Source organism: Aulonocara sp. 'chitande type north' Nkhata Bay, linkage group LG16, assembly GCF_057382095.1.
Source record: "Aulonocara sp. 'chitande type north' Nkhata Bay isolate Kocher_YH1m ecotype deep benthic linkage group LG16, A_spYH_male_GT1.1, whole genome shotgun sequence".
NCBI classification, from domain to species: domain Eukaryota; kingdom Metazoa; phylum Chordata; class Actinopteri; order Cichliformes; family Cichlidae; genus Aulonocara; species Aulonocara sp. 'chitande type north' Nkhata Bay.
This window is the reverse complement of record NC_141359.1, coordinates 39,347,419-39,419,507: the sequence shown is the minus strand read 5'-3', so window position 1 is coordinate 39,419,507 and position 72,089 is coordinate 39,347,419. Positions and strand designations below refer to the sequence as shown.

General features: G+C 41.9%; 2 protein-coding genes across 3 annotated transcripts; both read left to right on the top strand.

The window, feature by feature from the left end:
* The first annotated feature begins 2,081 nt into the window (after positions 1–2,081).
* wnt6b (wingless-type MMTV integration site family, member 6b) lies at positions 2,082–25,342 on the top strand. Of its 2 annotated transcripts, none has more exons than XM_086266901.1 (4): positions 2,082–2,453; positions 12,363–12,583; positions 21,233–21,528; positions 22,689–25,342. In XM_086266901.1, the coding sequence occupies exons 2-4, from the start codon at positions 12,385–12,387 to the stop codon at positions 23,148–23,150; spliced, it is 957 nt and encodes a 318-aa protein (XP_086123027.1). In that variant the 5' UTR covers positions 2,082–2,453; positions 12,363–12,384; the 3' UTR covers positions 23,151–25,342. The 2 variants fall into 2 exon arrangements, with proteins under 2 accessions (XP_086123027.1, XP_086123026.1); XM_086266900.1 differs by having other exon boundaries at positions 2,082–3,100.
* Positions 25,343–35,542: 10,200 nt separating this feature from the next.
* wnt10a (wingless-type MMTV integration site family, member 10a) lies at positions 35,543–58,957 on the top strand. The gene is made up of 5 exons (XM_086266270.1): positions 35,543–35,783; positions 35,928–35,997; positions 37,602–37,867; positions 42,530–42,903; positions 56,529–58,957. Exons 2-5 carry the CDS (start codon positions 35,936–35,938, stop codon positions 57,030–57,032), a joined length of 1,206 nt encoding a protein of 401 aa, XP_086122396.1. The 5' UTR covers positions 35,543–35,783; positions 35,928–35,935; the 3' UTR covers positions 57,033–58,957.
* The last annotated feature ends 13,132 nt before the right edge of the window (positions 58,958–72,089 follow it).

Here is a 72,089-nt window from a genome sequence, read left to right as displayed (position 1 = left end):
AATAAAGCAATGAAAAAATACTGTTGCTTTGGTTAGATGCATTCAACTCTTTTCTTTGTGTAAGTAACAAGTTTAAACAGTTAGAGGTGCCAACATATCACTTCTGAGGAGTTGTGGATGCCAGAAAACACGGATAACATCAGGCCGAGCGAGGCCAGGATGTGAGACAGAAGCTGAACGGATCAGTCAACAAAGTCCGTTTTGAACATTGTCTCAACAGTTAGAAAAACATCATTAGCTGTGCAAGAAGGCTGAATCAAATTAACACTAAGTTCCTGCTAATCTAATATTGCCCTAAGGTATTCTTCACACTGGTTTGCTGCGCTGCTGTTTGTACCAACTTGCTTTTTCCACTGCAAATCACTATCACGTCATATGAACTGTCAACCCAGCGGAATAAGTTTGAAGTGTCTGCCTGTTACCTCAGAATGGCTTCACAGACACGATGGTTTGATCCACCGTGGAGAAACAGACTGTTGTAGACCAGTAGCCTGCAAACATACTGGTGCAGCTTTACTGTGAGTTATCAGAATATCAGAGCTGTTATCACAGATCTGAATTTTTGATGCAATGCATCATGTCTGACAATAACAGCGCTGTCTGGAAAGGAGAATCACAAAGGTTCATCGCTGAAGCAAACTGAACCCAGGTTGCACTGATCTGATCGTGCACGTAATCAATAACCCACTCTGACTATAAAGCGGCAGAGGGAATGACCAGCTTGAGGTCATCACTTGGAAGCCATAAGCATGAAAATCTTCACCATCACTAAATTGCACCTGACAGATTTTGGCACAATCTCAGCCAAAGTTATTGGGAGGACAGTCTACTGCTGAAGGAACCCGAGAGACATTTCTGACCCACTTTGGGCATCTACAGTTTTGAGGAATCCATCTTCATCTGCTCTCTCTCTCTCCATCAGTGATGGGATTACAGTATGAACCGGCAACGGCGTCTGAACCCAATCAATATGAGTCAAAAATCAACTGGAGCTGTGTTTACTAGACAACTTTCTCGTTTAATTTTCTTCATCGGACAGAAGCCAGTGCAAATTTCTTAATGTGTTATTAAATGTCTATTTCCATTGCCGACTATTATTAAATAACTACAAAGAGAAAGGGAGCATGACTAAAACTGCTGCAGAACAAATGTGTGCAATGTTCATTCTGCATTTCCAGATGTTTGCTGTGTGAACATTAAGAATATTAAAACAGTCACAGTGAAACTTATCTATTGTGAGTTAATCCATCTGATCTTTTAATTAATAACGTGTTGATGGGCTCTGATTTTGTGCAGCTTTTCATATTTATAGATGAATACTAAATTCTAGCAAAGCGTAAATGCAGTTTCTGGGCTTTTGCATTTGGACCTGTAATCATTAAAACATTTAATATCAAAGCAAAACCGCATCTGTACATCACTTGCACATCAGCACAGTTTTAGCAGTTTAAACGGCTTCAAATGTGGGTGATGAGTCCCTCTAAGATTACATTTTCAGCAGTGTTCGCACACTGAGACTGTGTGGAAAATCATATGAAATTACTTTGATGAATTTGAACGTTCATTCTGTTTTTATTCCTTTTTTAGAAGAAAAAATCACGTCAGATTGAAATTTTGAGGAAAATGAGGAATAAATTCCACAAAGGACGGTGTGCAATATAAACGCAAATGAAATGCACTGATGTGTTCTGATGTGTGTTGTAGTCGAAGCTTTACAGCACTTGTAAAGTTTCCACTATTTTTGCCCCTTTGAGCCAGACTCGTTTGCAGACTGCGGTCGTAACATTATGAGTAAAATATGAATTTGGGTTATTGTTACAATCCAACGCGCAGCTGCTTGAGTAGCGTCCGTGGTGGCATTGAGAGTGTGGGTTATGGTCTGTGGAAGGACAGAGGTACGTGTCAGGTTGATTTAGTCCGTGTTTAACTTGTGACTGATTGCATCACTGCAGTGGAACATAGTCAGGTGTGAGGGCAGCACAGGGGTGTTGAATTTCAATGGATATGCCCTTGGCCAGATAGGTGATCACACATGCAAGTACCTACAAATATACACAATATTAAAATAACTTCCAACGTGCGACATGTGTTTCGTTTTTAAAGTCTTTGCTTTAAACGATTCTTAAATATGAAAGTGTGAATTTAACGCGTATAACCTTTTGGCACAAGCATCAAAGCAGTGCCATCGCACCTGTGCTGACGTCACCCCGTGATCCCCTCAGCTCTGATTTCGGGTGACCGTAAACACTACGGGCTCGTGTCAGCCCCCCCTCTGTGCGCGTGCGCGTTTCCTCCTAAAACTAATTGCAGTTTCGTTCTCTCTCCTTTCTGAGTGACAGAGGATTTCGCTTCGCCCCGAGCGACGTCACGCTAAGGTGGGAGAGCATTTTTGCTGCCTTCATCATCCAAAGAGCCCACACTGACAGCGGCAGAGACGCCTCTACCTGCAGCCGGTGAGCACCGAGAATTACCGAAACTTCATCCGGGCGTCATTTGAGGGCGAGCAGAGTGGGGCCAGCGGGGCTCCGCGCCTGAAGACGTGAACTGTTAGACATGTGTAAGCGCTCCTCTTCCTCTCTGACTCTGATATGACAGTTTTTTTTTTGGTTTTTTTTAAGTAAAATGAGTCAGAGCCGAAGATCCTCACGAGTGGAGCTTTTTCACGCGCTGTTTCGCAGTCAGATAAGACTTGAGTGTTTTCGGGATTCGTCCTCGGTCCGCCCTGGAAGCATGTAACGTGCTGCGACAGATGGGGCAAAACGACAATGCAGAGGTTAACCACACCTTTGAAAGCGGACATCTCTCCAGTAGCCTCTTGACCAACTTTGTTGCGCATTAAGATGCGCACGGCCGACGAGCAGTTGAATTTTTGCGCTCTTCTTGACAGTCTGTAAGCGCGCCTGCACCGACTCCAGCCGCAGACAGCAAGCAGGGACTTCCTATGTATTTAAGAAATAACTCGGTGCTGGCTGAGATCGTCACTCGAAACTTTGGTGGGGAGTCTCTTTGAGGATTTCAACATGACGGCTCGTCTCTCGCGGATCCAGCTGGCTCTGTTCTTTATCTCGCTTTGTCCGGTCAATATCATCGGACTGTGGTGGTGAGTTTGCATTTACTACCACGTGTTTTTCGCTGTCTGTCTCCCGTCAACCCAAAGCTTCGTGTGATTTCTGCGTAATCGCGGTTTTTCTATTTATTTTAAATCTAAATAAACACACATATATATAAATATATATGCGCAGTAGCATAACATTAATAAGTGATTAATGATTAGCACATTTCCCAGCAAACTACCCGAATCCAAGAATGCTCAAGAACAATCTAAGGTGCTCCCAGAGTGAGAGACTAAACCTGAAGAGAAGACAGGGAGGTGAGGGAGGTGTGTGCATTTCATTGTCTGCAGCGATAGAGAGGACAGGGAGATCGGTGGATGTGGTGTTGATGGTGTGTGTGGTATGTGTGTGTGTGTGTCTGTGAGTGAGAGTTCAGAGGGAGGAATGTCAGGTGGCCCTCTGGGCTCAGTGGATATGTCATCATAAAAAAATCCCTATAGGCTCAGCTCCACAAGGTGTGTGACAGTTGGACAGACAGACAGAGAGACAGACAGCAGATCAGCTGATAAAATATTTTCTCTTGGTGAGGGTCTGTCTTACTGTTTCAATAGGAATCAAACTCTCTCTCCGTCTCTCTCTCTCACACACACACACACTTTTGTAGTGTTTGAATGTGCAGCTTTGTGATTTTTTTCCACTTGAATCCTCCCACTGTTCATTCACAGCCCAGTCAAGGTCAGTGTGGGATGTAGTGTCATGGAAGCTGTGTGAGTTTATGTCCTTGCATGACTGGTAGATAGAGCTCCTCCACTTTGCCATTTTTCCGTCTTACTGTAGAAAAATAGGTTTGTGGAGGTAATCTGTGACGATAGTTTGAATTAACTCGAGTTCTCTTTGTTAATAAAACATAAGAGTCTCTGCTTGTCTATCCACAGGCTGCACTGTATCTGTTACAGATTGTGAAAGTGAGCAAAAATAAGGGGGAGAAGAGAGAATGGGTTCAAGTGTTACTGGTATTTTACATCCAGTACAAGGTGTTTTTCTTTTTACTATAATAACTAATGTGTTAAACAGTAATTTGACATCAGCTCACGCCATTAATGCAGGTTAATAACAATAATGCGTATACATCTTCATTACCACCACATCACAGTTTTCCTTTACCAGACTTTAATATAAGAGACAGAGGTCCTTTTTTAGGCCAAGTGTTGCTGTTGGGCCAAAACACAGTGTTTATTATTTAGCCAGCAAAGTGAATGCCAGCCAGAAAAGTGCTGATCTTTTGCTGAGCTGTGCTGGTACCCAGCTGTGGAAGGAAAGAGAGAAAAACAATGTCCGTACAGGGTAGCAGTCTGTTTCGTCGCCGTGAATTCATCGCTTTATTTGGGCTAAATCTGCTCATCTCAATGCAAATCAGTAAGCGAAAGATTCCTGACACAGAGCTGTGCTGTTATCTGTGATGTTGATGTCACTGTTCGCCTGGCAGTGTGGGACATTTGTTTTAAATAAGACTGCAGAAGAAGAGAATCAGTGCGAAGAAATCAGCTACTTCCTTTTTATCCCCACTGACATACGCTGTCATCTTCTCTCACTCGCTCTCTAGCTCACTTACACACTTGCTCACACACATAAATCAGTGGGCATATATGCACCAGCACATACACAGAAACGCACACAGTGTGGCCAACTGTGGAGCAGTGAAACCACACCTGTGGATTGCTCTCCTGTCTGCCAGGACAATGATTCTCTCTGTTGAAAGATGCTGTTCATACCATCGTACGTCTCTCTTTCTCGGTCTCCTTCTGAATGTCTCTGTCTCCTTATGTCTTTTGCCGTACTTGTCTTTTGAAGGAAAATGCCTATCACGCAGATAGGTTGTTGATGAAGGAAAAGCGAGAGCTGCAGTGAGAGACGAAGAGTGAGCGAGATGAAATGCTGGGAGATAGCTGTCCTTTCAGTGCCTCTGCTGATTAAAGCGCTCTAATCATTTGGCCTGAGAGCAGAGAGCAAAGCTCAGAGACTCAGACACCAGTCAGGAATGTCTTTGCTCTCTTATGCTAGTTTTGACTGCAGTGCTGAGCAGGGCCAGCTTTGTTGTGCGCCACAGTCCTGAATCGGCGGACGGCCTGCGCAGAGCGTGCCACAGGTGCACACACACACGCATACTGCATGTGTGTGTGTCAGCGCTGCATGCACTCCAAGATATACAGACACACTTATTCAGTCACACATTATGGTGACTATATATATATGTATACGCGCTCATATGCACGCAAACAAACACACACTCGCACAAAATGTATAGTGAGCACTGCCATCATCAGCACGAGAGAGTTTCATTATAACAGATCTTATCTTGTCCTGGGCTGAAAGCTAAACGTGTAATCAGCACCAGGCAGATGGGGTAAGATAAACATTAAATGACGATGTGGGTTTGGCTTTATGTGCAACAGAGAACTGACATCAAATTGTTTATGTGTGTGTTAGTGTGTTTCAGCATATATTTTGGTAGACATTCAGGCCAGCGGTATATTATAATGTCAGAAGAATGCAGAGCAGAGGAGAACGACTGTCTAAGAAATGTCTAAATATCCAAGAATCGAGGAAGAGGAGCGAATTAAGCCTCGGTGGCACATGTTAGGACCTCCTTAAAAAACAGGTAGAATACCTTTGAAGATGAAGAACTCATTACGCGCCATCGCTTCCTTGGTTAATGCTCAAATCAGGCAAACAACACCTCCAAAGACAAAAATGAAGAAAGACTACCTTCACAGACAGATTCGTCCGACATAATTAACCAAGCTGAGCACTTTTAGTGCCTAAACAAACATCTAAATAAAAACTCAAAAAGAAAAGAGTAAGACTAGTAGTCCAAGATGGGACACAGACGCAGGTTTCCTGGGTAACAGTCCGGGAAATGACAATACCCCATCTGAATGTGGACTATTTTATCTGCGAACATTCTTGTGTGTGATCTGCGCAACTATGATGATTTAATCAGGTGATACCTGCACACAAAGCCACATGTGCAGGAGTGATACCAACTAATACCGTGCTGATGTTAGCAGGCGCTGTTATTTACTTTGATGCCTTTCACATTTAGGTGTCGGATAAGAACGCGGGTTCGATTCCCGTCAGCCTGTTCTTAAAAACCGCTTGTGCAAACCCTTCGAAACCTTTTACAGACGTTTAATCTGCTGCCTGCATTTCAATCAAATGGTAGAAGTATGTGCCGAGGCTGTTTCGCTCATCTTAAACTTTGAGACGTGAATAACTGATCTGATCTAAAAATCTGAATCTGAAATTGCAGAAACATCTTCACACATTGGCTTAGTTTATAGACAGATGTCACTATGGCAACCACAGCTTGGTGGTGTACGTTATTCTTAAAAGGAAAGAGACAGTTTAGTTGCTCTAAAGCTTTATTTTATGTGTCATCACGCCTGCGACACACAAACAGGATCTGCCTTCCATGTTCCACGAGTGCTGTTGAGCTCTTTCATGCAGTCATGTGAATATGTCCATATTTTGACTCAGAAATGTATCTGTTAATTGTCACTGGGTGTGCCACGGTTGTTAAACCAGAATAATGTTTTTCTCGTGACATTAGCGCGGCGTTGTTGGTTTCCTGCTGGTCACATTTAATTGCCTTTGCTTCCATTATGAGTGCTGAAACTTTTTATGGCAGCAAATGTCACCGTTTCAGGCTCGTTTCACGGCAGCGTGTCAGCAGGATCGAGCGTGTTTGAAAGCGATCGACACGTTCAGGCTGAGAGGACCGAGAAACAGCGAAGCCGAGAACCAGGAGCTCGTTTTGAAATTTAGTTTGGGAACAGCATGTTTGAATTTGCACACATTTACATCACATGTGAACGGTTTCCTTTTTGTTTTCTAACGAAGCCCAGCATCTTGTTTCCATTTTCACACTCCTGCCGACCCTTTCCCTTTGTCTCGTTTGCTCCGGCGTCTCAGACTAGCGCTTGTCGTGACTGTATTCATCTGCAGCATACTTGAGGGATTAAGGGGGATGAAATTCACTCATTCATGGGTGGAGTGGAAAAAAGAGAAAGGCCCACAGCTCCACGGTGGCGTGAGATCTTTAATGAGATATGAGGTCTCTATGAGTGCCAGTGTTGAATCCCTTTGTGACCTAAAAATAATATGGTTATTATATAATTATTGCCATTGTGAAAAACTATCAGTCCAAGACCTTTGATCATGCCTGACACCTATTTTTTAATAAAGAGTACAAAGAAAGAATCTGCAGACCGAACTGCAGACAAACTGTAGATGTTTAGCTCATGATTGGAGCAGCTGAATATTTGTCATAGCAGTGATCGTTTTCCTATCAGTGCCTTTGATTCGAGTACTTGTGATTCTCAGCCTTGTTTTATCTCCGTCTGCCGCGTTCCTCTGCCTGTGCCCGGCTCTTTATCTTCAAGAAGAACTGTTCATGCGAGACAGTGTTTCCTCAAAGCTGCTGATACGATCAATGACTGAACTTCCCTCTCAGTGTTTTGCACTGGGTTATCTGCTCAGGAGCTGTATCATAAATGACTGACTGAAGAACAGTGGCACTTTGCATGAAGAGGATCTGATTACTTGCCCGGCTTTGAAGTTCCTACTTGGACGTGTATGCAAGCTTTTATCTGTGTCTGCACTGTAAGTGCACCTGCGTGGATCATCAGCATTTTTCGTGACATTACAAACATTTTTTTCCTGCTTTTTTTTTTGCACCTGAAATCCGCACTTTTTGGATCCACGGTAAAGCGAGTCCAGAGTCTCCCCTTCCTCACACTGATGCACACTATAATGTTTCAGTCTCCAAACAAGGGCAAGAATGCCGGGAACTTACAGCACGTTGATCCCATCATTGAATTAATGCATCCCATTTTTGGGTATATCTGCAGCAATGTGCTCTTCCACCTGAGTTCACCTCACTTCCATCATTCCCACTCTCCTCGTGCCCTTTGTCTAAACTTCTGAGTCTGATGAACCCACGTTACCCAACCGATGTGCAGCCAAAATTCAGGCATGATTTCTTCCTACTGTGTCCCAGCGTTGCACGATCGTGCTTTGATGTATCCATTTATGTCGATATCGCTCCTAATTGTTAAAACTTGCAAAAGCTCCGAGTTTAATTAAGTTTACTTTGTAATGACTCTCTATTTAGGTCATGCCGGGGCTTGTTTCTGCTCGTCGAGAGCTAGCTAATTATTATAATTATATTAAGGTATACCATAACAATTGTTATGCAGCTGAAGACGGCACTGTGTTGCGTGTCACAACCTTAAAGGGGAACTTTATCTCTCATGTCCAGCTCCGTTTGGGAGCTTTGCTGTCAAAATAATCCATATTTATCTCACACTGGGCTTTCGTGCTGCCACTCAGTGTTCATTTGCTCTCTATAAAAAGCTGTTCGCTCCCATTTAAGGCCAGCCTCTCTCGAAGGCAAATTTCTTCTGATTGGCTGCCTCTGGCAAACAGAAGGTTCACAGCCAGAGCTGTTTGCCTGAGATGCCCATGGTGACGTATCTCTTTGATAAATGGATGCATAAGCAGAAAAAAGTCAAACGGACCATTTAGAGAGCAGTCAAAGCCCGAGCTCACAGGTGTTAAAGCCACACACACACATATATGTAGCCTCCTGACTACTTTTTTTGTCAAATTTGTCGCATGTTTTGAATCTTTAAATAAATGTTTATATTAAGCAAAAAGAAGAAGAGCAAACACAGTTTTTATTAAGGGAAAGAACCTGTCCAAACCTACCCGCTCTGTGTGAAACAGTAGTTGCTTCCTAATCTTAATAAATGCTTTTGCCTTGTCAGCAAAATCTCCAGCTGTTTGTGATGTGCTGGTGATGAGTCTTTCTGTTGTGGAGGAGCTTTGTCCCACTCTGCTTTACTGAATAGTTTTAATTCAGACACATTGGAGGCTTTTCCAGCACGAGCGCCTGTTTAAGGTCAACTAAGTCTGATTTAAGTCCACACTTTGAAAACCTTCATTTTGGACTTGCTGCAATAGTCCGCTTAACCTTCATGTCATGAACTGATGGTCGGACATTCTCCTTCAGGATTTTCTGGTAGAGAGCAGAATTCATGTGGTCCAGGTCCTGAAGCAGCAAAGGAGCCTCAAACCATCACACAACCACCACCGTGTTCGACTGTAATCCTGGGAAGTTTCAGCACAGTTCCAAGTTGTCTCCATGTGTGAACGTTGGCTCTCACTGTGATTCGCTGGAGTCCCAAAGGCTTAGACTTTGCATTACTTACTTGCTGTTATTTGTGATCTTTTGGCCCCCTTCATTTTGTTGGACAGCCTCGATTTAAGTGATTTTTTTTGCAACAGATCTGGCAATAACCAGGTCTCTGTGACATTGATCTCAGTTTTTAAAAAAACGTGGTTAATCAAAGAAAACTCAGGATTCAACCTGCGGAGATGATACTGGACAGATGGGACAGTGTGCTCGCCTTCGACAGCCGGGAATAATGGGGCTTTTTCACTGTATGTATACTGTACAAGTATAAATACAAATACAAAGCAGATTGCCTCGTGGGAATAAGCCGCTTATCTATGTAGGTCCGCTGTGAGCAGCAGCACAAAGAGAGAACAAAAGACAAGATGCTTTCTTAAACCAGGGGTGTAATTTTCAGGAGAGTTAGGGGGGTTATGACCCCCCAATAATCAAACCCAACCAGCCAATAAAATGATGAATTATCTTGCATTATTTCTTTACTCATTTCAGGTATTACCAGCAAAATAGTTGCATGTTTAATCATCTGGGAATTTACCGAGATTTATTTATTTATTTAGACAGAGATCTTGACCCCCCCCAATGCTCAGCACAAAGTTACGCTGATGTCTTAAATGCTATGTTCATCCCGAGAGCAAAACTCTGAATGCATCACAGAAGGAGTAGTGTCAGGTGGAGTAATATGTAGTAGTGAACAAGGGATCCTGGTGCCAAATTTATCCTTTAATAGTTTCCTTTTTAGCCTCTCTGGCTCTCTCTCCCGATATCTATCTATATATTTGTTTGTGAGGCTCCAGCTGTCTGTGGATTTTTCGAATGCCGTGGACAGAAGTCGGAATAAAACTCGAGTGCATTCACTAGTTTTACGGGTCTCCCATTATAAAAGCCACCCTGGTTTTTGCGAGCTGCTGACAGAGCGGGCCGCGTGCACGTGATGAGCCCTCTTGCAGACATACGCACCAACGAGCGTCTTGCCTTTCTCACAGCCCAGACAGACTGCAAAGACGTACACCTGCATGCATAGACATAAATGTGACATTTATCTCTTCCTCGCTCTCTCACACATGCTCCCCGGTGGCAGTGGGTAGATAATAAGTGGTTTTTGGGAGGGAGTGTATGTTGCTAAGTATTTTACCTGTACCTGGTAATTAACACCTACACACTGTCTGTATGTTTCAATTATCTGTGGGATCACCACACAAACACTCATTGTAGCCTCACAGCTACACTGTTTACACAGAACACCTGTAATGAAAATACAGCATTGTTTCCATAGCAGTGTTTTCAACACACAGAAGTAACCACAGAAGAAATGGAAGAGTGGGTGTCCCACAGTTGTGTGTGGAGATGCCAGTGCACTTTCAGCATATAACATGACATTCGGCTTTTTCCCATTGTGCTCTCTGTATAATGGATGATTATTCGGGATTAGGTGCTTTACAAATGTGTTCTTCTGCTATTGTAACATAACAAAGTCCCGGTGGTACCATATTAAAGGTTAAATGGCCTGTGTTTGTATAGTGCCTTACTAGTCCCTAAGGACCCCAAAGCGCTTTACACATCCAGTCATCATTCACACACTGGTGATGGAGCTACATTGTAGCCACAGCCGTCCTGGGGCGCACTGACAGAGGCGAGGCTGCCGGACACTGGCGCCACCGGGCCCTCTGACCACCACCAGTAGGCAACGGGTGAAGTGTCTTGCCCAAGGACACAACGACCGAGACTGTCCAAGCCGGGGCTCGAACCGGCAACCTTCCGATTACAAGGCGAACTCCCAACTCTTGAGCCACGATCGCCTCTTTCAGCAAAGAGGCTAACACGAGCTTTCTTATGTGTGAAAGATACTTAATTCTGTCGTCCGCTGACATGTTGGCCTGCCATCTAAATTATTATATCAGTCTAAAAATAGACAAAAACATGCAGGAACGACCGCAGGAGCCTGTGCTGGGTATCAGACCGCCAGCGGAGAGAATTGGCGAGTGTTTGTTCTGCTTCTTAAAGCAAACTCTCAAGGCAGAAGAATGATATCAGGAGGTGCTATTAACAGGAACGAGGCTGAATGAAAACTATGGGTTGGCCTTTTCCTCGCCCTCGCTTTCTCCTTCCCTCCCTATTTAATTGTAAAACCTCAACTTATGAATCACATCTGCTGGCATCCAGGGACAAAAAGCATGAAAAGATGCAGAGCAGACATGGAGTAGGTGTTCTACATAGGATAAACTGGCAGCAGGCAGAGATGAGAAAAGCAAAGAGTGGAAATAAAGTCCTCTCATGAAGTCACTTTCCCTGTAGTGACACTGAAGTGTCCACAAATGCTGGCAGTGATTCCACGTGGCAGAGCCAATTCCCCCTTTCCCATTAAGAGTTAGAATAAACTATTTATCTGTGTTATATACACTAATCTGTCAAAGCTGCTCAGGACGATCACAGTTGTATTCATCAAATGCAAGAAATATGTATATACATATTAATGTTTTAAATATTTAAACTTCATGAAGCGAGCTTGATTTATTTTCCCTCACATTTAAACATTTTTTCTTCTTCTTTTCTGTAATATAATATGTGCAGATTCCCTGAAGGAGCGCTGCTTTGAGGACTCTGTGTGGTTTAAGCAGCAAAGCTCTTAACGTCTCTAAAATCTACAGAGAGGCTGTATCGTTAGGAAATCTAGAAAGACTGCCGTCTGCTTTACCAAAATCAACTTAAGCAGCATCAAAATCAACTGTAAAAAGCCGTCCAACTACATGACTTCCAACTTTTTGAGGACCGCACAGTTCCTCCGAGCGCAGTCCAATAACAGAATCTAAACTTGCCAATCTGACATCAGAGTCAGGATTCCTCTGGGAAACTATGCTGTTGTCTCCCACATGCTGATTCAAGAAGCACATTGTCACATGGCTGAGATGTGGTGGGTAGAGGAGCCAAAGAAAAACCTTCTTCGACTGATGATTGCAGAGTTTCCCGAGTGACAAGATAAGCCGTGTGAACTCTCTGTTGTCATAACGCTGCTTAGAAACCATTCTTCTTCTTCTTGTCTAACATTGTTCAAACAGGGCGGTGGGCAGTCCACTGGTCATGGACCCCAACAGCATTTGCAGGAAGGCAAAGCGCCTGGCGGGGAAACAGGCTGAGCTGTGCCAGACTCAGCCCGAGATCATCAACGAGGTGGCCAAAGGAGCCAGGCTGGGCGTCCGGGAGTGCCAGTACCAGTTCAGGTACCGCAGGTGGAACTGCACCAGCCACCACAAATACTTTGGGAAAATACTTCAACAAGGTGAGTGACTTCGTCTGCCTCTTCTTAGTAAAATGCATGCAGTCTTGAAGGAATAGTTGGAAGTAGTGCTGCGAGTTAAATAAGAAGATTTAAATCATTCTCATGTCTACCTGGCGCTACAAGCCAAAATTCAATTTGAAGCTGTCGTGTCTTCGCGGGGTTACGATTATAGCCGCTGTCCTTGCATCAAGTTGAGGTCAGAAGCCTGCCTGATGGCACTCGAACAAACAAGGGCAGCTGTTGTATGTCTGAGGAGACGTATTCACACTTGACTGACTCTCCTCTTCATCAGATTGGGCATGCCTGAAATGATCAGCTAAGAATGCCCTTTCTCTTAACATCTTTCCTAAGATCTCCTAACATCTTCCTCCAACTCTTTGAAGTCTGTAATATAACTGACGCAGGGTCACTGCTGGGTCTTCTGCAATTACTGTGTTGGTTTTTTCTCTTGTCTGATTAGATTCATAGAGAGTTTCTTGTCTCTCCGTTGACTTGCATTACAGAGGACCTTTATCTTTGTGTTTAGTTAACAAACAAGGCACACGTATTATTAATTTACAGCAAAGGAAACACAACGTGCCAAACATTTCATTAAACTCATTTCTGCCTCAGTGGGGGAAGATGTGCAAAATGAAGTTTGGCTCTGATGTGTCATAATTCTAGATAGTAACATACTAGAACTGCACGATTGCCATTAAAATCCAATAAGTTTCCCTTTTGGAGCACTTTTGATTTCATGTGGCCTGACAGTAAGAAGTGCGTCCCATCTAAATGAAGGTAAACACAATAAGTTTTTGCATCAGGAGGCATTTTTGTTCCTTTCAGCTGAGACAAAATCAAAATAACTAACATATTACGCGGCTGAGAGATTTCAAATACCCATTAGATGTGTCAGATATGTTTACTCACCCCTACAATCAACACAGAAGACCTGCGAAACTGAAGTTTATGGAGAAGTTTATGTTTCTTTTAACTTTAATAACTTATAATTATAGATGCAATAATGCTCTCAATGCCTTCTCTTGTTAAGCTCTACAGCTCAATAACAGTGTGACATCAGAAAAGCCATTTTTCTGTAATGAAGGTGGACCAAAGACTGATTTTGTTTTCCATATATGAATTTATGACACCAGTCTTGTTGGACAGAGAAAGAAAGGAGAAAAAGAGAGAAGGAGAGAGGAAGGGAGAGAAGAGGGAAAAGGGCAAGAATCTACCAGTAGGAGACAGACTAGCAATTAATCATGAATTCCTGGCTGTCTATAAGGGAGGCCAAAGTGCTCCGCTGCTTTAAAGCCTTTGTCCACAATTACCTGGATCTGCTCATAATGGCTGTTTATCATAGACTAGTAGCACTACATGTCAAAATAAAAGTGCCTTCATATTTAATGTTCTCTGGCTGTAAGTGGTTTGCTTAACCTCATTGACCTCTACAGTTCTGCAACAACACACTCTTACAGAGACACTTTCATGACAGTTTTTATTTGCAGAAAAACGAAGGCTGCGTTTTGCACGATTTCTGTCAGGTCACGTGCGACAGCAGCACAGCTACGCCGTGCGTAGGTTTGAAAAGGGAAGCTGCCTCGACTCCTTTGATTGCTCGTCTCATTTTGTGTCACTCTCTGCTGCTGTGTTTGTGGCAGCCAACTCATCGATTCACCGCAGGCATCGTGTTTCTATTTGCTTTATTCGCTTATTTTTGCTACTTTTGTTTTACCTACGGTTACTCCAGCAGCCGACTCGCTGGGCACTGTTCAGTACTGTGAGTTTTCTCCCAATCCTAATGATTCTTACCAATCACGTTTCATCCATCTGTGTGCTTTTTCACGTGTACAGTGGAAAGGTGTTTTACTGACTGAGTTAAACAGGCTTCGAATCCTGTTTAGCAAACAGCCTAAGAGCAGTTTAAAGACCTGCGTGATGGCATTTGTGTATTTCTTGCTGTGTTTGTGAAAAGGATTTATCTTGAGCTGCATCGCTGCTGTACGTCAACACGACTCTCTGAGGAAACAAGGAACGACTGTAGCTGCAGTCGGTGGAATAAGAGCTTTGAATTATTTTGTATTAATAACTGTGCAGCACATGCGTGTGTGTGTGTGTGTGTGTGCATATAATGATGAAAACTATTACTCAGTTCGTCTCGGTGTATGGAAAGAAAACGCATATACAAGGATCCATGGTGCAAATGTTTAGTTTTTGATTTGCGTCAAGACAGCAGATGGAAGAGAAACGCTGAAGGTGAAAACTTAGTGTGTGTGTGTGTTTGTGTGTTTATATAACAGGGGTTTTAGCGGATTTCACAACATTACTGAAACACTGCCATTTCAAAACTTTAGTGCGAGACGTCTGAATGAGTGAACACGTTGACACAAGGGCCAACGTGTCCTCACTCCCGTCTCATCACAGACTGAAGCTCGGTCAAGAACTGTGTATTTTAATAAATTGGCCACCTTTTTTGTATCACGTGCAGGGCGCTCTGATTAATTTCATTACAAGTCAGTCAACATGGGAAATCGGCATCATACGATCACAGGCAGATGTGCTCTGCGGGGTCCCAGGTCCCTGTGAAGGAAAAGCTTTTTGCAGATGGGAAAAGGTTGCCTTGCAGCATGCTGTTAATGCTGTGAAACGCTGAATTTTAACTCAGAACACCTGTTGCAAAACCTAACCAGAAGGCTTTTAGTGTCTAAATTTAGACAGGACTAGAAGACGGGCCTGTTTTCTGGTTTGGAAGACAAGTGAACACAACGTTTACTACCTCACCTCCCTGCGTACGTTAAATGTAAATGTTTGTTTGCTGCTTGGGTACAAAAACCATCTTTTAACACAACAAGAGGCACGTTGTCTTAAAAAAGACGGAAAGAAATTGTGTCCTGGCATCGTCAGCAGTTCTTGACGTGGGCTTTGAGAAACTTGTGGGTGCATGAGATAAACCCTGCCAAAAACAAACAAACTGGGAAAGTACCACAGACTGGTTCACAAGTTGTGTCTAGATCTTTGCCCATTTTAAGGCTTGGAGATTAAACTGGATTTAGTTTGAGTTATTTTTATAGAAATTGTGAGGTATCGGCTCCTGTAATTGTGGGGAATCGCTCTGCATTTCCCCACAGTATGGACATGGACTGTGGACTGCTGCTAACGCTCAGCTTCACAGGGTTTGTACAGAATACAGACAAAGGAAGCACAACAAACACTGTCTGTGGGAAAAAAGGGATTCTGGAGCAGCACTGAGCAATGGTAGGACTGGTAAAATGGGTTAAAATGAGAGTTGTTGCCAAATTTGAGCACGTGATAGTTGACAGTGTGGATGTGTCCCAGTGGCTCATTTTGCATGTGCATCAGATTGTTTTCTTCTTGGGCCATAAACATCTTACATACACTTATCTCCCAAACAAAGACTTCTGCTTTCTTGACATCAGTCTTTATTATCCTCTCTGTGTTCGAAAACATACAGACCATGGAGCCAGCATGGCTCCCAGTGCGAGCCAGCCCCCATACAGTGATGCTGTAATCACATAGGAGATATTCCAAATTGTGTGTGCAGAGTTGTGTGTGAAATTCTGTCCTGTGTTACGAACCTAGGCCTCTTGCTTTGGGGCTTCACGTTAATTAAGCCGATAGTCAATCATGTCAAAAACGTTGAGACCTTCTCACTAATGATGCTCTCAGGCTGACTCACAGATATGATTCAGATTCTGTGCTGATTGATTGACACACAGGTTTCAGGATGTTTTATTTTCCTGTCAGTGTTTTTAACATTAATGAGCCTTTAAACTGACACTGTGTGCATGGGCGTGGATATTAAGACACGCTGTGGAAGAGAGCCAGAGATTAATAATAACTAATGATTCAATGCAGAGAGGTGAGTGAAGAGGAAACACCCAGTGCCTCATGGGAATCCCCCAGCAGCCTACACCTATCACAGTGTAGCTAAGGGAGGATTCAGGGTCACCTGATCCAGCTCTAACTATACGCTTTAGCAAAAAGGAAAGTTTGAAGCCTTAAAAGTAGAGATAGTGTCTGTCTCCTGGATCCAGGATGGGATCTGGTTCCACAGAAGAGGGGCCTGAAACGAGCATGTAGCCTTCTGACCTCCTGTGAGAGTGAGAACTGCTGAAGTCCAGCCCCAACATACAACCCGTCTCTTCTGATATGTGTTTGGATTTATAGATACAGTTAATTTCCACACATCATATGTGATTATATCAGGAGTTCCCCACCTCTCCTCAAACTGTCCCATCTGGGTGTTCCTTGTTTTTAAAAAGTATGAATCACTTCATGGGTAAATTCTGACAGAGATTTTCTTTTATGAGCAAGTTTTGATCTTACATTTTGAAACTCACTCGATATGACCACAGTTCACCTAAACAAACGTTTTCCTATAGCGTGGATCCTCTGTGCCGTAATCCTTTTTAAGCTTTGCTTGACGTCCCTGATCACGTTTAGACGATGACCTCTAAAAGATGAAAAAGCGATTAAAATAATATGTTGTAGATCCTGCAGAAGGACTTTTTTGAAATCGAAGCAGACGTAGACAGGCCCAGACACCCAGCGTGGCAGGGAATTTGTTTGGAATTCATGTCTGCGAGGAAAATGTGAATCAGGGTGCCTCAAATCATCAAATTTTTGATAGCTTCTTTCCTCCTCTCCCTTCGTTTTCTCCCTCTTCTTTAAGCCTTCTGCTTTCCCCCCTCGTGTATGCTGTCGGCCCATTTTTACAGAGAGGATATTTTTGCCTTGTGCTAGTTGATGCCCTCAAAACTGAAATGTGTGAAAAACATGTCAAACAACACTTTTCATGTTCAGTTTTTGCCGTGGAGATTTCCTCTGCTCAGCGTCGTGCTTTGCAAGCACAGTTGGTGACATCTGGATGGCCTCTCGGCTTGTTTGGACACAGCACGTGTTGCTATCACCATATTGTACGAATGATTTAAGTGCTGCTGTTTCACACATGTGTTTCTAAATAGTTGGAGGGATGCTTTGGAGATGACACATTTTAATTTGAGTACGTTTGCAGTTATAACCTTCTGCCGAATGGTAGGAACAAAAAGGTGTGGTCTGCTTAAGTTGTAACACACACACACACACACACACACACACACACACACACACACACACACACACACACACACACACACACACACACACACATAAACAGACTGGGTGGCGTGCGACAAAACCTGCACACCCCAGCGAGCCTTGATATCAATACCAGCTGTAAGACACCCAGAGATGTCTCCAGTGCAGGCACACTCGTAAAAGTTTGTGTGTGAAAAATATTGTTTTATGCAGTTTGAAGCATTTAACATTTCACAATAGTCTGCTCGTCTTCTGTGTCGTGAAGAGCTGCTGTGTAAAATGTTGGAACCAGCTCAGTAAATCTGAGGATTAGATATGTGAGACGGGACATGCAGCATTTGTACCAGAGTGTGTGTGTGTGTGTGTGTGTGTGTGTTACCATTCCTAATGAATCCCATTCAGTGAATCATGCGATATAGAGCTGGCAGTGTTGATAGTGGTGACTGCACAGCCGCTGCCTTCCAGCTCCTAGAAATAAAAATGCTTTTGCTTCATGTAAACTCAGCACACAGTGGTTAAAATAAGATTTTTCCCTCAAACCTGTGAAACTGTTGTGTTTTATTCTCTTCAGAGGTTATTTTTAGATGTTTTTTCGTTTAGTTTATCTTCAGCAGGCCTTACACTATTTAAAACACATCTTCCTACAAATTGTTATCATATTTTTTATCCCTGCACACTTAACAACCTCACACACATGTGTGCAGTCCTGTGATAAACTAAGAACACCTTACTGCCTCCATAAGAATTGAGAAGGTAAGTACAGCCAGGTGCTTCTAATTAAATGTAAATTTGATTAACTCTTGATGATCAGCAAGTGTGGCCACCTCTGTACATCTGGAGCATTCGTACGTGTGTGTCCCAACAACGTCACAGTCTGTCACAGAACTGCAGAAAACCAAGAGCTACAGCTGAGAGGTTCTACAGGCTTTATTTAGCATGTTTAATGTTAAAGTTCATGACAGCACTCTTAGGAAAAATGAAAAAGTATGGCTTGCATGGGAGGATAGTCAGAAGAAAGCGTCTTCTCTCTAAAATGAACATGGCAGCACGGTGCAGGATTGCAAAACTGCATCTGAACAAACGACAAGACTTCGCCAGATAATGCACAGCACCACATCTGGCAAAAAACTCATACTCAGTATTTGCAAGGTGCTCGGGCACTGGGCACACTGGGCATACTGGTACTCGGGACCTCGACCTGATGGAAATGCTGTGATGAAATCCTTCAGAGAGCTGTGCATAAACAAATGTCTGCAAACAGCTTAAAGAGACTAATGTGGTTCCACAACTTACTGAGTCATGCACGACTGCACAGAGTGGAAGCTTTGATGTTTTCACACAACAGTACAGCAGTATCTTTTGTCTGTCTTATTCTAAACCTGAAGAAAGTTTCTTATAATTCTTGTGCTTCTTATACTTATGTTCAGGTCAGAGGGCAACACTGTTGTTTTTGGCGATGCAGCTCGTGAGGTCTAAATAAACCTCTTTACTCAAGCAGCAGGTGCTCAGTTGTGGTTTAGTCCCCATCAGCTAGCATTTGTTAACATACTAAAATAGTAAATATCACATACACACGCGTGTCGTTATTAACTTATGATAATATTACTTGCTAACGTGTTAAACTGTAAATGTTTGGTTTTGTTCTTCTATCCTGAAGATCGACATTCAGAAGGCCAATCATTCAAGCCCTGTATGGGCTTTGGCTGCACAGCACATGGTAGCAGCATCAGTGTGTTGTTATTGCTCGCCATAAAAAAAAAGGGCAAACACACAAATCTTTTTTTATTCCAGTTTGTTCTGCAACAAACGTTCAATTTAAAGTAAGAATAAGAGCAGTGTTCACGTGCATTAGCTCTCAGCAATTTTTTATAGCTGCTCTTTTTCTGTCAGGTGATGGACAATAGCTGCTCTAACCCCGGATAAAGACACGCTGATCTGTGGGTGGCAGAAATGCTGAAGCACCCGCGGGGAGACAGACGATCGATTTGCAGTTGTAGTTGAGCACGGCTTTAACCAGCAGCGTTAAGCCATGCACTCGAAATAAACCAGCAGCTGTGGCGTGTGAGAGCTTGTGTGTACGATTATGTTGGCCTGAGAGAGAAATAGCCGTCCTCAGCACCACAAAGCCAGCGACGCTTCAGTTGTCGTAATCGAGCAGGACTGAGAGAGAAGCGCTCTTATCCTGTTCCGTGGGGCTGAGATATCGACTGATGGGATGCAGAGACAGATGTGGAGGGATGCTTGTTGTTTTATTGTCCTGCAGCTGACTGTGGAGCGATACTGACCACTTAATGAAAAATATGTGTCCAAATGTTGTGAATCCCAACTTTGGACAGTTGGACTTAAAAACTAAACTCATCCCACCAGAAGAGCTTCATGCACATATTTTACATGTATGTAAGGCTTTTGAAGTCTCAGTTGTTGCAAGTCTGTCAGCTGAGGTTTGAGCAACAATCAGAATCAAAGAAGTTGGACACCAGGTTTCCAGTCAGGTTTGTGGAGCCAGATGAAGTTTTATGACATCCAGCATTTTACATGAGAGACATAAGATTTGAGATTTTGTTACGACCCATCAGCAAAATCAGCTCTGTATTTACGGAGCATCACCCATATATGAACACTCGGTATTCAGAGGTCACCAACTTTCAGCAGAGTCAGTCGCTACAGACCTCCAAACTTCGCGTGGCCTTCAGATTAACTCGAGAACGGTGAAGCTTCGTGGAACGGGCTCACAAGCTTCATCCAAACCTTACAATGCAAAGCGTCATATGCTGTGGTGGAAAGCACGCCACCACTGGACTCCAGAGGAGCAGAGACATGTTCTCTGGAGTGACAAATCAGCATCTGGCAGAGTGTGGGTTTGGTGATTGCCAGGAGAACAGTACTTGTCTGACTGCCCTGTGTTTGGTGGGGGGGTGTTTGGTGTTCCCAACTTTGTGGGAACACCAGTGCACAAAGTCCATAAAGACATGAATGCATTTCTGGAAGGACGGTCAAAAATTCCCATTAACACACTCCTAAATTGTGGAAAGCCTTCCCAGAAAAGCTGACGCTGTTATAGCTGCAAAGGGTGGGCCGACATCACATTAAACCCTGTGGATTAAGAATGTGATGTCGCTCAGCTTCATATGCGTGTGAAGGCAGACGAGAGAATACTTTTGGCAGTGTAGTGTGTATGAGATCGAAACGGCACAGAGAATTGTCCCCTGGGGAAGATCTCGCGAAACGGGGACTGGAGATGAGGAGAACTGTCCCATTGCAGTAGAAAATGATGAGGCAGGAGCTGTAATGCTTGATGCCAAGGTTCTATAAGGACATCGATGTCGCCTGTATTAAATCTAAAACTCACATCCAGAAGATTTAGAATAGAAAATGTGTATGGCGTATATTTATACAATCCTGTATTTTACATGTTTGCAGTGGGGCTGTATAAGTTGTCATTACTATGAATTCCTTCAAACTCTGGTAAAAGTCATCAGATATCTGTGGAATTACTCTTTGTGAGCACTTTTGTAATGCTGCATGCAGACTCAGTAACCGAACCCCCTCTTTTGCTTGTACCTGTTCCTGTAGATATCCGGGAGACAGCTTTTGTTTATGCCATCACAGCCGCCGGTGTGACCCACTCTGTGACGCAGGCCTGCAGTATGGGAGACCTCCTGCAGTGCGGCTGTGAGGCCACCAGGAACAGACCGCCTCCGAAGCCGTCCTCCTCTGGGGACGGGGTCAAGTGGGAGTGGGGGGGCTGTGGAGATGATGTGGAGTTTGGTTATGAAAAGTCAAAGCAGTTTATGGATGCCAAGAGGAGGAAAGGCAAGAGTGACATCAGGACGCTCGTCGACCTGCACAATAACGAAGCTGGCAGACTGGTAAGCAGTTTCACAAAGTTTCTGTATCCTGTTCAAATGTAGTAAGAATGCATGTTTCACCTGCTGATAAAGTTCGACAAAGGTGTCGGTTGTCCATTGGAATGCTTCTTTCCATTCCACTAACATGCGAAAAGAGAAAGCCGCGGCCTCCAGCCATATTTGTGTCGTGCCGTAAGCTGATATTCTAACAAGAATCGGGTTTCTGAAACAAAAAAAACAAGAACGTGCCCGGCGCTTTGTTTTTGAGCCTCGGAGGCAGCCTTTCTACTGCCACTGTAGAAGTTAAAAGTTCCTCTGTGTTGTGAATTACCACCATGATGGTCTTACCGCGCTACTGGAAGATGAAGGAGCAAGTTTAGTTTGGTGTTTGTTTATAAGAAGAACACTGGCAAATCTTCAGGATCGCATTTCCTTGTGCGGCGTTGTCGCTGTTTGAGTTCGTTGCAGAATTGTTAAAAGATGCACAAGCAACACCGAATTATAAAGTTCACTTTAGTTGGGGTCAGCGGCAGGTAGAGAGGAAGAGAGGAGGGTTTTTGGGATGCAGTCCAATTGTAGCATTAGTGAACAAACTGTTTGAACATAGGAAGAAAAATTCCCAGAGGTTGAGAAATAAGCGTGCTGCGATGCGCCCAAATGTCTGTTTATGTGCATGAATGCATGTCATACACATTTGTGTGTGTGTGTGTGTGTGTGTGTGTGTGTGTGTGTGTGTGTGTGTGTGTGTGTGTGTGTGTGTGTGTGTGTGTGTGTGTGATGGGTTAATTATGTGCATTATAAGTGAATGATCTGTTGTCAAGGCTTGTTAGATGTAGGAAGGCCAGAGGCAACGTGGAGGGAGAGGGGGGCTGGGGAGTTAAATTCCTTCTGAATAGCGTCTGCTTTTATCTTACCTATCTATCAGTGTGTGTGTGTGTGTGTGTGTGTGTGTGTGTGTGTGTGTGTGTGTGTGTGTGTGTGTGATCCAGGGCCTTTGTCTGTCATATATCATGAAAACACAATAATAAATTCTTCTTAGGCGAATTAGTCATTTGTCATAAGCAGCTCGGCTTCACTTCAGGGTACAAGTTAACTGTTTTTGTCCTTCTTTCTGCTTGATAAACCCTCTCCTCTCTTTTTCACCTGTCTGCCCTCTTTCACCTCCCTTTTCCCCCCTTTAGGCAGTAAAGCTCTACATGAGGACTGAGTGCAAATGCCACGGACTGTCAGGCTCGTGCACGCTGCGCACGTGCTGGAAAAAGATGCCGCATTTCCGTGAAGTGGGCGACCGCCTGCTGGAGCGATTCAACGGCGCCTCGAAGGTGATGGGCGGCAATGACGGGAAGACCCTGATCCCTGTGGGCCAGAACATCAAACCTCCGGACAAGCAGGATCTGATCTACTCGGACGAGTCTCCGGATTTCTGCCTCGCAAATCGAAAAACAGGTTCGCTGGGAACAAAGGGGCGTATATGCAACAGCACGGCCATGGACATTAGCGGCTGTGATTTGTTGTGCTGCGAGCGAGGCTTCCGGGAGGAGACGGTGGTGTTTGAGGAGAACTGCTTATGCCGTTTCCACTGGTGTTGTGTCGTCCAGTGCAAAAAGTGCATGGTTCGAAAAGAGCTTAGTCTCTGTCACTGACGAACTAAAGTTTAAAGTAGTCAAATTACTTTGTTAATTACAACTACTTTTGTTACTTTTTGAAGTTCTTGCTTTAGTTTGGATAGCGTGAAAGATGCAGAGGATCTCGAGTTTATGGTTATCAAGCTCAGTCAGAAGTTGAAACAATGGAAACAATGGAAACAATGGAAACAATGCCATATCCTCCTTCCACCTGCAGTTCAACAACATTGCTTAATAGGAGACGTTGCTTTTATTCCACGATATTCTGCAGGGTAGTAAGAAGATTAAGGACCTCACTATGGCCCATATTCCATTCCAGTGCTCATAGACGTACTGTTATCTAACGGTGTAATGCTCATAGACTTGACATAAAAGATGGACGTAGCCTCTGGATCTAAAGAGTGAAGTAAATGCAAAAGTGCCTTAAACCTGCTTTAATTCCAAAACCCAGCAGGGAGCAACTCCCCAATACGTAATGACTTTATAGCCTCGGTTGCTGTTTTCAAGCCTTCTTCAACCAGTTTGTAAACGATGGGCTCATTTCAGGTAAAACTGACAGTAAAGCAGGACGTGGCAAATCACCCCCATATGAACATGCCAATGGGGATGGTTTTGGTGGCTACACCCATCTTTCATATATATTCCGTCTTAACAAGTGTAATCATATTCTTGAGTTTGCATTTACCAAAAACTGTGTCTCAGTTATTGTAACTGCAGCGAATCAACATAGTGAGAAAACAAAACGATGCTGGTCTTGACCTGTTGTTCTGCTACTACATGAAAAATGTAAAAAAGGGAAACTGTAAACCGTTGTTATAGTTGCAAAGATGCTGTTAACACCATGCTTTGCAGGTGCGGACTTGGCTTGCCAGCAGAGACTCTTATTTATATAAAGATATGATGACTACTTGCTTCCGTCTGTCTCTCAGAAGCACTTTGGATGCAGCAGCTGCCGCGGACGTCCTCATCAGCTTGGCAATCAAACCTGCAGTCGGCTGTTTCTCCTGAACCAAAATAGAAACCTTTTTTTTTCATGACATTTTTTTGTTATCAAAAAAATGTATATGATGCATTTTGTTTATATATTATGATATACAGGGCTAATAATAATAATAATAATGCACTATGGATGTTAGCTTTTATTTGATACTGTAAGTGCCTGTGTGCGTGCGTGTGTGTGAGAGAAGGTGTGCATTATTGTGTTTGTGTAGGTTGGCCAGTTATCACCATATCCTTCAGTGTATATATCTTGTTGCTGTCTGTTAAACTGCAGTATGCTGCTTACTGAAAGCACACCACTCCTGGACAGTCTGTCTCTGAGCGACACAGACGAGGTCTTTTTTTGTTGCTTTGTTCCTCTTCAGCAGAAATACCCATAAACTTATTGTATCATCTAATTTACACTTTTGTATATCTGGCAGTGCACAGCAAGTATACTGAACTATAACACAACATTGCTTCAGTTTGTGCTGTTCAGGTTTTTGTGTTTGCGCGAGGTTTCATGTAGGTACGCATTTATAATTTAGAGTCAGCTGGTTTTAGCGGCGCACCGTGGCTCACATCTGGATGCTTCCTCGTCACTTTTATCGTCTGCTGTGTGACAGACTTTTATAACCTAACCGATGGTTATTCTGTAAGTCCATTTTGTAGTTGATGTTAACCACTTAAGGTCATGATAACAGCTGTCACAGCAGTCCTTAGTGTTTTTGTGTGAACGGAGCCAGAGCACGGCAGTGATGAGGAGGCTGCATCTTATCACTAGTGGTGTTTTTTGAGAATTTCCCCCTTCTTCATCTTTTTAACACTTTCCAATCAGGTTTGGTGGGAACGCAAATCTTTAAAAACATTTCAGCGATGTCACTGTAACATAATTCAGCCCGTCTTTAACCAGCAAAGCTTCTTCGTTCATTGGTCATTTATTTAAATGAGTTTTGTCCGATATTGCTTTTTATTTCCATCTGCTCCTCGTCTTTGTATTCAGGAGAAATGGTGGCATACTTGGATGTTACACTGCAGCTTCATTAAACATAAATGCCTAAAGAGATTCAAGTGGCTCGTGACTGACATCGAAGACACCGTTCAAAACCAGATACATTATCATTCCTTTTGATAATTAAGTTACTTTGTATGTAGTTGGACAAATTGTTATTTAAACTATGATGATACTTTTTAGTTTCAGTATTTCCACACAATAAAATAGATTTCACTGATGTTTTACTTCTACAGTGATGTAAGTGTGTTATTTGGACCCAGTCTATCACTCTGAACACTAGATTTTGTGAGGAGCAGCACAAACCTGGGATTTATACTCACTAATGTCACTGCTTTGGGTGTCTGTCACCTTGTTTATCAGACTTTTACGAGCTCTGTTTTTACATCAGCATGAGTTCAAGTTAGGTTTTAACCTCAGTGATTCACTAAACCTGACCCTTTGTGTAGGATTCTCTGTGGTACTCATAAAGAGGAGGTATATATCATTTGGGGGCATTTATTCTGTAGAAATTAGATGACAAGGAGGCCAAAAAAAGAAAGAAAGAAAAGTGGGCCTGTATTAGTTTGAGCTGTACAAGTTGACACAAGTTCATATTTTCCAGGAATTTGGTGGTGCAAAAAACTCGCGCCAGAAGTTGCGTTTAAGAAATGGAAAGGTAAGCCAAGAGGAAGAAAATGCCATGGGGCGCTCGTCTCTGCTCCTGTCCCCTACACACTGCTCTGCCCTCTCGTCCTCCTGCATTAAACCTGCGCTGGCGTTCAGAGCAGAGCAGCCAAAGCCAGAGAAAATAGACAGATGAGCAGGTAGATTTATTGGAGCATTGGTATAAATAAAGTTGCCTGTCGACATCTGTGCGCATGTGGCTGCATGCGTCTGTCTTCGTCAGCGCGTGTGTCCATTTGCGCGTGTCTGCACGGGTGCGTAGCCAGGTTAGAACGGGTGTATTTTTCCATGTGACCCTTTGAATGAAACAGTGCCTTCAGATTGCAACATCGTCCCTCACGGGAACGAGTTTTGTTGATGCTAAGTGCTTACAGACACACACAAAGCATTAATGAAGGGCTGCCACTGTTCATGGATTGACAGTGTTACTCTGCAGACAGTCATTCCCATACATCACTCAGATAAATAGTGTCCTGTCATTGCTTATCTGCTACAGTGGAGTCTTGGTGGTCTGCTGCTCTTATTTGCCGTACATTTAGCGCACAAAATGAGCGTTTACTTGCAGTAAAACAGATATTTGGAGGCGTGAGATTACATAGAAATGCAAAATGAGTGGGCCACTGTAGAGAAATGAGCGATGAGCGAGGGAAAATTAATGAACAGAGGAAAAGAAGAAGGGAAAGGAGAGACTGAAACAAGATAACAAAAGTAAGAAAGCGACACAGAAAAAGAACTTGGAGGTAACTCGACACTATAATTCTCCTCCATTTGTGTGAACTCTCCTCCGGTCCTCCATCAGTCTAGCAGCAAGATGTTGCTTATGCAAAGGGCACATCCAGAGATCGGCTCTGTGTGAGGTTTCATCTGATACCAACGACCATAATTACAGGAGTGGGAGAAACAGAGAAACATACTTAAAGCAAACTGAGCTCACGAAACCTGTATGTATACGCACAGCATTCATCGTGCTTTCAAAATGCACAAATCTGCACACACAGTCTCGGTGTGTTTGGGAGAGACAGTGATCTTTATGAGTTAATGCAGGCCCTGGAGGTGATGCCTAAGTCCCACAGCCCACCCAACTTGGCTGCCAGTGCTCAGAGATTTAATAGTCCATTTTGTGCACATCACTTACTCACCTTTTAGGTAAAGCTCGCCTGGGGATTCCTCAACGGCATTTACCGTACAGTTAAACACATCGAGAGCGCGTGACGTGAGTAATCTTGCTCAGGGTTGTTCCTGAACGTGAAGTGACTGGAGTGCTGTGTTAAAAATAAATTGCTTTGCAGATAAAGCTCTGCTAGAGTGGTTTCTCTCTCGCTCTTTAAAAAAAGTATTTTGGCAAAATGGCCCTATACTCCTTGAAAAATATACTATATGAGAAATTATGTGTGCTTTTCTCAAGGAACCTGCTATCATTGCAACACCCTAAAACAACACTTTCTTTCTTGAGAAACACTCATTGACCCACATCATTGTAGTGGGTGGATAAACATTAAGATGACCTCGCAATGTATCTTTTGCTCATCTTGCTCCTTCACCACCCACTCCCCTAAATCTCCCTACATCTGTCCCGCATCTCTGTTGCTTCCTCTCTCCGTCTCTCTCGCTCTTCATCTCTCACACACTCGCTCTCCTGCTTGCATGTGTGCCATTTATCAAACTCTGTTACCGTCTCTCTGCCCCGTGTCTTCTCCTTCTTCTCTGTTATCTTGGGTTGTGAAAACATGGCTGCCAGAAGTTGGTGGGAGACAGAAGGGGCCTGGTGTCTGCTCCGACTGCTTTGGCTCAGAGTCGGTTCCTGTGTGAAGACCAGGCAGGACGCTTTCTCCCAGGACAGAGACAATAAACACGGCTGTTTGTACAACAAAAGTCATGAAATGCCTTGATGGGAAGCAGGTTAGCAATGTGCTCAGACATGTATATTGGCATATTGTGATCAGCATACACAGAATCCTTTCCATTTGTCTAATGAGGGAGATGAACGAGCAACAATGTCCCGAGACATCCGCCGTCTCCAGCTTAGTGTTTGTGCAGCATCGTGCACTTTTACTAAGGTTTAGTGTGTCTGTCATGCAGCACAGCAGGACTGAGGAAATCAGGAAAACTAAACACTCTGAACGGATTTATTCATTTTGGTGTTTGAACACTAGATGGCGCACTTGGAGCAGAAAGTTGATTCGTTGGAAAGTTGGTCCTCTTGCTCACTCCATCTCGTCTGTCTTGACAGACGTCATCAGAGCACTGATGGCAATGATAATGATAATAACAATTTAAAAAATAGAGTAAATTAAAACAGTGAAAATGGAACTATAATCAAGCACAACATAGATTCACCAAATTTAAAGCAAAGGTTTAAAACAATAAATGGCCATAACTTGTAATCCATGCACGTTTAGATCAATCAGCCCCTTATTTCTCTCAGTGTGGACATTTGTTTTGGATTGTGTGTGAGAAAGTGAAGACAGTTATACTGCATTTTTGCTCTGGAGCTCTGAAACTTTGTGCATATACTGTTGGACCTGTTGCAACTGCTACTTTGCATACACTCACACTAAAGCACATACATGAGCACAGACACACACACACACAGACAAAAACGTCGTGAGACAACAATGGCATGCAAACGTGAAAAATTAGGGTAAACGAGGCAGTAAAACAAAACAAGCACGTCTGATTTCTCTGAGCACAAAAGATTTGGTGAGTGTGTGTGACTGTGTGTGTATGTGCTCTGCAGCATTTGTAGGTGTGTTGCCTCTGCTGTCCATGCTCAGCTCCTTGGTTTCATACTAAGAAACAAAACATGTTCTTTCTTTGGCTGAAGCAGATTTTCAAATTTGATTTTATGGTGGCAAATACTCGTTGAGTGTTCTTTTCGAGGGGTTTGCAGAGCTAGCGATTTCAGCTTCAGATAGTCGCTAAATTTCCATGAAAGCATCCTTTCTGAACATCACTGGGTTGTTTGCGATGAAGAAAGAGAAAGTTAAAGAGGAATGAGGTTTTAGAGAGATTGTGGACTGGTTTCAAACCCATCATTGTGACCACTGGAGAATTTAACCCTTCAAAGCCTGAATCATGAAATTATTACTAGAAAAATCCTTTTGTTTGTTTGGTTTTTTGTGTGTTTTTGAACCTTCTGACCTTCATTTGCATATATGTGTTTTAATTTGAATCATATTTGACACATCTGGCATTTGTGTTAAATGTGTTTTGAACAGAACACTAAATCCTGGTGCACAAAACACAGACAAACAGTGAAAACTTTAAAATACCCGTTGTAGTTTAAAGTGTACATTTTTCTAATGCTGTCATTATTTTTGTTACTTTTCTATTTCCTGAAAATTCTTATAAAACTTCCAGAAAATGATCAGTGTATTTACAGAGCAAGATAATTCTAACCAGAAACTTTATTCAGAGTTTCCAAGTTTTAAATTGTAGTCCAAAGATATAAAACAGACATAAAAAGGATGGAAGAAAAAACGATTTTTGCATGCTGGCCGGAGAAAGGGTATAATGGTATAAATGCAAGGACACGAAACAGCAACGATATCAAATGACGAAAAAAGGTTTAACATAGTAAAACCTTAAATAGTTTCCTTTACGCACATTTTATGCAGATTTAATGAAGGTTTGTAAAAATCTTCACTGTCGAGCTGCGAATAACCTCAAAGCTTTAAAGGTGGAAACAAAAGGGGAAGAGTGTGTGTTAAGAGTTAAAGAAAACATGACTCTTTCATTCTCTCCATTTCCCAAAAAATACACCCCCAAAATATTTTCTTTTTCCTTCACCGGGGGGAAAAAGTCAAGTTTAACCTCTCACTCTGGTGCCTGTTTTGTTAAAGGAGCCTAAGTGAAGACTTATCTCTTCTGCAGCATGTGTTCACTGTACATTCTGCGAGTCATTAGGGTCATCCAAAATAACGGCAGTTCTCACTACCTGAGGATATTTTTGTTCTCCGAAAAGAAGGATTTATTGATTGGAATCACACTGTGGCCTCAGCATGCAACACAGCTACAATACCTTACAGCAATAAAAACACATTTGTTTCAGCTCTGATGACGTGAAAAAGCAAACATAATAATTTCTACTGCTCATCAGGGTCGTGGGAGGAACAATCCCCCTTCCCAGGCAGGGGGGATACTGAGGTCAGCCGAAGCCTTCTGAGAGGCACAATCTCTCTACCTTGTCCCCCTCCATGGATCACCATCTTGGAGGAAGGGTTTGTTGTTGGAGACAACGTCTCCTGCACGAGAGGCTGGATCAAGTTTGACACTAATGAGCCTCACAAAGACCAAAATCTATATGCAGCAACCTTACCTGAGGCAGGAATACCAGGGTACTACCTGGAGGAACAGGTGGCAGAGCCCACGGCAGCTCAGTCCAAACAAGAAACTTGGATCCACCCACCACAGGAGTGGTCCAATCCCAACTGCTGAAGCTGGCCTCAGGTACAGAGACCATAAGATAATGTTTGCTTGTTTTGTAGGAAAGTGGTGATTGTGACTGCGCCAGGCGTTTGGGAAAAATAAAGAGACGTGAGTGGGACACAGTAACGCTTGCATACACATCCTTTTTCACTCCTCTTATTTTTAGCTTTCTGTTTTTCAAAACATGCCTCGAATCATATGCTATTGATCTCAAACGCAGATGGTTTAATTGGAAGCCCTGTCATTTGTCCGAGCTTGATGTAATTGCACAGTTGCTGCTTTCTTCGCAGTATTCGTCGAATCCTGCCTGCATGCAAAAACATACAAACTCTTGGTTATTGACAGTCTCGCAAGTACCCACGCTATTTTTCTCCTCTCATTCTGTCTCCTGCACGTCTTCAAAAACACAAAAACCCAAAAACACACACATGAGCGCAGAGCCAAGAATTTGCTTGTTAGAAGTTTGTTACTAGAGCTGAGCCTTGTAATTGACTAACCTCTGCTCCGCCGCTCTCCTCTGCTTTGCTCATTTTCGTCAATTCGGTCCAAAACTCTCAAAGAAATGTGAACTTTGCCTGAACTCCCTTCTCAGAGAGACACTGAGAGCGAGGGTGTGACAAACATAACTTATGTTGGTTAATAAACTGCACATGCACAGTGTGCGGTCAGAGTGTCATTACCCCATGTGCTGAGGTAAAGAGTGAGGTACAGAAAAGCCAAGAGGCAGAGAGATGATGAGGGATTTAGCAAAATAGCCACGAGCTATCTTTAAATTACTGAATGTTGTAATTATACCTGAGCTTCTATCATCAATCAGATCAGGCTAAACTACCTTTTATTTTATTTGTGTCACGTGTGTGACTTTTGACTCAGTGAAGGTAACCAGGACATCCACTCTGCAATGTCTGCAGCGGTGAAGTTCATCTTCAAAAGGTCACTGCAGTAAAAAACAACACCGGGGGAGCTCAAACTAAGGAACGTCCATCACTGCACCGCGTGATAGGCTCTGAGGTAAAGACACAACGCTTCAACCTTTGACTTTACAAGTGTCAGAGACGTAATCAGACCAAAGTTACCGAGGTTTTCAACCAAGCACGAGGGGAGCGGTGCAGACGAACTTTGCAGATAAACGAAAAGAAATTTTTATCCACATAAAAACAGCAACTTCAACACTTTTTTTCATTGCTTGCTTTCTTGCCCAGAGTTAAGTGAGAGTATTGCCGCCGCTCCCACCTGATACAGTTTCAGAGCTCACCTTTATCCATGAAAAACTCTCACCAGCACCACTACTGCTTTGATTAATCAGCAGAAAACCTGCCCGTGTGATTATCAGGCAAGTGCATATCAGCAGTTTGCTGCTTTTAGCACATTTTGTGTCATTTAAATGCACTTCAATGTTTTGCATCATTTTGCAAAATCCAGTTATAAGGAGTGAAATGTTGCCATAAAAAGCAAAATAACTAAAGTAAATCAGCATTTTGTGCAACTTGGACCTGTTTGAGCTCTGAGCAGATTCTTCTGGTATAAGTTTGGTCTCTAAAAGAATATAGCATACAGAATATTTGTTAATATGAATAATAATAATATGAAGAGGTTTTTCAGTAGTTAAATGCATATAAAACCCAGATCATTTCCTTTCTGCTAATCATATTTAAACTGCACTTTCAACCTCTGAAGTCAGTTATGTTATAATGATGAGTGTTGTTGACACGTCGGTGCGTGATTTTAGCTTAATTATGATCTAAATGAAACCCTAATGAGACAAATCATCAGCATATCTAACAATCATCATTTTAAATGTAAATCTGCCATCTAAACCTTTGTGTCCATCACACACGTTTCAGAATATGGAAAACAGTTTGGGACGTCTTACTTCACAACTGGGGTAAATTTAAAAATGTAACATTTATTACAGATAAAAATCAGAGAAGACCTGACCTCTGGAAGGGAAATACTTTCTGTTGAGCCTGCAATGACAGGCACACATCAAATTGAGTTTTGAACTGTGTGAAGCAACACATCAAGCTAAAATACGCAAACTGGAGTACAAAGGGAAAAATGTCAATCTCATGTTTCTGTATATTTCAATATAGTGCTAAATGAATGCTTTTGATTGGACAAGACCATAAACTACATATTCATACGTGCTATATGACGTTATGTGTTTACACGGCACTCGCTGCTGGGAAAACTTAGCTCAGTCGTTTCTCTCCCTGCAGGACAATAAAGATTCAACAGCACCAGACACTGCAGCTCAACAAGAACACAGGCGCTATTGGGAAAACTCCGTGTTTTAGTTTATTATTGAATTAAACCTTCAGTGGTTTTGTATTTCATGTCGCCTAGCAAGTTAGGGTGAACAGTGCAAGATAAAAATAATAAGGGTAACGGGAAAATCGTGTTAAAACAAAAGCCTTGAGAAACAAAATTAGGAAGCTGGCAAGTGGACTTGACAAAAATAAAGTCTTTAGGTCTCTAGACACAAGAGTCAGAGAATGTGAGAGGAGCTCTGTAATGTTTCCCACATAATTTTTAATAAATGCAAGCAGAAACACACTCACAGTGGTGAGGAAAGGGAAACAGAGGTGTGTGTGTGTGTGTGTGTGTGTGTGTGTGTGTGTGTGTGTGTGTGTGTGTGTGTGTGTGTGTGTGTGTGTGTGTGTGTGCGCGTGCACAGGCCCAGTCTGCATGTGCATGCTGTCTGAAGTACATTTTTGCAATGCGTGTGTCAAAGTTTCCTGCTGGGACCCGTATCCATATTTTGAAAAACAAGCCTCCAACTTATCATCTCCGACGTATTTCACAAACACTACTGCTGAAATTTGCTGTGGGAAGTTTTTGTCTCCGCCTTCTGACAATGGGAATAATTACACAATCACTTTTGGATGAGTTACTAAATAACACACTTGTCCACACTGATGTAGAGTACGTGTAATATCCATGTCTACGAGCAAAAAAGCATCATGCATGTGTGTGTTTAGCCCCTCCTCACACTAAAGCTGTTTGCCCATTCATGAGGATGACATTAACTCCAAGTTGCTGGAGCATCAAAACATTTCGACTGGCTCTTTCAGAAACTCAGCGGCTGTGGCTTACTCTCCCTCCATGGGGCTACTCTTCTTCATGTCACTACATATAACACAAACTTTGCACACTGTCGACAGACTCTGTCTCACTGTGTGAGAATGTTTGGCAAAGGCCAGAATGCGATGGCCAATGTTCTGCACGGTAGCTCTAAATAAAGAGATTTGTGGTAAAGTTTGTCCTTCTTCAGTGAGATTCAGTTTGAACATGAATATGAGATTAAGCTTAAATGAGCTCAATATTTCTAGTCAGTCAGAAGTAAAAATTTACTTGACAAATTTAATTTTTGATTTAATGTCTTTTGGTTTCTTGTCTTATTAATTTCGTCATGTGATCTTTTTCCCTCTGTTTTCCTCTTTTTGTTTGGTTTCCTGTTCGTGTTTTACAGCACAGAAAAACCTTTTAAACACCTTTTTGCAGGTTGGCGTACAGGACGGCCTCGCTGCGTTACAAAAGAGGCCCTCTGTGCTGCTGTTTTTGATTCTCCAAGTGGAAAGAGGGGGGTAAAGTATCAGTCATGTTTATAAAGAACTGTGATTCAGAAAGTAATTTTATTATCAGTCATGACGAGAGCCAGAGACACAAAGGGCTCCAGATGACAGCATGCGACACATCCTGCTGAAGTCAGAGACCCAAAACCACCAAGTCTATTAGCAATCCAGCTTTCCTTAGATGCCTTGAAATAATTAGTCACAAAGTTGCCGTCCCCGCCAAATCTTGCAGATCAGGGTGCTGTGATAAATCCCACTGGAAGAAAACTTGATGTGGGATTGTTTCCCTGAGCTTCTAAATTTGTGTATCTCAACTTAATTGCGTCTGAACTCTAAACTTGTGTAGTGTTTTACTACTTTGGTTACTCCGTTCTGGCAGAATGCTTGCTTCACTGCACTGGTGGGGAAAACCTTTTTATTTGTGGTTTCTAATTCTTTACTCTAGCCTGCTCATAAAGCACTGAGATGAGCGATATCATGTGGTGTTCATCAACCAGGGAGCTTTTTCTTAAACTTTATAGTCGTTTAAACAGAACGATTAAAGTCCATGACACACAGGCAAGGTTTGGACAGCAACGGGAGCCAGCAAGTTTAACAACGCCTCAGTTCTTCATGCTTTCATGCATAAGGACCTTCAGATTTACCAAACTTTGCAAACCAACATCCAGCTTACATCTTGGGCTGTTTTCACGTGGATGCTTGAGATGGTCCGTGAAAAAAACTCCTTCCTCGGTTCTGAGAAAACTGTCCGCCCTGATGACGTCAGCAGGAGTGGTTGTGACTTTACTGGTTTCTGAGTTTGAAGAACTGACCTCGAGATTCTACCCGTTCTAAACAGTGACACTGACCATCACCATCACCAGACCCTAAAACCTATCAGGTAACTGTTACACCAGCTGTTCCACACATCAGGGGAACAGCTGGATGGTTTTTCCACGGGCTTTTAAGAAATCCGACTTCCTTTTGCAACTAGAAGAGGTGCCCCCTGTTGGTCAACAGAAAAATGCAGATTTAAGGCGCTTTGCTTCAATCTTTTCGATCTGAAAGCCACCTCCATCCTGTATATGGAGCAAAGTGCATTCAGTTTATAGCTAGAAACAATTATGCTGCTGGTTGCATTATAGAAAGTGCAGTAGGCTTTGTGGGGCTTTACCCACAGCGCTTATACATGGAAATATATCTCAGGTACTATTGCCTTAATGTTGGACTGTTTTCTCAATATGTCTGCGTAATTTCACGGACGTGGACTCAGTGGAGCAGCCCTTCAACCACGAGTCTGAAATGAGTCATGGACTAATTTTTTGAAATAGTGGGTCAGTGGTAAGTTACGGGACTGATTATAAATCTCATTATAAATAATGTTTTTTTTAAATAAATAAAAATAAAAATAATTCATGAGGTTTGGATATTCCCTTAGAGCTCATAAACACCTTCAGCTTTAACATTCTTTTTTCCTCTTTGTCCACTTCTTAATCAAATTCATCATCGTCTTTCACAATCATCTAAGCAACCCACTAAATCAAACGCAAAAGAAAGTTTCGGTTTTGCGCGACTTTCCTCTTCATCCCCCATCCTCATCCTCAGCACCGCTCCTCAGAGGGCGCGGGCTAAGTGTTTCGGTTTTCTTATCTAGAAGGATCTCTATCCTGTTTTAACGAGGCACTTGACCTCCCTCGGCGCTCTCCTACTCCCTGAGTGACGCAAAAAAAGTGGGCTGGCGAAGCGCTAAGTGCAGCAGTTTAGAGGACTATCTGTGCGCTACTCCAGCAGACTTCACTTGGAGCGCCTATATAGGTTCAGTCGTCTGTCTCGGATGTTACACCAGAGCCTTGTCGGCGGAGATACCGGCATGAGAACGGATGCGTTTGAGAGGTTAAACACGGACTTTTCCTCAGACTTGTAACAACCCCCCGCTTCATTCATTAAGTTGGGAGGTTGATGAAACTTTTCTTGAATGAGTCTCCCGCCGCTGGCTGGCGCATCTGGATTCAGGTTAGTCGGAGCTGTCAAGTCCAGAGTTCAATTCTTCAGCCGGAGCCTTTTACCCCGTTTTTAAACTTTGTGGCGAAATACTGGAATTAGTTTAAACCAAACTCTTAATTTTGACAACTTTTTGTGAACATTTTTTATTGCAAGACACAAACATGGAAAACTCGGTCCTGAGAATGACATGCGTCCTGGTGGCTATCTGTCTCTTGGATAAAAGGTGAGTGAAATTAATACGGAATGCAGTAATTCTACTAAAACTTTAAGTCAAGCTGCTGTTTTAACGCAATTAAAGAACATCTTTCATCGAGCCTCCTTATTTGAACTTAAAAATCTGTTAACAGGGTGTTGTGAGATGTCAGATTTATTTATCGACGTAAAATTTGTATTTCATTCATTCAGCTAAATGTTTCACTGACAGGTTGTCTGCGCCTAAAATATAAATATAATGAAGTGTAAACAGTTGTGTGCTTTCTTTTTTATTTCTATTTATTCTTTATTATCTTGAACACTTTTGCCCACATGCTGGTTCCAGCTGTAAAATTTGGAAAGGCAGCTTTTGAACTTGTGCTGCTCTTTACTCTCAGAGCCAGAAACACAACAGGTACCAACAGAAGTCAAACTGGAATTGCAAAGCCACAAAAAGCAATCCGACACTGAAAGTGTAACATGCAAATGAATAACATGCAGTGGCAAGTTGTTTTATTGATTGATTGATTGTTTTTTTTAATCGCTCCAAAGCTACTTTGCTTAGATAAGCGGCACACTGTGTGTGTGTGTGTGTGTGTGTGTGTGTGTGTGTGTGTGTGTGTGTGTGTGTGTGTGTGTGTGTGTGTGTGTGTGTGTGTGTGTGTGTGTGTGTGTGTGTTCCAACACTGACGACTTTTTCTTCTCTTTGCTTCGTGGAGAAGTTTTGCAGAAGACACTCTCGCAGGTCCCACGTGTTTACGAGACTATAAGCAGAGTGTGTGTGTAAATGCTGTCTCTTCCCCACACCTGTATTTGCGTGTGCATCTGGGAGTGCGCGTGGCTGTTTGTTGGCTGGCTGCATGTGCGGCACACACAAACCTGTGTTTTGCCTGTAAAGATCATGAAAAGAAAAGCAGGACAGCTTTCAGTCATCAGGAGCGCATCGTGTGTTTTTCTTATTGCTGCTGTTACTGTTCGTCTGTGGAGCACAAACGCGCTTTAGAGGCTGTCAGCTGAATTATTGCTGTTCACACGATTAACCTGAAACAGAAGCTGAGACAGTTGAGTGCAGAGACACACCTTACTGCTAATAACAATTTATGTGCTAAAGTATTTCCTCTGGTTATTTTATGTGGCAGGTACGTAGGTTTTTATTTTTGCCTTAATTCATTGTGCTGCAATAAAAACATCCTGAGTTAAGTATGCACATTTTTAAAGACTTTAAAGGCTTAATCATTTTTTTAAATATTACTTTTATTTAAACCAATGGCAAAACAGATGCACAATCATAAAGTGAATCAATCTGAAAAGTAGAACATACTAACAGATTAAAGAGTACAGTTCCCCTCCGAAACCACCAGCATCTGGAGATGTTTTTATCAGCGCTACCACATAGCACACACATTTGTGTATTTTGGGGGTTTTACAGGAATCGGTTAAACCAGGGACCAACAAGTCATGGCAGGGTGCAATGGAAAGTGGGTGTCGAGGTGACACCAGAGGAACATTAAAAGAAAACTTACGAGTCTCGCTATAACGAACCTTCGGAGACTAACATCAGTACACAGAAAAGACAGAAGATTTGACTTGCACATCTATCTTGTCAGTAACCTGATCTAAACTTGCTCCGTGCAGGGTAGACTCCAATGAAATCTTGGGCCTGAAGCTCCCCAACATCGACCCAATCCTGAATGCCAACACGGTGTGTCTGACACTGCCAGGTTTGACAAGGCGCCAGCTGGAGGTGTGCATGCGTAACCCAGACGTGACGGCTTCAGCAATCCAGGGAATCCAGATTGCCATCCATGAGTGCCAGCACCAGTTCAGAGGGCACCGCTGGAACTGCTCCAGCCTGGAGACTAGAAACAAAATACCCTACGACAGCATAGTCTTCAAAAGAGGTCAGTTTTAACCCAATTTTTCTACTTAAAAAATAAACTTTTAAAAGTCCCAATATATGAATTACACAAAATTTACCACACAGTATTGTCTAAAGCGGGTGAATGAGTTTAAAAGCTTCTTTTAGTGAACTATGAAGGTGAAATGTCACCACAGGTTACCAGGTATAAGTTTGCTCTTGGGTCAGACTGTGGTTTCCTCCTCAACTGCACTTCAATGAAGTACCTTGAAAGGATGGGTTTAGAAAGATTAGCTGCCACAGAGATACAAAAGCTCCCAAACAAAAGTTAATATATTTCCTCAAACAAGATTATAAAAAGAGATTATTTTCCACGTAGTTATAATTCATCAATGTTAACTCGGAAACAAGTCCTCCAAATGAACAGGTTATCTCTAGTTATCTCTCGTTCCTAGCAGACTGGTATCTGCTTTCTAACCACCTCGCTGAAGCTTCTCAATAACCCATTCAAAAGAGCAGGCAACTTCAAAAGCAGTTAGTCACCTTCAGATTACCAAGCCTCATGCATATCATTTTTCCTTGACGCTTTGTAGGGCTTGGAGCTTTGCAAGTCAGCCACAAAGGATGAAAGAGGAGCTTTAGAGTTGGGAAGCCTTCAGATGGTGTCATCGCAGGTTATTGACTGGAAAAGGCATCAATTTCTTAGTAGCCTGAGCACCTGGATAGATGCAACACACAGTGCGGTTGGTAGTTTGAGTCTTCAGTTTAGCTGGCCTTCGATTTTACTTTCATCTTAGGAGTTGCAGAAAATTGGTTGAGATGCTCACGTGTATTGCTTTGGCTTAGCTTTGTGAGTTTTTAGTGAAAGTCTTTCAAGACAAGCGTGAAAAACTGGCTTTTTTAAAATTTCCCAAAGAACGTTTCTCTGAGACACTAATGATGACCTTACCTATCATAAAAAAATTCCTACCATCTCTGCAAGAAAAACCCTGGTTTGTAACCCTCACTGAGGACTATATCCTATCACTGCCATGAAATAACACAAAATATATAATAATTTTAGCTACAGTAAATACTTTCTCACCTCTGGTCTTGCTTTCACTCCTAACTGACTCATTGAAAAGCTGTTTGTCATTATTGGCAGAGGCAGTTGCTCGTTGTCTGGCATCCCTGGTTTGCCTCGGGTGCAGAAACTCCAAACCACTGACATAAACAAGCTCTTTAAATCGTGTGATTCATCTGTTACATGTTGATACGATCCTCTCCACGCAAGCTAAAAAATGGATACAAGTTGACACGCTGCAGCCATCATTGCGTGCAGTTACTGTAAGCATGAATGCTTTGAATAAGGGATGTTTTCAGAGGTGGATTATACAGAAGGTGAGTGCATGTATTCAGTGCAGCTCCTCCTGAAAAAACTCAAATACGCTCTCACTCGAGGCTCGTGTGTACCAAACTGGTATTTTCTTCCCACATCATGTAGTGCAGCAACAAGTTTATCTGTGGTGTTAAAAGCTCAGAATTGAAGAAAGTACTTCCAACTGGAAAACTCGCTTACTCGGCTACGTTTGCAGGGCTTTCTCAAATCCTACATGTGACGTTCTAAACAGGTTTTTGAATAGATTATCAGGTGCTCTACATTTTAATATTTATTCTGGTGTCACTGCATCGGATGGTGCTCGAATCCTGTCTGCTGATGGTTTCTCGATAACTTTTACGGGTCTATGTTCATTCCCATTTAGCCCGCATTAAAAACTAGGCTAAAGGGAGGGCCCAGCAGGACGGAGATGGACAGAAATAGGAGAATTGTTCCCTCTCTTTCTGTGCCTTTCTGCATTTCTTTTGCCATCTCGTTCTCTGTCGCCATGTCTCTGTGTTCCCTGGCTGGGCTACTCCTAATGCTTTTTCTTCCCTTGCCAGTGCAAGTGCTTGTGAATTTGCTCTCAGCACTTTCCCAACTCTCCGAGGCAAAAGCACAAACCTGTTTAGTCGGTTTCTGTAACACAAAGTGACAGTTTCCTTTGAATCTTTAATTCATTTTGCCACTTCCTCTGCCATCAGTTCAGCCGGGCGTGCCACAGCCGGTGAATTATTTGTTAGATTGGTCAAGAGCTAAAACGGGCTTTCTAAGTATGAGGATGTGCTTAAGTGCCATGCTGCGCTCCTCTCCTGCTCAGTGTGGGTCAAGGTGGTTGGGTGGGGGTGGAGGAAGGTTGGGGGCTCTGATTGTGAGTCAGTGAGTCAAATTATTTATAGACGGTACAATTTTGGAGTGTGTGCATTTATTTCTGGGGTGTATTCAAAAGTATAATTGCTCCTATTTACATGTTAAATATTAAGGAAGCTATTATGTATTACTGTATGATATCAGTAGATCACATGCATTTCCTCTTAAGAGTCAAAGCAGAGTGAAAACAGAGATTAAAGGATATCGGCCATGTGAAAAATGAGGATTGCCCAATATCAGCAGTTTGCTCACAAGGTGTTTATAGCTTGTTTTTACTGCCTCCAGTTGGCAGCTTGTAAGGATGATGACTATCAGCTTCTCAGCCAGCCTCAGCTCACTGAGCTATTGAGGAGGATGTTACCACCGGTGGAGACGTTATTTCAGTTAGAAGAGCCATGTGAACATCTACTGTAGTTGGAAGCACAGTCATCATTCAGAATATGACAATATCCTGAAAACGTCCTTTTAAGTTTTAGAAACATTGTTACTGGACTCCCTCTGACTATCATGAGAACAGCATTTATTGTGCAAAGGCAAATATTTCTATGCATACAGCAACAAAAGTGTAAACTCTTACACCATATCTCACTAAAACAAATTAATCAGGGTTTTATTTTCAAATTTATTAATAAGGAAGTAACTTCAAACCCTGCTTAAAGGGGCAGATCCAGTTAAAAGCTTTTTTTATTTGACTCCAACAAGCAGCCTGAATCATTTCCCCTTCGAGCTCAGTGCTATAAACCCCTAAGTGGTTTCTTTTCATGTTTTCTTTACAAGTTTCCATTATAACCGTAGCCGGTGGGGCTGCTTTTATACAACCTGAGGGTACCTTGACAGGCAGTAAGCTGAGATCTAACAATAAACACTATAGAGGGCAGGAGTGCAAATGATTCTGTCACACTTTATCCTTCGGTATTCACGGATTCCACAATTAGATATGGATTTCTTTCTCTTTTTTTTAGCGTACGTCCAGTGCACGTGTGTGTGTAAGTGTAAGGAGAGGCTGCTATAACAGCAGTCTTATGATTTACAGGTCAGTCGTCGTCAGATACACTCTTACATGTGCTGCATGCGAGTTACGTCATGAAGAAAAAAAGGGATGCATTTAACTCTAATGTCATACGTGGATATTACACGCACACAGTCATTCATCTGCCTCCTTTACATGGATTAGTTCCTTTTGAGTAAATTTAAAATGATTACAAGGTGAAAGCTGCGGTACGGCATAATGAGCCTCTCTAAGTTAAACACATGTACAGCTCATTTGGTGGCGAGTTGTCATCCAAATAGAGGAAACGACAAAAGCAAAGATCAAAGTACAGCCAGCAATCAGCCCAAATTCAAAGACTAGTAACAGCCGGGTTAACAGTTAATAAGTCAATTTTACTTATATTGCACATTTTAAAAAGAACCCGGTTACAAAGCATAATAAACACAATAACTGAAAAAGTCGTCTAACCATGGTTAAGAACAATGGCTAAAAATAATCCAATAAGGGAGCAGTATGAAGGACTGACAGGGAGCTTGGCCCAGTCGCCTCAAGTTTGTAGGTGAGAGAAGTTGCTGGAATGACCTCACGGACCTGGAGGTAAAAGATCTGTAATCTTCTGTGGAGCTAATCCATGGAGTCAAGCTATCCTTAACAAGAGCAAGATTTTAGCTACAGCTGGGTGAAAGATCCACGGATGGAGTACGTGTGTGTGTGTGTGTGTGGTCGTGGAGGTTGTCACAGGAAGGAGTCACAGCTCTATTTAGTCACAGTGTGCGAGTACCCCGTGGGTCCTCTGATGGGAGTGGTGGAGCCTGCGAAGTTTGGAACACTGAATTGTTATTGTCCCAGATGTTTCCTCCGCTCTGAGTCTCGGCCTGTGCGTGTGTGCATGTAAAAAAGAAAAAGCTCTGCGTGTTATTTATGATGCATAAAATAAAGAAAGCAAAATGTAAATGTGCTCTCAATCTCGAAATGAGGAAACTTTGAGCATGTAAATGTCGTGTAACACTGTAACTGAAATACAACTGTGGGGTATTTATAAAAATCAAAAATGTACAACAAGTAAAGCTTTGAATTGGTATCTTAGTCATATAAATGATCAGTCACTGCACATTTCACTTCTCTATCGCTCTTTTAGCCAGCAGTTTTCTCATTTCACTTTGGTTCCACATATATGATGATGTATTCTGCTTAAGAGTTATTAGAAATTCTCAAAGTTTGTCAACTCTGTCTCAAAGTGAAACACTTGCCTCTATAGCCACTGACATGGTCCTCCGGTTAATCTTTGTAAGAACTGATGATTCTTATGTTACTTCACACACAGCAGTAAAACACTGAGCACCATTTGAGAGCATACAGTCCATCTGGCATTTTAAATGAAAACATCTTTCCACTTCCAAAGTGTTTCCTGGTTCTGACACTTCTTATTACCTTTTACTTTCACATTAGCTTAAAACAACATGACTATGCTGCCCCTCTACCTGCAGGTTTTCGAGAGAGTGCCTTTGCGTATGCCATTGCAGCAGCGGGAGTGGTGCACGCGGTGGCCAACGCCTGCTCCATGGGCAAACTGAAAGCATGTGGCTGTGACGAGAAGCGACGAGGGGACGAGGAGGCTTTCCGTATCAAACTCCACCGCTTGCAAGTCGAGGCCATCCAGCGAGGGAAGGGTATGGTGCACGGTGTTATGGAGCACTTCCCGGCTGACCTGCCAGGGCCCCAAGACTCGTGGGAGTGGGGCGGCTGCAGCCCTGACGTGGAATTCGGAGAGAAGTTCTCACGGGATTTCCTGGATGCCCGTGAGACCTACAAAGACATCCACGCTCGTATGAGGTTGCATAATAATAAAGTTGGGAGACAGGTGAGTGAAAAGTGTGTGTTTGTGGGTCTTTTTTCCCCACGTTTGCATAACTGCTGCTATTTTGTTGTACTACATTAAAATATTTTAACATCAGACACACAATTTACGACAGAACAAATGAAAAAAAAATAAGCTCAAAGGGCCGATTGTAGATACTACACATCCGCTTCTGTCCTGTATCAGTTTATCAAAAATGACAGTGTTTTCAGCTGTTATGAACGTTTTAGAGGGTCAGGGGTTGTGATTCAGAAGTGTTTCATACTGCATTATGTGAGGTTTAGGTTCATGTGGTCATTGCAATTGAGTCCTTCCTCAATAACGTCTAAAGATTTAGAGAACTGGTAAAATAAGCAATAAGAGTAAAAGTAAACAGTTATCAAGCTTTAACATAGTTATATTAGATTGTATGGTCACAGGGGACGTCAACTCAAAAGCATGGATGATGCTCAACTAAGCAGTAGAACCAGTAGAATCTCATAAAAACTACTTTTAAATCTCAGAAGGTTGATTCTGTTCATCGGGACGTTTTCAGTGGGAGAAAAGTTTCATCATCATCATCATCACCAGGTGACTTCTTCAGTCTTAGCTGACTGCAGGTTTCACTCTTATAAACAGGACATTTGCACAATCACTGAAACCAGCACCACTGAAGGAACAATGAGCTGTGAGGTCAGTTATTAATATGCAAATAGTCCAACATGTAAAAATAAAGACAAGATGATAGTTTATTAAATTTTAATAAAATTTGCAGATTGTTTCGGTGAAGTTTAATAAACTCCTTGCTATCTAAAATATAACAGGACACCGGAGTAAATTCTCGAGCATCTCACACTTCTGATAATCAGCTGTCTGCTTGACGTTTATTCAGCTGTGTAAAAACTATAACTTTAATCTCAGCCAAACCGATTTACTCAGGAACAAATAAAATACTGAAAAAAGCCAAACAATAACAGTTTTAAGTTATCTAAGTGACTCATATATCATGTTTAACCTGAGTAGCGAAAGACGGCGGTGGGTTTGAAGCCGGGAGTCCGGTGTTCTCACGGCTCTAGTGAGCCTAGCCCCCGGCTAGCTATCGAGCTAGTGGGTAACAGACGTCTCCGAAAACGTCGGAGCGCTTTTGAAAATATGCGGTGTCTTGATAAACTGAGCAGGGCCGCGATGGGTCGCGGTATGAATTCTGGGACAGTTTCTTCTTCTTCGGGGTTTAACGGCAGCTGGCATCCTTGTACATGCAGTGCTGCCATCTTCTGTTTCAGTCCGTTATTACACCTTTAAATCCTACTACTTATTCCTGCGTCTTTTGTGATCTTACAAAGCTTCAAACGACGTGTCGACTATTAAATCAGTCGTCGACGTAATCGTGACTAGTCGACTAATCGTGGCAGCCCTAGTCATGTTATGGGACTAACTGACCTTTTATGGTCACTTGGATGAGCGACGAATCGTTTCTCCCACCGAAAACATCCAGATGAACAGAATCAACCTTTTGGGATTTACTTATCTGGATAACTGAGTGAGCATCAAGACAAATACTTTTAAAGTTTATTGTCTTTGTCCCACACTAACCTTGTCTAACAAAAAGTGACTCTCAGTGTTTGATGTTTGATGTTAGAATTCAGAAGCAACTTTTGAAGCGCACTTTATGAATTCTACTTTATGCCTAACACACATTTGTAAGGTTTAGTGTAAGCTTAACTGAAACTTAAATTTATGGCGTGTTGTGAAAGTGATGAAAATAACTGTGTTATTTTGTTATTAAGGGTAAAAGTAGCACGAGCTTGAATGGTTTTGACATATTTGTCCTAATTATTAGCACATTACTTGAAACACCGTGTCTAAACGGTTCAGTAGGACAACTTGACTGAAGAATCGTCTCTTCAGAGAAAAAACAACTTCACCATCAAGCCGGTCGTCTTCGCCGGTCGAGGGCGAGCTGTCAGCCCAGATGAACTGCTTTGTTAAAATGGGCCTCATATCCTGCTGCTCATTTTAATTAGCGTCAGATCAGTCAGGATGTCATCCAAAGCAGCAATCATCCAAATCACAGCACGTCACTGATTGTGTGGTTTACAGTACAGCGTTCGGCGTATTTGGGGTATTTAGGACACAGCACAATACACTAAATGAAAAGCACCTGTATTTTCAAAACTTTGAAAATTTTGATTGGGTTTCAAACGATGGAATAGAAAGATGTAAATGACCGTGATAAGCAACGTCCAGTACTGCGAGGGCAGCAGAGACGAGAAGCGGGCGTAAATTGCTCATTGTTCCCCATTTCCTCCAGAGTAATTTGGGCCTGTATCTTTTCATCAGTTTACTTCTGGTTTCCTTGATTATGCAGACAAAACACAAATGTGGAGTGCGTAAGCCGAACTCAACAACAGCTGGCCTCCCTGTAGTAGAAAGAGTGATAAGGTGACATAACCTCCAGTCAGTACGGTGGAAATGTGAGTAAACAGAAGCGGGGGCTGAAGTGAAATGAGTAATGAAACAGTGATTCATTTTTCTTTTGTGCATGTTTCATTGCGTGCATGTTGCTTTTAATTATTTTGAGGTAGAAAACTGAATCGTGCGCCGTGTTATTGCAGCACGTTCCAGGTTGTCTTTCTTTTCTGTCAATCATTTGCTGTGTATTCATTTCTTCATTCAGGGAAATCTGTTCCTGTGAGCTGTGGTTTGGAGTTCTTCTATGTGCTAACGAGAGCAAACTAATGGGCTTTAAAAAGTTGCATTTATAGCACATACAGTAAACTCACTGGCAACGTGTTAGTGCTGAGTCAGGCCCTCTTTTGCCTTCAGATCTGCCTGAATTCTTCGAGGCACAGATGGAAACCTTCCCCCGAGATTTTGGTTGATATTAAGAAGACAGCGTCAGATTTTGTGCTGCACATCCATGATGGGACTCTTCTTTTCACCACATCCTAAATGTGCTCTGTTGGACTGGGATCTGGTGACTTTGAGTACAGTGAAGCAGTTTGATACGATTGAATCTTTGTGACGTGTTGCGTTTTCTGGCTTGAAGTAGCCATCAGAAGATGGTCATACTGGGATGGGCGTGGTCAGCAACAACACTCAGGTAGGTTTGGAATTTAAACTATGCTCATGTGGCAGGAAGGTGCCCAAAGCGTGACAAGAAGTTACGCGCCATGTGATCGCACCATCAGCAGCAGCCTGAACTGTTGATACAGTGTGAGATGGATCATGTTTTTTACACCAGATTTTGAGCCTACCATGTAAATCTCACAGCAAAAATCAAGGCTCTCAGAGTAGTTAATGTTTTTCTCGCCTTCTGATATCATTTTTGGTGAGGCCGTGCAAATTGTAGCCTGTTCTTAGCTGACATGAGTAGCATCCGTGTGGACGTCTGCTGCTCTTCTTAATTGTAGCAAGCAGTTATTTATCTGCTATCAGCTCAAAGCAGACTGAGCATTTGTCTCTGACCGCTGGCATCAACAAGGCATTGTGACACAGAAAAACTGCTCCTCACTGAATATTTAGTCTTTTTGAGACGTTCTCTGTAACTCGTTGTCATGGTTTTGTGGGAACATCCCAGTAGATCACCAGATTCTGAAATCTTTAGACCAGCTCATCCGGCACCAGCAACAATCAATTAAATCACTTTTCTGATATTTGATTTAAACATCTGAAACTCTCCCATGGATGCCGTTTCTTATTATTTAATCGTGACCTTTGACCTTAACTGAGCCAAGTGAGGCCTGCAGTTTTTTTAGATGTTGTTCTGGGCTCTTTGTGATGCACTGGATGAGTCGTCGCTGTGCTCTTGGAGTATATTTGGCAGGCCGGTCACTCCTGTGAAGGTTTACCACTCTTCCAAGTTTTCTCCATGTGTGGGTGATGGCTCTCACCGTGGTTCACTGCAGTCGCAAAGCTTTACAAATGGCTCTGTAACTTTGAGCCTACTTTACTTTGTCAGACAGGTTCTAGTGGTTTAAATGATTTCTTGATTCAGCAGGTCTGGCAGTAGTCGGGTCTGGGTGTGGCACTTAAATTGAACTTAGCGTTCTAAAAATGTGGTTAATCACAGTTAATTCATGATTTAACAAGCGGCGCAGTTACTTTTTCATACTTTTGCATTAATAAAGGAAATCATCATTTAAAAAGTGCATTTTGTATTTATTTGGATGATCTGTGACTAATATTAGGATTTTTTAAAATCTAAAACATGAAAGTTTGACAAATAAACAATATATTTGTTACACAGGCTGTTAGCTAAGTAGCAGAGATAATTCAGTAACTAGCGAACGTCCCATACATGCATTTTCCATTTGCTAGCTTTGCATAACTTGTTTCCAACATTTGTTGCTAGGAAACATAATAATAGATAACCGTTTCAATAATAAAGATTTAATTTCAGGTAGGACAAGTGAAAACATTAAGCCATTGTGTAACTGTTTTGAAAAATAAATTTTTTTTTAGTAAAAGATATTGAAGCGATTACACGTTATTTCCCTTTTCCTTTGTTTGTTGGTGCAAATCAACTTTATCATTTTTTTTACAATGACACCTGACGATATATCGGATATCATTGTCACCAACTGTTGACTCTAGATAATCTCCTTTGACTGACGTGATGACTGACACAGATACCAGTGACTTCATTAGCCTTATATACAGCGCTTTTTTATTATACATTTGGCGTAACCTTAATTTGTTTTTTTTAAAGAAACAAACAAAAAGATTAAAAACGAGTTTATCAGCCACACTTTCATCTTGCAGGTGAGAACAGCAACAACAGCTCAAAGAAAAACAACCTATAACTGGCAACATACACTTTCATTTCCTTTACAGTTTAGTGTTTAAAGGAGGGTATTTTGAAATTCTGTTTATTGGTTTCCTTTTTGTCACATGACCTCGTTGGAGTAAAAATCGTTTACTGTTGGCTAATCTGGTACATCTGGTTATCCAAAACTGAAAACAAAAACTATTAGTTGGACTGGAGTGGGAGGATTTTGAGATTGCAAAACTTGCTCAGTGGATACTTTTATGGTAAATATTCTTAAAACTAGTCTTCAAATATCAAACCCACCCCAACTACAGGGGCTTCTCAAAGGGTCTCACCAACTTGTTGGGTTGCAATAACTGCTTAAGTGATGAGACACAGAGGCCGTCCTGTGCTGGAAAAAAGGCAAAGATCAGAGAGAAAGGGAAACCAAGAGAGGAGGTGGAGCAGAGGGTAAGGTTAGGAAAAAGACAGGGAGTAACAGAGGACAAATTTATGAGTCATCACAGAGGTGGTACTGTGAAATACTGATAGGTGCAATAAAACCCTCGCAACACACACACACAGCTCCTAGAATCAAACAGAAAGTACTGACAGGTGGGGCCTCCTCAAAATAATGGCCACCCTTCTCTGCGTGTCTTTTGCTCCCACCTACCCGCCATCACCACTTCACCTCCTTCCACCCCCTGCCCGACTCCCCTCTTTCAGAGCAGCAGTCTGTTAGCAGAGGAATGCGGTGGTTTTTAGCGGGGTGTGCATGTCGCCTCATGCCCACCCCAAGGTTCTCACGACGTCCCGTCTTGTTTTTAGCCCTAATTAGTGGCTGCTGGCAGTTTGGAAACAGATGTTTAAAACCCTGCAAAAGATTTTAGACTTCAAACACCAGGGCGGAAAGTAGAAAGAGATTCGCCCTTCCTTCCCTCCCCTCTTCCCCCTCTCCTGCACTGCCTCCTCCAACCTCTTTGCAACAGGCCTTGCTGCAGAAATATCAGAGTACACTTTACGTATGCGCACAAGCTTTAATTTAATTAAAATAAGAGATTTAAATAAATAAATACTACATAACAATTATTACAGAACCAGCCTCTCCAGCCCCTCAAGCACAGTCCCTCCCTTTGTTTGTTCCTCTGGCTTTCTCCAGTTAAACAAACAAACTCCCGTTCAGCCGTTATAAGAGCGCTTTTAAAAGGCCGGCGACATGTTTTAAGAGTTTATGACATGGAAACTCATCATCCCAAAGTACATTTCTTGGCAGACTCACAGCGTTCTTATCAATCATTTAAACAGCACACCTCAAAACAAATGCTTGGCACACGTTCTTGTGTTCGTGTTGCAGAGCTTAGAGCCATTTCGAGGTGCTGTTGAATCCTGCCTGTTCATTAGGCAGGTGGTGACAATGCTGGCTATGTAACAGTCTGCTGAGTTACTGGCAAACATCTTCTTCATAATTACAATTTACCATCAGGGCCTGACTTCAGGGGAGTAAGACGAGATGGTGTGTTGCTTTACCGGGAGTAAACTATACGTTTCAACTCCTCTTCAACCCCTTTTCGAGCATGTGCAACTGGCAACTCGCACTTAAACATTGGTAAACATTTGAACGCTTGCCATGACTAAATCATAATAAAGTTGTGTTCATGATAGCACTTGTGTCTCTGGTATTTCATGGACGCAGGTGAGCTTGCAGCAAGTGCAGCACTACGTGACGGGGTGCAACACTGCAGTTTTGGCTTTGAAGTAAGAATAAAATTGCAGGTACCCTTCATCACCCGTATTTGCGAGCATGTCAGGTTATGACGGGATAAATAGGTGTGTTTGTAAGAGGGACTTAAGTCAAATCCTTCAGATCTAATGGGATTGCTCAAAAATTGGAAATGGCTTAGCAAAGATGGTGCAATATACTGAAGAGATGGGGAGTTTTGGCATCTACCCACACTGTTAGCCCAAGAGTAGGAGGACACAGAGAAGTGCATTGTATTGTTAAGTAACACTCTGGCAAAGAAAACTGCATGTAATTAGATTCAATAAGCCAGTATTCAGTATTATTTTGTAGTGTTGATGTTTCCGGGCAATTGAAGACTTACTTTGTGAATTTCAAGGCATGACGCTCCTTCAGCGGGGCACCGAAGCTCCTGTAAGATTTATCAAAGTCATAATTAAGTCATTATGAATCTGAGCAGCAACCCTTGGAGAATCATCCCAACCAGCTAAAGTGGGACTCTTACATCTCTTCACGGCTAATATAACCCTGGAGCGATGATGATCTGTTCTTTGGAAGCCAGTTGTGTTAATGGACTCTGAAACCACACGTGTGCGTGCGTGTGTGTGATCAAAAATAGAAAGATTAGCCCTGCAATCCTCAGACGCCATATCATCAGAGGAAGGCGGGGCATTCCTGAGTCCTGACAGTACCGTCTGACCTAACACACACTCTGTGGCATGTATGCATAAGCATGCGTACACACAGATACACACAAAAGTGCACAAGGAGGCAAACGCTCCATAGTTCAACAGGTGGAAGTGCTTATGCTGGTAATAACATTTTATTAGAGTCTCTAAATAAGTAGCTGTGGACAGCGTCTGCAGCTAACAGAGAGTAAACGCTGTACATACAGCTGCAAATTCACACGCGGTCTGTGGAGCGCAGATATGGAAAAGCATGTCACTGCGTCTGCGTGGTTGCGTGTGTGTTTGTCTGCATACGCTTAACTGTTCTTTTGAAGCGAGGCGTTTGATTTGTTTAAAGTGATGTCTGGGTTTAATGTGTTGCTGTGGGATTTGTTTGTGTGCTTTGATATCGCTCCGGCTTGCTGCTTGGCTTTAAAAGTCCTTTAGTAGGTTTTCTTTGAACTGACAAACACAAGGCAGCATGCAGACTAGTCTGCTGTTTATCCACTTAACTGGGTCGACGGTGGGACACGCAGACGTTAGATTAGGATTTTCCCAAATACAGTCGGTGGTGATGACACGAGGATCGGCCACCGATTAAATTCAAAGCACCCAACGAAACAGGGAATATCATTTTTATGACCGAGTTGTGTTATTAGAATATTGCAGAAATTGTTTTTTAAAGTAGATGAAGACTGATAAAAAAAAGACGGAACTTATACTCACAGACAAACTAAGACAATGTTACTTTGTGTCGAGCTGCAGGACTTTCCCTGAGCTGTTCACCAATTGTTTTATTACAGATGAGTCAGTATTGACTAAGGATGACAATCCTGCTGTAACATTAGGCTAAAAGGAGTGTGGTAATACTTTTACCTTTAGCATACTGCGATCCTGGATCACAGCGTGTGTTATGAGAGAGCTGCCAAGGGCAAGTGCACGCAAGAAATGGAAAAGTGCCTCATTATGTGCTCTATGAAAAAAAAAAAACCCTCCAATTACATACAGAGGTTTGTTAAGCACACAGGTAAAAATTCACTTGACACATGACGTACTTCTTTTTTTTGTAACACAACACGAGTCATTAAATAAGCAAATGTGTAATAATACTAACAATATTAATAGTAACAGACTGGTAAGTTGTCCACGGTGGACCCTACCATCTCCCTGTGATAGCTAGAAGAGAAACCCCCATCTCCCCCCCACTCCCACACCACATGCATGTATATGAATGGCAGCCATCACTGCCTGTTAGTGCCCTTTTTTTGTTTTCCAGTTAAACGCATAAAGTGCCTAAAATACTCGTTCTATTAATTAATGCACTCTGACCCATACTCAGGCGCTCTTTGATCTCTACTTTACTTCATCCACCCGTGCTCGTTGCACAGTAGTCTGCTTGTACTTTCCCCCAGTCTACTGTGTTATGTAGCCTACGGTCCTGGTCTGCCACCAACATGCTGTATTTGATCTCTGTCTGGGGTTATTTTATAGATGCCTGTCTCTCTAGCCAATTAAAACCTGCCAGATGTTTGTCCCTAACTGTGGTCCACTTTGAAGAAGTCTGTTGTGTATGTGCTGGGTAAACCAAAGCATTAGTCATAAAATGGCATTTATTAATAAATTCTTACTCCAGTGCTTTGAAAGGATAATGTTTAATGCAGATAACTATTCTTCATCAAATGCGTTACAAGGATTTAAGACCCAAGAACGGAGTGAGCCGCAAATTAAGATTTCTTGTTTTCTCTAAAAGCCGGCAGCTGTTTTATTTGTTTAACACATTGTCCTTTTTTATTCTTCCCAAACTCTGGCTGCAGTACCTGAGCACACTAACAGAAGTAAGTGTCACTCAAGCTGTGTGTATGTCCATCTCTCGTTGCCAAGACACTCCCTGCTGACAGGTTTGATACTGCTGACCACAATCTAATCTATACGGCTGATAGGCAGGCGATTTGTGATAACACCCACGCACACTTCTCTCTCAAACAGCCTTTGTGTATCTAATCCTTTGGCTCATCTCCTCCTGTCAGCCTCTTTTCCTCTCTCCACCCTTCACCTCTGAATTTACCTCACATTCCTTCCTCCACGGGCCCTAAATGCCCTCGGGGTTCATTTTCACGATCAAAGATTTTTACATCTACAATGACACATAAAAAAATAATTTAATCAACATTTCAAATGTAATCTCGGTACACAGTGAAAACACAATATTACTGCACATGACCATCTATGTCTGCTGTGCATGTTTCCTGCACAGGTAGTGTAGAGCTGCGTGCAGGAGCAACAAGGTCAGCAACATATTTGGTATTCATGTTAAATAAACAGCTGTTAGCCAATGCCGGTAACTTTGTTTTCTTTCAGAGAAGGGTTAAGTGATTAGCGTGACAAACCAGGGAAGGACAAACGGTAACCGGTAAGACCGACTCGGGCAGTGAACACAAGTGTGTGCATTATTGTTTCCAAACTATCAGACTGCCAGAGTGGTGTCAACAAAAGTTTGGCCTTTTCAAATGAAAATGTAGCGCCCATCATCTAACTAAATATACTGATATATATTCTTACATTTTTCTGTGTTACTTGTCTGTGTCTCCTTTGTTGCGCAGTGTAATTGCCCCAAGGGACAGATGAGTAGGAGCAACAAGAAACCAAAAGGAAAAAATAACAACCTTTCATCTGGTCATTAATCAAAACAGCCTCATTCTTGGAGCCATCTAGATCTGGAAAAGTACACTTAATATGTTGATAAATGAAGAGGGACAGGGGGAGCTCATTATGTTAGAACGGTTACCAACACAAAACCTCATTTTAGACCAGCTTCTTCTATAAATAGATGAAGTCAACAAGTGAATGTTGTTGACTTTTTTTTCTGTTCGTCATCTGTCAATTCATCCTTCGTGAAAAAGAGGAGTTAGCGCTCAGTGAAGCCACAGCAATTATTAGATGTGACAAAGATGTCGTATTATTAAAGGTAATGTCATTCATCTGGGTAAAATAACTCACTCGGGTGCCCTCGTCTTTATTTCTACTTGCATAAAATGTCCTTTACCAGTGCTCCTCTGATGATCAGATGAACCAGCGTCACACTGATTTCATGTTACCTCGTACGTGCCTTTCATCTGCACGTCAGAAGAATATCTTACATCTCCCACACACATCAATCACTTTTCACCAGCAGTTATTTTCTTTTGTTGAGGCTTTTTTCAAACTTTACCCAGTCAGACGACAGGGTGTGCACCATGCCTCGTGTTTAAAGAATAAATACACCCTGAACAAGAACTCAGACATTATTCCTTTGATGCTGCTTTGACAGATGTGTTAAAATTTAAATGGAAAGAAAGACGCTTCCCTGTGAATCTAGCCAAATGTTGCAAGATGCAGCAGAAATGCAGCAAAAATTTGGACACCAAGTATCGAAATCTCTTGCAAATCTGTTTGGCTGCTTTCTCACTTTATATCAGAAACCAAAAGCAAAACAAAAACTGCAAAGTTAATATTGCTGCATCGGTCTGAGTTATCAGAGTATTTGTAGTTTGGAAAAAAGTGAGTGGAAGACTTGAAACACCTACTTGCCTTTTAACCAGCGTAAGAGCAAGGTTCAAAATGTTGTCTTAGAGATGTTCAGTGTTGTCGTTACAGGAACTGTCCATGTGCCAGCCTCGGTCTTCACATATCTGTTCAGTTCTGTTTTATTTATGTTTAACAGTCATCTCAACCGTGACTGTGACCCGGCGACTGTTGAGATCAAAATGAAAGTTTGGCAACAGGTGCCATCGAGGAAATCACGGGTACATGGCTGATACGAAACCTTTGCAAGATGCCCTTTAGTTCTAAAAGTTAGGGTATGATTGTGACCGTGCAGCGATGGGTCGAATGCATGCTGCTCATGGATGTGAAAAGCAAACGTTGATGCTGTCTTTAGTGATGCATCAGAATTCATTCACAGAAGCCTAGAAATCTGTGGCCCATTTCTGCAGAGTTCCTCACTCTTCTGACTCTTTGAGCGTTCGTATCATCAGCCTTCTCCCGAGGAGGAGCGTGCTGTGCTGATTTCACTTCTGCAGCTCTCTGTGTGGATTTGCTTTGTTGCACTTTGAAATTTAGATATGGAAGCCAGTCGTGCTGTGCAACTGACTGATTATGCACAGCACGCTAATCTCCATATGCACTGAGCATCTCAAGAAAAGATTTTCTTTTATGTGAATTTCTCCACTCTGATAAACATGAAAGATGTTTTTAGGGATTCTGCTGTTCTTCTCCGGCAACAATATCTCATATTGAGAAAGAAACTTTCTCTTTAAGCTGGTTGTTTTGTTGTTTTACTGTTCTTTGAAAGCTCTGTCCTGCTGTGAATATACCATCAAACAGTAGCAATGTGGATGCAATTATGACTCCTAGGTCAGTTTGTCTCTTTAAGGTTTAAGTGGGTTGGAGCGTTTCATGATTACAGACTTTGCTGTGTGTTTAAGGCCAGCACGTTTGTGATTCTGGGGTTGCCTCTGGCCTCATGTAAAAACTGAGCCAGAAGTTACAATGTGAACTCAGTGCAAGTGCCGCTTGAGCAATTATAGTGTTGTTTATCATAAAGCCGTACAGCGTCTAGTACAGCGTCTCCTCGCCACTGATCACAGCGTCTTGAAACTTTCCTTTCAACACTCCCAATGACAGTGTAACCATGTTTATCCAAAAAGCACACTCCTAAGTCACTTTCTGTTATTGTAGCACATTATGAACATACAGTGATGGGCAAGGTTAAAATATTTTGCATTCTTTTGCACGATTGTTATAATATAGCATCTAAATGGCTTTAAAGTGTAGTATCGGTGCCTCCAACGTTTAATTTTCTCCACTTAAAAGACTCATTACTGGCAAGCTTGAGTGATGGCAGAAAAACATATCTCCAAACATAAACATGTATTTTCAAACACTATATGTAGGATTTTGCAGCTTTAAACGGATGCATCACATCCTGATGTGTTTGTGCCGTTACTCATGTTTTTAATATTACTGGTCACCTTTGAACTTTGCCTCGGTGGCAAACACGAGGGTTTTCTTTTCATGTGCATTTCACATGTTTGTCATGAACAGATGACTCACGCCTTTACTTGGCAATGTTAGCTCAAGTCGGAAACCCACAAAGCACAGCATGAAACAGTGTGCTGCACACACACACAAAAACCCTCAAAACATTACGACGTTTACAAATTGGTCCTGCTACCTCTGCATAAAACAGACGACTGGGTATTTGATTTTTGGCTTCCATCCTAATTGGCCAATTTTGGTAGGTAACAAGATTTTAAGACTTAAAAAGCTCAATAAAGGTTTATCTCATGTTTTTTCTGTACTTTCTATTTTTCCTCTTTAAAAGATTAGATGGTAGTTTTACCATAAAATTTACAAACACAAAAAACAGAGCTTAACAATACAAAAGCAGAGGAACAGCTCAGGCTTTTCACCACATACATAAAAATGTGAATATAGACAAATAGCCACAAACACCTTTTCTGAAGCCATGTATTGATTTTTGTCTGATTCCACCTAAAGTGAACAAGTGTGGGTGAAGTTCTTGTTTTTTCATGTGTATGAGAGAATAAGCACCCTTATTGCTAGCACATGTGTAGCATGTCTTTAATTGTGCGAGTGTCCAGCCTGCGCCAGTGTGTTGATAGGGGTGGCAGCAGTATCATCTGTCAGTACTCTGGGTGGCCTGGTGTTCCTGTTGGTAATTGGATCTTAAAGTTTAGGGCTGGTGATGACTGATAAACATTCACGTGCACACACACACACACACACACACACACACGCACTGAGATGCACCGAGGGTTTGTCATGAGTGATATATGTGTACGCAGATCCCGCACCGTTCGCTATAACGGGATATTTTGTTTGTTTATGTGTGCAGATTTGGATTGTAGACTCCATAAACATTCTTTGAGGCTTAATGTAAGAATTAAATTGTGTGCAGTGTAGTAGTGCAGTGTTTTCGTATACTGTATCAGGGCCTGCTCAATGAGCAGATCTAGCTGCTGATGTCCGTGCAGTTCCATTGGACAGCCTTAAACTATTAAAGTGAAAATATGTAAATAGTGTTATGCTCTGATGCCTAATGTGCAGCTACATGTGGGTTATGCTCAGAGTCTCTACCTGATGCCAAAAGATGAATAATGACAGCGCTATCTGTTTGGGTGATACCTGCATCCATGTGTGTTATTTGATAGCAGCATATTTAACAACATACTGAGAGTCAGACCACCTGGATTCTTCAGTATGGAGCCAATGTTCCTTCAAGCATTTCATTTCATTACTAGGACAGTGGCTTGCATGGTGAAATAAAGTCAGTACAGCAACACCCTTCATCTGTATATGTTAACCTTAAAACAAAACCAGTAATCGAGGCAGGTGTTAATCTTCTTTTTTTCTTCTCTCTGCTCTTTTCCTCGCCTCTGCTTCCTTCCTCACTCCATCCTACTCTCTCTCCTTTTCTCTGCGTTTTTCCCAGGTGGTGCTCGACCACATGAGAAGGAAATGCAAGTGCCATGGGACCTCGGGGAGCTGCCAGCTGAAAACCTGCTGGCAGGTCACTCCAGAGTTCCGGGTGGTGGGTTCAATCCTCAAAGAACGCTTCCACATTGCCACGCTTATCAAGGCTCACAACCGGAACACTGGACAGCTGGACCACTCCCATCACAACAACCATCATCACCATCATCAGCACAATCACCATCACCATCGGCGGCGACCCAGCATCAACGAACTAGTCTACTTTGAAAAGTCACCAGATTTTTGCGAGCGAGACCTGGGCTCGGATTCAGCGGGCACACAGGGCCGGATCTGCAACAAGACCAGCCCGGGCATGGACAACTGTGAGAGTCTGTGCTGCGGCAGGGGCCACAACATTCTGCAGCAGACGCGAAGCGAACGCTGCAACTGCAAGTTTCACTGGTGCTGCTACGTGGTCTGTGAAGAGTGCCGGATAACAGAGTGGGTCAGCGTCTGTAAATGAAGAAACACACACCAAAAGGCTAAACAAACAAAACGGAGAGAAAGAGACATTTTTTAAGCCAGAATATTACTTTGAAATGGGGACGTGACCATAAGTTGTGTGCCCGTTCTTTTTTGCGGTGGACTGCAGTTTTTCTTTGCAGAGAAGATGTGCAAGAACAGAGTGGGAAGCAGTTGAGCCAGCAGAAAGATAGAAGTGTATGTTGGTAAAGAATGTGCACATGCAGCATATGTGAAAAGGTGCCACAACTCAAAGACCTTGGATGTATACTGCCTTCATCACGAGGTCGAGGAACATAGTAATTTAAAGATACAAATCTGAAATAAATTCAATATATTGTGACTGGCACAGAGCTGCATGAGAGTCAAGTGAGCAAAGAGGAAGTTTAAAGTAAGTAGTAGAGAGAAAGTTTGCAGGGGGAACATAAGATCTGCACAAAACTTAAACTCAAGTATATTTCTGAAACAGATCGTACACCAAAAAGTTGTCCCTCGATCCTCAATTGCAAGTACCATCACTTATAGCATAGCATAAATCCAGCCATGGTTATTATTTACCTTGTCTCCTTGTCTTTATCTGCTACATGTAGAGGCAAAACGTCAGGACTCATAGTGCACACAGTTTGACAAAGCACTTACATATCTGGGGCACTGAAGGATTTTATACCTTGTTTAAGGACAGTTCAGAATTTTCCATATTTATTTATAGCAGCTATCATGTTGCACATGGAATACGTTGAATGATTGTCTGGCTCAACTGAAAGTCAGTGTTACTACCCCTGCCAACACTAATAATAATGTTAAAAATGTTAAAAAAGAGGTAGAACTGATTTGATTGCAATGCTGCCTTCATGAGCAGAACACGACAATGACCTCTTTAGAAACAGCAACGATGAATTTGAGTGGCTGAAGTCTAAAGATCAAAAGTGTGATCTGAAACCCGGATTGGTGGCGCTGACTCCAAGTATCAAAAAAACACTTCCTTTTCTCTCATGGTGGCTGTCTAGATACTGTAAATGTTTCCACTAATAAGCTTCAGACAGACCAAGAACCGTGTCTATACACTATAAGATTCATTTCATAGTCCCTGTTCGAAAACCGTTTGAGGTATTCAGAAATCCTTGAAGATGTCGCACAGCTCCAGATTTATGTCATCCAAAATGTGTGGTCCGTGTTGTGTGTGGTACGTAATGTAAGAGGACCGAGAACGGTTTTCATCGTCAACATGATCTGAACAGCACTGTAAATAAAAATGAATAATGCTGCACCGAATACCATCAATAATTTTTAAAGTGCCTCAGGAAACTGAGTGCGCACAAACACGCTCCAGTTCCTCACACTATAAACATCCAAAACTGTCATCAATCAAATGTTTCCTGTTTTGTGATGCAATGTAATGTGTGCAACACTGTAAGCTTTGTGTAATATATCTACACTCACCTACTTCACACTTCTTTGATGTGTACTACAGGGATATTCTGATGTCAACTTCTAACTATCTATAAGAAAAAAAGAACATTGATATGGATTTCTGCCTGTACACATTTATAAGATCATATTTGGTTTCATGAAACCTGTATGAGTACGGCTCCTTATCAGACAGTGTAATTTATTTTGAGTAAATATATTTCTGTGTTGAAAGCAGAGAAAAAAATCTGGGATTATATTTCCAGTGTAACAGTTTATTTTGATCCTGATAAGTAGTTTGCACATACTTAACTGTGTCCAGGAAAACTCTGGGAAGATATCAGCAATATGCATTTTTTCATGTCATAAATGTATGTATGTGTGTATTTGTATGTTTTAATATGGTTATTATCTAAGTTATTTTATTTTTGTGGATAACTTAATATTTGTAAGACAATAAAGACAGACCATAATAATGAAAGAAGCTTTAATGTGATGAATAATAAAGAACCTGAAAACAGTGGATTTTGGGAAAAGAAACATGTAATGTTTATTATTTCATGAACCATGCTGAAGATGATGAATTCTTTGCTTACTCAGTGCTACAGTATGTTAGGCGTCAGGGATTTTTATTTCTTCAGTTTCAGCTCCATGAAAAGTCGATAATCCCCCTGATGATCAGATCTTTCTTTATACTGTAAGGTCAAGACCCTACAATACTACAGAGAAAACTCCAACAATGAAATTACCCCCTATGAGCAAGCACTTTGGCGACAGCGGGAAGGAAAAACTCCCATTTAACAGAAAAAAACCTCGAGCAGAACCAGGCACAGGGAGGGGCGGGGCCATCTGCGCCGACTGATTGCGAATTAGGGAAGAGAGACAGGACAGAAAAAATCAAACACGTAGTTATTTGTGAAAAATGGGTCATTCTGAAGATCTCAGTCAATCCGTGCTATTGTAATCGGTCGGTCTCCGATTACACATTCGTAAAATTTCTTCCCTACTTCCACGATCAACTGTAAGTGGTTTTATCAAAGTGGAAGCAACTCAGTCACAATGTGGAAAACCATGTTAAGTTACAGAGCAGCATTTCTAAGAGTCTAGTATGTAAAAGTTAAAACTTGTGGGAGCATTAAAGAAATTCTTTCAAGGCATTCCTAAGATACTGCATTCACAAGAATGACACATACAGATGCACAGCTAGACAAGCAGACAACACGAAGCCTCTGGTAATGGCTGGTGCTGGTGTAGGGGGGGAGGGGGGTCATAAATCATTTCAAACTTTTTTTTTCCAGTGATTTTTCTGAAGATCAGAGCCAGGAAAAGAAAATCTGCTGAGTTTTCTTTTAAATAACTTCGTTTGTTGCAGCCCCAGGCCTTTGTGCAGGTTTGCAATGTGCACATGTGTTTTTGTGTTGCAGGAGTTTCCTGGGTGGAGATTCAGGAGATGGTTAAAAATGCAGAACACCTGGCTAGAGCCCTGCCCTGGTATTTAAAATCTCTCTAGGCCTTCCTGGTGTCCACTTCTGCTGCGTCTTCATTCTGGTCCTGCAGCAGTCTCTGGGCCTCATTTGTACATCATGTCCTATAGACTTGACAACTCATCTATGCACTGCTTTACCCACTAATAAGGACATAATGGTAAATATTACATTTTTTAAAGAAAAAAAACTTTGGTAATCCCTATTCAATGGGTAGCATGTCTCTGTTCTTTGTTGTGACCTCGGAGCTAGTTGAAACAATTGGGGGCCCATCCGGGATTTGAACCCAGGACCTCTCACAGAGATTCAAGAAACCCGTGGCTAGTGTTCTGCCCAGGTGATTAAAATTCTGCCTCTCTAAGCCTTCCTGGTCTCCACACCTGCTCCATCTTCACTCTGGTCCTGTAACAATGCTTGCACCACCTCAAACCCCATTTGGTTCTTTCTTCTGTGTTATCTACATTTACTTTTAGGATGCACATGATGTCCCATATTTGCCAACTCATCCATCCACCACTTTACACTGATACAGGCTTTCCTCCACATCATAAATATTATTAAGTTTAATTCATCTTTGGTAGCCACTATTCAGTTTTTGATATAAGTCCATTGAATGTTGCGACCTAGCATTTGAAACACAAGTAAAGAAAATCTGAGTGGCAAAAGAGGGCTAGAAACATACCTTTAATTTGACTCAACATTATGTTAAATGTAATCTGTGAATATGTGTTTCTGTGAAAAGAAAGCAAGTGCTTTGTGAGCAAGTGCATAGAAATTTTAATTCTTTCTACATTATTTATAAAGCCTAGAAAAAATACCCTTATTTGAAACCATAATTGTAATTACAACAATTACATTAATACTGCACTAGACATTTTATCAGGAATCTTGACACATACCCAGAACAGATAAGACCACATGTCTGTGGTCAAGTGTAGACCCTCCCTTACCAGTTGCTGCTTGCGTGCAGAGAGAAATCCTGTTGAGTGTCCTGACTCACTTATATATTCTGCACCCTAAGGGAAGTGATGAAGTCACCAACTCAAGTGTAAGAATGCAAGAGATACACTTTCAAAGTAAACAGATGTGCAGTAAAACGGTGCTGTTTCAGAGTCGTGCGATTCTATTCTTAACCAAACCTACAACTCTTCTCGCTATCCGGAGCACCAACTGCACGTGTAGCATGCATGGTCCCTCTTACATTGTGCTGCCTGGTAAAAAAGCTGCACAATAAATAGTTTATGTGAGACGGTGTTCTTGCAGTGACACAGTGTGAACGCCACATGAGTGTTTGTTTATGGAAGCATGTGTGTTTCTTTTTGCATGCGTGACAAGTGACAGGGTGGGTGTATGCATGCTAGTATTATGTGTTCACAACAACCTAAAGCCACGGCTGAGTAACCAACTCCAACTGCTGCGGCAGGCTTTAGTTGCAGCCAAGCCAAAGTTCAGCTGATCCTCTCTATTGTATCTGAGAAGTATTACACAGACATTCAAAATGCTTACTTCTTGCTTTAATGGTTTCAGGTTACTTGGAAAGAAACGCGTGGCAAAATGGACACGTAAGAACCTTATCGTATTTGATATATCATAAACATATATCATTATCCTTGGTAAACACGTGCTTGATATTAGATTACCTAAAAGAGCGAGAGAGAGAAAAACATTAATCTTCATGAGAATAGCTCGAGCTTGTGAACGTCAGAAACACCAGGCCCGGGCTTGTGTGCTGAGTTTATTTGAACAGTGGCTGTTATTTTGATAGAGAGCAGGTTCCAAAGTGACTGCAGATTTGAGCTGAAACAACATCATGCTGGTGAATGAGATTTATTATGTTATTATCCCTTGACATGAACTGGCATGTCACTTCTTAAACATTCTCTTATGTTTTCAAGAAAAAGGTCAGGTTCTTTTGCAATGAAGCCTAACTGGATACTCACCATGCATATAAATAACAGGAAGTGACATCTGTCTTCACTGGGCAAAACCAGGGCTTAATCTTGTAAATCAACATCTGTGAATGAAAATATTGGGTTTCCTACGTAACATTGGTTGGGAAATGCACAGGTTTTTCTGCCACTTCTGGGGATAATGCATTTCGAGAAGACTGATTGGTTATGTTCTGCATATCAAACTGTGAGCAAACACATTCATCAACTTCAAATCTAATTGCTTAATTGACGTTGTTCGATCAGATGCCTCGTAATGTAAACGAACTACTGTAATAAAATTCTGCATATTACTTCGAGCAGCAAGGCCACAATTATAACTATGTTTTTGTAACTGCTGTGGATGTGTATGCACACAGGAGATAACGACAACGATAGCGAGTCCAGTCATGCCTTTCTAGCACCTTATATTTTTGTGCATGAGCATTTACGCATGTAAGTGTTTCTAGTGTTTCTCTTTCTCTTCATTTTAGGGCATGCTTGTATTCATGTCAGTGTGCGGGCCTTTTTGTAGCAAAGTTTTGCAATCCACAACAAATCTAGTCTCTATTGTCTGTTCCTGTTCCCACCCATAGCTGTATCCTCAGCCACTGTCATGCTGGGTTGTTTTGAGTAGGCAACCGAAAGTAGATGCATTACCATGAATCGAGCCACGGGTCTTCCTAGTAAAAATAATCACTTCAAATAAAGACATAGAGATGGATCAAGAAACAATAGTAAAAGAAAGTCGTGAAAGAGGAGGTCAGACACAAGGAGACAGACAGCTCATTGCTGGATGAGGAATAAATGTTTCTTTTCCTTTTTTTTTTTTGCTTTTTCCCTCAAGGGTTGCAGGAAAAGAACAAATGTGAGGGACCAGTCTCTACAAGAAAACTCACTGAACATTATAACAGTAACGCATGCCAAAACAGCAAGTTGAGTAAAATGGATCAGTAGTGTGGCCAAAAGTATCATATATTAGCACAAGTGATACACTACAACAGTGATCATTGAAGCTCTGTACTATCATAGTTGCAACAGGATTTTTATCCATTCATTTTCTTCCACTTTGATGGTTGCTGGAGCCGGTCCCAGCTATCATGGAGTGAGAGGCAGGTACAACCTGAACATGTTGCCAGTTTAGCAAAGCTAGTGCACAGAGAGAGAGACAACCTTTCACACCCATGAGCAACGGGAATGTCTTTTGACCCGTGTGGGAAAACATGGAGACTGAGGCCCCAGCCAGCTGGTGGACTCAAATCCTGGATGTCATTGCTGTGAGGCTGCAGTGCTTACCATCACACCACTTTTCTGCACAGTGGTATGATGGTAATTCTATTTCAATCAAATAGAATTAGAGACATAAAAGTGCAGTTTGGTTGTCTGTAGTTCAGTGCTGGCAGATGGTGATTTATTCAGCCAACGATCAGTAATATATGAAGATAAATAACTCAAGAACTTCTGTGCATTTATTTCCACATTAAGTCACTACATCAAGGTTACATAACCAAATGCATCGTGCCAAAACGAGGAAAAAAATACAGAGCTAAAAATTTAACCATGAAGATACTCCTAATATGAATTCTTACGTTGCTAACGCCAGTGTTTGTGATTTTATTTCACATTATAAAGCTGGAAAAAAGCAGTGTTTCCAGTGTGACCTGGGAATAAAAAGACCTTCGGGCAACATTAGCATCCTACCAAGTATGTGGAAATTCAGAATGTTCTCAGAGCAGGCAGACAACTGCATGGGAGTCAATGCATGATTTACAGTCATAATCTCAATGGGATAAAAACTACTTGAAAAGTATTTTCTTCCCTTAAAAATAAGATTTCAAAAGTTTGTTTTCCCTCACTGATTACACTTCTACCACACATATGCAAAGTTCCATGCAATTAAGGCTTCCAGCCCTCATGCTGTGCTGCCCACAGTACCATTTAGTCAAGAACAAGTTTGTAGTCATTTAGCCAGTATGTCTTCTTTTCATGGCTTACTCCTAATAATTTGCTATGAGTAACCAGACCAAACTCTGAAGGGACTACATAAAATGCATGTTTCAATAAAGTTTGGAAGTTCTTGAATGTCATTTTAGAAGAACAACATCATAGATACTCTGCAGATCAGAGAAGGCCACACAAGTGGCAAATTTAATCACATCAACTGAAGCAGACCAGCCCTTCAGGGTTAAATTATTTCTAAGTTATGTGCTATGAAAAGAGTTCACTGACTTAAAGTGATATCACAGCGTTGATCAAAGTGTGCTGCGAATCACCAGGTCCTGCAGGTTTTAGATCTCACCCTGAATCAGCACACCTGAATCAAATGATTAGTTCATTACCAGGCCTCTGGGGAACTTCAAGACATGTTGAGTAGGTAATTTAGCCATTTAAATCAGCTGTGTTGGATCAAGGACACATCTACAACCTGCAGGACACCAGCCCCCGAGGCCTGGAGTTCCCCCAACCCTGCTCTAGTTTATTCTATCCTACCCTTGTCTATGGGTGAGGAGAAGATAATGACCAGAGCTGATGACAACTTATTAGTCAACTATAATCATCACAAGCTCCCCCACAAATGCTGATTTCTCTGAAACAACAGACAGATGATGAAAAAACTCAGATTTCTGTGTTTTAATGGAAGGGATGATTCTGTATCTCCATCTCTTCAGCGGTTAGTAATGTGACAGCCAGGAAAATGGAGGTAATCCAACTGACACCATGTCAGATGATTGGATTCATCTTTAGCCACAATAAAAGCAGTGAAATAACCAGTGTTGGTCAAGTTACTTGAAAAAAGTAATCAGTAACTAATTACTGATTACTTCCCCAAAAAAATAATCCCGTTACTTTACTGTTTACTTATTTTCAAAAGTAATTAATTACTTAGTTACTTAGTTACTTTTTAAAAACACGATTTACAACCTGAAGAGGTGATAAAGCGATAGATCTTTCAGCCCAATTCTACTTTTTCTGCATAATCCATCATACAAAATGTAATCAAATGGAAAAGTCTCTTTTTAAAACTTGTTTTATTAGTTTTAATCTTTTAACTTTATGCATCAAGCAAAGATGTAATTATCTGCAACATTCTCTGACTGGAAGAAATTAGTTTAACATTTAAACCTATTTTCTGCACATTCCAGCACATAAAATAAAATATTTTTTGTGTTTACACTCAGTCTTTCAAATAGATGCAAGTAAAACACAGCAGAAAATAAAGTCAAAGACTCAGCGGTCCTGTTGCTCTATTTTCACCTGTAAAGCAGGAGTGGGGCAGGCGGAGGTTTACCCTGGTGCAGGTGTGCCGCGGTCAGTGGAAGAATCCGTGAGTTTCTCTGTGAGTTTCCCATTACGTCGTAGCTACTCGGTGCTTGTTTGGAAGTTTAGGGGTTTTTCGCTGTAAAAAGAAGTTTTCTTCCCACGCACAGCGGACACTAATGTTTTTGTCACTTTTTATGGAATCAAACTCAAAGTAAGGTCAGTACTTCCACACTTTAAACGCTGCACGCTCATACTCTCTCTGCACTCCATATATGATCCATTGTTGATCTGCACACAGCTGTTGTCACGAACGTCGCACTCGCTTACGTCACTGTCATGAGACATTCTCGCAAAAAAAATCACGGTTTTAGTAACGCAGTAACGCAGCGTTCCTACGGGAAAGTAACGGTAATATAATTACCATTTTTGCAATAGTAATCCCTTACTTTACTCGTCAGTTGAAAAAAGTAATCGGATTCCATCTCTGGAAATAACTAATTGAAAAGTTGATACAGTAAAGATGTCAGCCATTATATCAAACCTCCCCCACACTGCATTAGTCGCTGTGAACTGTCTGGCACAAGCAAGGGTGGCTGAAAACGTGTTTGGAGGCTAGTTAGGATGGAAACATGAGCTCTCAGATTCAACTACTTTAATCTAGCATTCTCCCGACTGAATTTATTGCCAATTTTCTTTCTGTTTGAGTTCCTTTTCGGTCCTTGTCTGTCTCTGTTGAGTCTCTGTGTCCAGCGGGAACATGGAGTGCCATGTTTGATAGTAAGAGACTACTACATGCGTCCTCTGATGGAAGTAGAGAGATCTTGTTTTCCTCACTACCCAGTGGAGTTCTCCATTGCACCACTCACCAAAGCAAATGTAGACTGCCGTAGGGAGAACTGTAACACAGAGATGTATCAGTCATGCGATACCTTCAAATAAAGAGAAATGCAAGTATAACGGAGAACATACCCACCCGATTACTCTGCTGAAACATCAGCCAAAGCTCATATGTACTTTTACTTTTTCTCCAGCTGAAATAGTTGTCCTTATAAATAAATGTATCTTGTCTGTCAGCTTGTATCTTTACTTGATGATTTGCTCGATACCGGCTGGTATACACTGATATGGTAACATGGAAAGTACTGTGCTAAAATCTATTCTCCACATGATAGATCGCAACACTTTCTTTGCCAATTCTTGCAGCAAAGATTTCGGTTCAAACTTTTTGCAGGACATTTCTTCCCAAGCCTCATGTTGCGATTACTAATTCATCATTCCTATACCTCGAGGAATTGCGTTCCAAAATTAAATGGGATGTGACAGGAACAGAGAACATTCAAGGTAAAGCCACATTATATCATAGGCCTCTCCTGTATACAGTCCTTTCAGCTTCTTTACAAATGCTTGATCTGCGCTAACGCTGCAGTTTGATCTGTGTTATTAATTCATGCGCTCTTCCACCAGGGAAGGATCGAAAAGGAAACAGGGATCATTTTTAGCGTGCCTTTTCTCATCAATAATTGAAAACAGAGGCCAACAAGTACATGCTTTTAACACCATTTGGAACATGTTCCGCTCGACCTAAGCTGACACTTGCTGGATCCGAGTTCCACTTTCTTGAAGCCTGAGAGGGAATGAGATGGTGTAGAGAAACATTATGGGCCTGCTGACGAAATCACTTTCGCTCAGCCTCACAGGCACACACTTACACACAAATACACATAGTACAATCTCATCCTTGTCAGCTTGGGAGATGGGGAGTGACACAAGGAGCAATTTTCTAAAATATTGATCAGCGAGGGTCAAGCATCGCCTCACAAGAGGGGCTATTTATGGAAAAGGGCTAGCCCCTCTGGTCCACTGGTATTCCCGAGGAAGATCCTTTAGCTTCAGTGACGCATCGTGATCCAGCTGAAATATTGCACTTAGAGCTCGACAAAGTATAAGACAGCAAAATTTGGGTCGGGCTAGGCTAAAATGCTGACTTCAAATCAGGACAGTGGTTGGGAAATGACTCATGATTGTTTCACAAGTCTGTAAGAACAAAAGTACAAACAAAAGATTGAGAAACGCCTGTCAAGCCACTGCCTATTCGTTTGAGCAATAGCAAACAAACATGAATGCTTGAGGTATTAAAAAGTGCCTTAATGCACTGTTGTCACGGCTCCCAAAGAAAAGAAATAGCACCAAAGCTCTACATTTGGCAGTTTTGCTTTTCCCGTAGACTATAGAAATAAACTTTGAATGTACCAGTTGGCAGATTTTCTTGTTTTGGATAAAGACAAGAATGGGATCAATTTTCCCAGCAAGGCATCAAATGACCTCTTGTTCCTTAAAACTGTGGCTTTACCTTCGGCGGTCTAGTCTCATCTCAGATGGCTGATATCTTGATTGTTTCCCCCAAACAAAGGAAAGACTTTAATGTGCCATTATTTGTTCTTTTATCTCTGCATTCCTTCCTCATCTGTCACACATTCTCCCGAGTTGCTGGAAAACCTTGTGCTACCCGCCATGCCTGTCACCACATGAGGTGAAAGTAACACGGACATTTTTCTATCTACCGTATTTCATGACTCTACAACAAAGCTGTAATAAGAAATATTAATGGATTGACCATCATCAAGCATGCGTGACTGGAAAAGCACCTTCAACAGTCCTACAAAGTTGACAAGGAAACAACATTTAATGTAAATCAGACAAATTTTCCAAGGTGAAATTTGATTTCTTTTCTCTGCTTCAGGCGGGGATGAGTTGTCTTCCTCAAACCAGTCAAACTGCTGCATCATCAACTAAACCTTCAAACATCTGAGACATTATAATTAGTAATTTGAGCATTAGTAACACTGTGAGGAACAAGCAGTGCTACCCTTTAATCTTAAACTGTTCAGAGGGCTGTTTTATGTCCTTTCTCCTTTCCGCTTCCTACCTTCTTCTTTCTACTGACCCATGATAGACTGCAGCCCACAGCTTTTAACCAGACCAGACGCTTAACCTCAAAGAAAGGGTGTGTATGGCCCTGCAGACAGATCAGAACACAAGTGGTGAGCCAAACAACTTTGTCAGTAATTTCTCATTTGTAGCTCTGTAATTCCTTGTTAAATTCTACTGCAACCTGCAGTGCATCAAAACATTATAATGGACACTGAGGATCAGTAGAGGAGTTCAAGTAACTGAGCGGCACTGTGTCTGCAGAGCTGGTGGTCCGCTCGGATTGTCTGCCCAGTCTAACAAAATTGCATGCTTTGTTATGGACTTGTCATGTACTTTTCAGCTCAAGCTGCTTGTACTCGTGCGTGACTTGCATTATGCTTCAGGATACATCTATAGTTTTTAAAAGAGGCACTGTAATAAAACCTGCGCATTCGCAGAACAATGTCATATAATTATTATTCTGGTTTTAATGGAGATTCAATGCAGTGGAGGAATTCCACTTATCTTTTGCTGGGAAGTTCAAAATCCTTATCATCAACTTCATGGCACTGATCTCAGTCATGGTCATTAAGAAAACTGTTCTCAGCTGTAGTGAGCACATAGCTTTGATGGGAATCTGAGAGAAACCTTTTTTCTTCTTATAATCTAAATATTGAGCTCCACTCATCAAAAACACTTCTAATTAATCGGCATGTCAGAAAAACGGTCACCGTTTGGATCCCCTCCAAATGGTCACCATTTAAAGCACTAAAACTGGCTGATGCACATCAGTGAGAGGCAAGAGGTAAACTAGTGGCTGCTGTCAGTAATGCATCAGTGCGTTTGTGATAAAAAGCTCTAGTTTCTCTGGCTGTTTATGATTGATAGCCACCCTATCATGTATCATAGACTAGGGAATAAATAAATTTAAGGTGTAAAAAGAGAAGCTAGTGCAAACCTGCCTTAATTCTGCATTCTTTCTAATGGCCAGCAGGGGCAGACTCTTGTGGTTGCAAGCATGGATTGCAAGAAAAAGATAAACGCAGCCACCACACTGGTTTGTGAAGCTCTGCTTTTGTATTTCTGCCACGTCGGAGGTTTTGGAGGATGCCTCACCACGTTTGTACACCCCTGCATTGCTGATCAAGTAAGGCTAGAAATGTTGATAAGAAAGGACTGGGTGTATCACAGACACAGATAATTAGTGTTGGCATCATTTTATTTTGGCATCCACCTGACAGTCATAGCAGCCACACCCTAACTTTGAGCTTTAATAAAGTTTATAAAAGAAGCACAGCTCCTGTACAGTTACTATAAAGAAAGAGATACGGTACAGAAATCCAAACCACTTTTAGTACAAGACTAAAAACAGACGGGGACCCGTTTTAACAGACGGGTCTCTGGATTGACTCTCTTTGGCTTCAAGTGGCTGCATGTGGGACTGCAGTTTGTTTTTTAGAAGTTTATGGGAAAACTACAACCCTGCTCCCTTAATCTGTGGCCTCAACACCTTTACTGATGAGTTTTTATTTTCATTTTTTTATTATAATCCCCATAATTCACAGTCAGAAGGAACAATAAGCATATGAGTGTCTTGTCTGGTGTCAAATTACTAAAACAGCGAAGACCAAAAGGGTCTGCTCAAGGCTCCAAGATGGGACTTCACTATCCAATACTCATACATAATACACTATACACGACAGAACAGCTGCAGTTCTTACACGCTTACATGAAAAGTGATGTCTTTTACTTGTCACATATCATAAATTCATTTCTAAGATTTTTTTCATTCTTTGTCGGTCCATAAGATAATCATTACAGTGACTAATACAAGAATACGTGGTTATGGACAGGCTGTAAATTACAGTGTGATTGGAACAATGAAAGACTTTGGTGTGCATGATGATTTACCACATAGTCCATTTTACATGCATAAATACATCAAGTGTGTGTTTGACTTGTACAGCTGCCAAAATGAGAGTGACACACTCTTAAGCCTTCCTGAAGCTATCCTGCACTGTGTGTGAGCGCTGAAGGTGCTGCTGCTGCCGCATGCTGATGTTAAAAGTTTCTGTAAGCTACTGTGAGAACCACACCATACATTTCTCCTACATGTTCTCCTATTCAGCACTTTCATTTCATTAATTAAGTGCTATTGAGTCAGACAGATGTCACGCTTGCCCAGTTTTTCTCTGTACCCTTCACTCCTTTTCAGTGAGCTGCAAACAGAGGCGTGGTCTAAAACGGGTGAAAGAGTTGATTAGATGTAGGATAATCAGTAGCAATCTATTGGTAAAAAAGCCGAGACAAAGACATGTCCCTAGGCCATTTCTACTACCTTACCTAAAGTTCACTGTGCATGCTGTTTCTGCACAGACCTGCCAGGCTGAGCTCAGCCTTCATTCCTCACATTCTTCCGTCCTCCGTTCCCTCCTGTCCATCCCTCATTTCTCTCTCCTATGATCCCGCAGGGCAACCCTGCCTGCAGACTGTGGTACAACATGACTGGAACACTTGGCCTTTTTTTCCACTTATTGTGGGTTTATACTCTTTAGTTGTCTGCTCACACATACTTTACACTCTGGCTTTACTTATACTACCTAAACTATATTTATCCTATTGTACCATCCACTTTTTTACTTTCCATACGTGACTATGAAACTAACTATCGCCCACTTAAGTACATGCTTCTACAACTTTTCAAAGTCAAATAAACTTTTTGGCAACAGAAACCGATATTATTTTTGATTATGTGTCCAAGCCTTTTGAGTCTAGCACGCACACACTCACATTGCTTTTTTTACTCATACATATGCAGCATGAAGTCTATTGTTAAAGTAAAGGAAAGAGTGTCTAAAACTTTCACCTTCAGTTTCATGCAGGTGACTGGAGTGAATAACTGATCTGTCATTTCTCTGGTTTTGCAGCATCATTAAAATCATGTCAGTATTTACAGTGGCTTGCAAAAGTATTCGACCCCTTGAACTTTTCCACATTTTGTCACATTACAGCCACAAACATGAATCAATTTTATTGAAATTCTACGTGAAAGACCAACACAAAGTGGTGTACAGGTGAGAAATGGAACGAAAATCATACATGATTAACAAACAAATAAATAACTGCAAAGTGGGGTGTGCGTAATTACTCAGCCCCCTTTGGTCTGAGTGCAGTCAGTTGCACATAGACGTTGCCTGATGAGTGCTAATGACTAAATAGAGTGCACCTGTGTGTAATCTAATGTCAGTACAAATACAGCTGCTCTGTGACGGCCTCAGAGGTTGTCTAAGAGAATATTGGGAGTAACAACACCATGAAGTCCAAAGAACATGCCAGACAGGTCAGGGATGAAGTTATTGAGAAATTTAAAGCAGGCTTAGGCTACAAAAAGATTTCCCAAGCCTTGAACATCCCACGGAGCACTGTTCAAGCCATCATTCAGAAATGGAAGGAGTATGGCACTACTGTAAACCTACCAAGACAAGGCCGTCCACCTAAACTCACAGGCCGAACAAGGAGCTGATCAGAAATGCAGCCAAGAGGCCCATGGTGACTCTGGACGAGCTGCAGAGATCTACAGCTCAGGTGGGGGAATCTGTCCACAGGACAACTATTAGTCGTGCACTGCACAAAGTTGGCCTTTATGGAAGAGTGGCAAGAAGAAAGCCATTGTTAACAGAAAACCAGAAGAAGTCCCGTTTGCAGTTTGCCACAAGCCATGTGGGGGACGCAGCAAACATGTGGAAGAAGCTGCTCTGGTCAGATGAGACCAAAATGCAAAACACTATGTGTGGCGGAAAACTAACACTGCACATCACTCTGAACACACCATCCCCACTGTCAGATATGGTGGTGGCAGCATCATGCTCTGGGGGTTGACAAAAAAAAAAAAGGGAGGAGAGGGCGGGGGATTCTCTGACCGGCTGGAGCAGCATCTAATAACCAACTCGCAAAATAAAACAAAATAAAAACAACCCAACAAACACGAAAACACCAGACATCATGATACAGACTTATAATTTGCACCAATGTTGTTGTTTTTTGTTGTTGTTTTTTCGAAATTCTGTA

What these genes read in the sequence shown, in the direction of transcription:
- wnt6b (XM_086266900.1), top strand. Translation starts at nt 3,021, where the DNA reads ATGACGGCTCGTCTCTCGCGGATCCAGCTGGCTCTGTTCTTTATCTCG. An exon ending in AATATCATCGGACTGTGGTG is followed by an intron (nt 3,101 to 12,362) that starts GTGAGTTTGCAT and finishes TTGTTCAAACAG; the next exon opens with GGCGGTGGGCAGTCCACTGG. An exon ending in TGGGAAAATACTTCAACAAG is followed by an intron (nt 12,584 to 21,232) that starts GTGAGTGACTTC and finishes CTGTTCCTGTAG; the next exon opens with ATATCCGGGAGACAGCTTTT.
- wnt10a (XM_086266270.1), top strand. Translation starts at nt 35,936, where the DNA reads ATGGAAAACTCGGTCCTGAGAATGACATGCGTCCTGGTGGCTATCTGT. An exon ending in CAGCATAGTCTTCAAAAGAG is followed by an intron (nt 37,868 to 42,529) that starts GTCAGTTTTAAC and finishes CTCTACCTGCAG; the next exon opens with GTTTTCGAGAGAGTGCCTTT. An exon ending in ATAATAAAGTTGGGAGACAG is followed by an intron (nt 42,904 to 56,528) that starts GTGAGTGAAAAG and finishes CGTTTTTCCCAG; the next exon opens with GTGGTGCTCGACCACATGAG.